This window comes from Gastrolobium bilobum, unplaced genomic scaffold (genome assembly GCF_033153095.1).
Source record: "Gastrolobium bilobum isolate Gb01-03AN ecotype WA unplaced genomic scaffold, APGP_CSIRO_Gbil_v1 utg3981, whole genome shotgun sequence".
In the NCBI taxonomy this organism is placed as follows: domain Eukaryota; kingdom Viridiplantae; phylum Streptophyta; class Magnoliopsida; order Fabales; family Fabaceae; genus Gastrolobium; species Gastrolobium bilobum.
In genome coordinates this window covers 146,842-209,930 of record NW_026898638.1, presented here as the reverse complement: position 1 = coordinate 209,930, position 63,089 = coordinate 146,842, and the positions used below count along the sequence as shown (strand labels likewise).

The 63,089-nt window shown below is 34.8% G+C and overlaps 2 protein-coding genes across 2 annotated transcripts; both read right to left on the bottom strand.

Moving 5' to 3' along the window:
* Nucleotides 1-16,921: 16,921 nt before the first annotated feature.
* Nucleotides 16,922-39,360, bottom strand: LOC133317924 (uncharacterized). Its single transcript, XM_061519824.1, has 7 exons — nt 39,302-39,360; nt 35,767-35,886; nt 35,092-35,258; nt 34,854-34,956; nt 34,580-34,699; nt 31,684-31,853; nt 16,922-18,080 (listed from the first exon to the last, which is right to left on the bottom strand). Exons 1-7 carry the CDS (start codon nt 39,327-39,329, stop codon nt 17,118-17,120), a joined length of 1,671 nt encoding a protein of 556 aa, XP_061375808.1. The 5' UTR covers nt 39,330-39,360; the 3' UTR covers nt 16,922-17,117.
* Nucleotides 39,361-42,132: 2,772 nt separating this feature from the next.
* Nucleotides 42,133-54,709, bottom strand: LOC133317923 (disease resistance protein RPV1-like). Its single transcript, XM_061519823.1, has 10 exons — nt 54,239-54,709; nt 52,728-53,775; nt 52,316-52,621; nt 51,374-52,217; nt 47,515-47,666; nt 47,007-47,094; nt 43,352-43,503; nt 43,101-43,206; nt 42,456-42,600; nt 42,133-42,226 (listed from the first exon to the last, which is right to left on the bottom strand). The coding sequence occupies exons 1-10, from the start codon at nt 54,697-54,699 to the stop codon at nt 42,133-42,135; spliced, it is 3,396 nt and encodes a 1,131-aa protein (XP_061375807.1). The 5' UTR covers nt 54,700-54,709.
* Nucleotides 54,710-63,089: the final 8,380 nt, after the last annotated feature.

Here is a 63,089-nt window from a genome sequence, read left to right as displayed (position 1 = left end):
ATAATATAAAAAATTTAATTTAATTTTAATTTGGTTGTTATTATATATTTTGACTTAATATTCTCTGTTGTTAGCGCAAATTACACAAAATCACCCTCAGCTTGTATGGTTTTTCAAAAAATTACCTTCAACTTTCAATTGAAAAAATTAACCTCCTCTCACTGTAACATTTAAACAATTAAATATATTTAATTATTTAAAGACAAAAAAAAAAATCCTTATATTCAAAGTCACCGCACCGCATATTTCCTCCAATGTCGCGACCGGACAAAGGAAACGAATTTTTCGACTTTTTCGGTTTTTGATTCTAAAGAATATTCCTGAATAAATGTCATATTCTAAAAGTATTAAGGTAGTGTTTGGTTCAGAAGAAATTTGTTTTTACTAGGGAAATGTAATTGATAAGAAAATGATTGGAAAGTGAGTTTGATAGGAAAATGTAAAAAATATTGTTTGATTGACCGAAATATTACCAGGGAAATTTATTTAAATATGCAAAATCTATGTTCGGAAGAAACTTTGCACCTGTTTTTTCACTTTCCCAGTTATCTCAAAATACCACATCTCAAGTGGTATTCTGTAACAGTAAATTTCATCTAAAAATTAACACAAAAGTAATTTTCTTATCTATTCTATTTGTCTAGTATTTTCTGAAAAAACCTGAACCAAACGTGGTATTTTCCAATATCCACTTACACTTTCCTCTCAATCCCAAAATAAACCTTCAACCAAACACTACCTTATTGCCTTTCGTTTTTTTAATGTTATTTCTCTCTGCTTTATAATTTTCTTCCCCTGTGGAAATATCTTCCTCGCGCCTGTACATTTTATAAAGTGTCGGTTTGGTTATGTTCTGTACTCCTACATAATTTATAAATGTGTTTTGTCTTGTAAAAATCCGGAGTCATAGAAAATGATACATAATTTAGGTATGGAATTTTCCCTTCATTTGTTTTATATATTTTAAATTATTTGCTTTTTACGGCAACAGCCATAAAAAATTTAATTTTATATTATTTAATTATTTTTATCTGTCTAATACCGTTATGCAAGGTTATAAGAGACACTACACTAATTATTAATTCGATGAAAAATTTATTTAATTCATGATTCAACTATCTAACAATTGTCCATAATAATTGTTCAACACCAATGGAATGAAAGGCTGCAAACCATTATAGATCAGGTTAAAGAGTGACTTTATTTTATCTATTCTCTGTTTAAGGAAAATATCTTTAGTATTATAGTAGTTGAAGACTCGGTGCATCATTTATTCAATTTAAAAAATAACATATATCTTTTATTATTTTACTCTTTTTTGTATGGTTATTTTCTCTAAAACCATCACATTTTTTTACTTTTAATAAAAAAGTACATATTACATTAACACCAAAGATATGCTCCTATTTAAGGCGTTTGCTGATCGACTGGCTAGGTAAGTTCAGAGAAGAAATCCCGTCATACCATATTATCATGCAAGTTTCATGGAATGGACATTGCATATCACTTTCGTTACCTAGTAATTGCCTATTGTGAATGCACAATAACAGGTCATTCCATTGCAAAGCAGTCATTTCGATTAAATTATTCATTTCCTAAAGTACTCTAATATATACTATTGCATAATTGGTCAATGGTTGGACCAATTAAAATATTTTTTCAGCAACAATTTGATGCTGAGCTGAATTGAATGAATAAAGTATTTTTTTTTTTTGTTGTTGATGATTGTGTTTGAGCAATGTTAAAAGTACTAGACTTGTCTTGATTATATATTCTTCACTTGCACGCCATATTACACCAACCAATATTGACACAGGATATGACATGATACGACATACTGACACATTAATTTTAAAAAATATTAGATTTCGATACATTAGAACATAATTTAATATTAAATAATATTTTTAATATAGAAAAGATTATATTTACTACTATTTTAGCCTTACTACCTGATTAGTTACCGTTGAATTAATTTGAATCAACGACAATTAATTTTTCTCATTTTTTAACTGTTGATTTCAAATTGATTCAAAAGTAACCAATAAAGTAATAAGGGTAATAAGACTAAAATAATAGTAAGTATAATTATCCCTTTTTAATATATATAATATAGTATACATTTAATATATATATATATATATATATATATATATATATATATATATATATATATGGGTCAGGATTATTTTACACCAGTGTAAGTTACACTCTCAATCTTGACCATTGATCCCACTTATATCTAAGGGTTTTAATTTTTTAGTCATGTGAGCCATTGGATACAAGTGGATCAATACTCAAGATTGAGTGTAAGACTTCTAACTCTTACACTGGTGTAAGAATATCTTGCCCCTATATATATATATATATATATATATATTAATAAGGGTGAAACTGGGCCGAGCCAGCCTACAGGGGCCTACGGCTCGACCTATGTCAGACCAGACTTGACCTAGTAAATTTCGTAAAATAGGCCGGGCTTAGGCCTTGAAAAAGCTTATTTAATAAAAAGGCCGTATACCCACTTTCACAAGACCTGACCTAGAAGCCTACAGGTCGGCCTATATTGTAGTATTTATTTTAAGTAAAATAAAATAGAATAAGTATGCCTTGAAGAAAAAATAAAAGATATAAATTTAATCAATTGCAATTATTTATAACTTAATTATATTCGATTATATTTTAATAGAAATCTAACTTTATTTCTTATCATCTCAGCAAGTTAGATTGTGTATATGAATATATTAAAAAGTTTTTGCAGATTGTATGAGTTTTGTTGTGATTCATGATTCTGTTTGGACGTTGAAATTATGATTTTTGGTTTAGCAACAGAATTTGAGTATTTTGTAAAGTTGATTCATTGTTCTGCTTGGAAGTTAAAAATTAAGAGGCTAACGGGCTAGGCCAGACCATTTGTTTTTTTATAAACGGGCCAAGTCAGACTAACAGTTAGACTCGTACTAGGCTTCGGCCAGGCCAAATTAAAATTTATTGATGTAGGCTTGAGCTTTTTGGGGCAAAGCTTGGCCCAGCCCAGCCCACTTTCACCCCTTCTCATATATATATATAACTTATCGTTTCTCAAGTTGCTTGAGATAATTATATCTCTGTCTACTAAATCATAACCATACAAAGATAAATCAATGGTAATAAAGGAAGATAGAGAAAAAAGAAAACATAACCATTCAAAGATGAATCAATTAATATAAAGAAATAAATAAACAAAATGACGTAGTTTTAAGGTGGACGGAGATAAATATATCTTTTATATATATATGGTAAAATCATTTCTGCAGCCGCTTTACGTACAACAATGACAGATGTATGGTTATGATTTCCCACATTTAATGTTTTCATTCTTTGTATGGTTATGATTCCCGGCATTTAATGCTTTCAAGTATATATATGGCAAGTATTTGATTGTTGCACGTACAACAGCTGCAGAAATATAAACCCAGATATATATATATATAGGATCCTTTGACACCTCATCTGAGAGCCCTTAGATCAAAAAAGATTAACGCCTCTGATTTGTAAGCATGTGACACCATTGATCTTTTTTGATCTAATGGCTCTCAGATGAGATGTCAAATTTAAACACTGGTATCAAAGGATCATACCTCATATATATATATATATATATATATATGTAAGCCCAATCATCAATTTTGTGCTTACTCACGTAATGGCTAGTGGCTAAAGTTTTGCTCTTTTTTCATTTTTAAAGAAAAAAAAACTAAAAGATAGTTTAAAAAAAATTAAAACTACAATAAAATAACGGAAATGTTTCTCTCATGTTTCATAAGAAGCCTTATCTCATGTTACACATCCATCGAAATTCGAGCCAACATTTCTTTTTCTTTTTTCTTTTTTCTTTTTTCTTTTTTGTACTTGTGGGACCCACCTAATTATGTTTCTACATAAGATAATGTTATCTTTTGCAACATGAGAAAAGCATTGCCCATAAAATAAAGGAAAGGAAAGTCAAGTTCTACAAAAAGATTAAGACTTATATTGGAAATCGGGAATCAAACCAAACATAAAACATGGGTATAAGATTGGGGAGTGTTTAGCAAGGGATTATTTTGAGATACTAGGAAAAGTTAGAATAGGTTTTCAAGAAGACCATGTTTGGTAGCACATTTCATAAATCACTTTCCCGGTGTACCGTTGGATTTATAAGCCCACTATGTTCCTTTTGGGGATGATGTCACTATATGGATGATACCTCTAGCGAAGGTAAAGACCAAGTTAGAAAGCACTATTCCAAGTATGATGCAAGCAGATAACAATGGAAGGTTGGGTGTGTGTAAGAGTGTGACTTAATACAAATGGGCATAATAACGATACATAATATGCCCTCCTTGTGTGTGAAGGGGGCTATTTATAGAGGGAGATGCCTTGGTCTTGTGTGGGTTGGTGTGGAGAAGGTTAACTCTCCTTGGGGTTAGCTTAAGGTGGCAGACACTGCTATGATAGGAGTGATGCACCCTTTGCGCCTGGCGGTGTCAGCACACGACCAAGATCAATTGCCACTTATAGTAACTGGGGCGGTATCTTTGGGGGCTATGGTCCCAAGATGAGACATTTTGGTGTCTCATCTTGGGAGCGTCGTCGCCTTGGGGGTAGGGGAGTTGAAGGTCATTAGGGCAGACGTGGATCACAGATTTGGGCTTAAGTCTTTGGGCCACTATGACATTGGGCCACCGGAACACCCGTGATTCCATTTTGTATGTAATTTGGGTTGCAAAATACCATCCAAGAATACCACCAATCCCGAGTGGTGGGAAAATATGACACGAATTTTGGGACAAAAATACCCTCTCTTTTCCAATAATGCAGTTCCTCTACCTCATCAAAAACCACTTCCAGGGCTATATTCCAGTGACCTTCACTGACCTCTCCTCCAACAACCTCACGACTACCTCCCTAGCCAGTTCGACGCGTGTTCCTCGCTCCAATCATTGGACATGTCGAGCAACCGGTTCACCAGGTCATTGCTAATGGAGGTATTGACGAAGATCAATAACTTGTGAAAGCTTACACTGTCATTCAACGAGTTCGTTGGGTTTGTACCTGACTCACTCTGGAAGCTGGCAAGTTTGAAGTTGTTGGATCTGAGTTCTAACAACTTGAGCGGTTCAATCCCCACGGTGCCGTGTGAAAATGGTGGGTTGAGGGTAGTTTTGTAAAATAACCCGATAATCCTAGCAATATTTTACAATCAACCAAATATACCATCTAGAAGTTGACCTAACATTCCCAGAAATATTTTGGCTTACCAAATAGCTTTTTGGTAACATTCCCGGGAAAATCAATTTTCCACCATTTTTCTGGGAATCATGATTTTCGGATAAAATTTTTTTTCCCTCTACCAAACGCCCCCTATAGTTGATGTTGATGGAAGCATAGGAAAATGAAGTTAAAGTTTACCACTTGGGCGACACAAACAAGGTCTCCAAATGGATCGGTGGAAAAAGATGTGATGTCTTAGATAAATCTAGCACGATTATTCCATGGTGGTTCTAGTTAGACCGACGGTGGCCAATGAAGGGCAGCTGGTAATGGAATGGTGGTTAGTTGTTGGTGTTGGCGAAGGTGTTGTGGTTAACACTATAGGTGGTGGCACAATGAGAATGTAGTCTTAGACATGTGGTCAACAACCTTGAACGTCCTCCACAATGGCTATTGACAAGCGCAGAGGCTAAGCTCGATGTCTTTGTGGAAGGGTTCAAGGTGAATGTAAGAACCAATATGGGCCAATTAAGGAATACTAATGAATTATGCAAAATGTCATGAGGTTATTAGAATAATTATGTTAAATAATGGTTGAGAAAAAGTGGGGGGAATATATGTGAAAATTTGATGTCAGCTGCTGATCGCTGAGGCAAGTAGAAGGCTAGCTCGCTGTGGAGCTCACTAAAGCGAAGAGCCCAACGAGCAGACGCAAAAAATGCTTTAAGTGAATTAAATGATTTTCTCTCTCCTCATCACACTCCTTCTCTCTTTGAAACCGAGGAACACCATTAAAAGAGGATTTTGGGAGCTTGAAAATACTACTCTCTCCACACTCTATAAAATAAATTGAAGTTTGAATGAAAATTATTTAGAAAACTAAAGAGAGTAAAACCCACCAACTAAATACTTATGAGAGCCATTTTTTTGGGAGATTTTTCTCCAAGAAAGTGGCAAAAATTTATGGTTCATGATGCTAAGAGGCTTCCATTGCTTGCTTTGATGGTTGAAAGTCACACCTAGTGTCTTTGTGAGTTGATTCATGGTAAGAAGCACTAATTTCCTTCAAGTTTTGATGAATTGAATTTTAGGTTTTCATTTGGAAATTGTGAGTGAGTTGATGATGTTGGAGTTGAAATTGAGCTTAGTGTATGTTATAAAGTATGCTTGGGAAGTAAAAAGTAATTAAGCAATCATTTTGGACACCTTTATGTTTAGGCCAAAATGTGCATGAAAAAGTGTTGAAGTTATGAGTGTTAATGAAGTTGTAGTATGATTGAGGCTTAAGTTATGTTGGCAAATATGTTTAGAATGGAAAAATGAATGGTGAAAAATAAATTGAAATGGACATTGGAGTCACTTGTCAAAATGGTGAAAAATATGGATGAGAAAGTGTTGAAATGTCACGTGTTGAAGTTCATGACTTGAAATGAGAGTTGTTTCTTTGGTAAAATATAATGGGGACTAAGATTAATGATGAAAATAAATTGCAATAACCAATTGGGTTATTTTGGTAAAATAACCAATGCTTTGTAATGTCAAGTTGAGTATTAATTGTTGATTGTATGGTAATGTAGCTTCAAGTCAAGTGATGAATTGATGTTGGATTAAGCATCAAAGGAAGCTAGTGGTTGAAGCCTCGTTGCTTGACTTGGTGAGACTAGATAAGTTTGGGACTTGTATATGTTGTTGATGATTGGTGGCCATTATGATTAGGGGTGTTCGCGGTCTGGATTGGATCGATTTTGGAAGCAAAATTCATCCGAGCCAATCTCTTCGGTTTGATCATGTAATCATCCATTCGGTTTAGATTTTTTTTCAAATCCTATCCGATCCAATCCAATTTTTTTCGGTTTGGATTGGATCGGTTTTCGGTTTTTTGAATATCCTAAAATTAGTTTCATGATTATTGTGAAAATAACATCTTTTGTATATATTGGTTTTGTAAAAAAAAAAAATTAAATACAAAAATATCAGTAAACAATACTATAGTTGATGAGACGTGACTAAGTTTTTTTTTGGGTTTAGGTGATGAGTTAATGGGTCTTGAGTTTAGAAATTTTTGGGTTATAATTGAAGAAAAGACAAGTAAGTAGAGGATAATTAATATATTGGATCGGTTTGGATTGGATCGGTTTTCATCAACCCATCCGAAAACCGATCCAATCCAATTAAAATTTGCGGTTTTCTTTCGGTTTTCGATTTATTCGGTTATCGATTTTTCGGTTCGATTTTCGCGGTTTGAATCGGTTTTGATCGGTTGATGAACACCCCTAATTATGATAATGGCTATTGTGGAATGTATGTGTTGACAATGTGCATGAACCTTGTATAAGTGAATTTTGTTGTATAAGTGTTGATTGGTTGGATTGCTTGCAGTACAAAAATGCTTGGCAAGAGGAAGTTTGCTTTAAGGTAAACTTCTAGTCTTGGGGTTAATCCCCTTGTGTGTTCCATATACTCTAATGGGAGGAATGATTGGATGATGTGATGTATGATAATGATTGAAATAATATGCTCATGCATTGTTTGGATATATATATATATATATATATATATATATATATATATATATATATATATATATAGTTCTCTGGCCAGTAGAATCAAGGCTTTCTCTAGAGTGGCACTATGATGGAGTCATCAGATGGTATGATTCCTAAGAGATTTAATCCTTGATGGATGTTTCTTGGAAGTTGATAACGCATATTTTGTTAGACTTAATTATTACTCTTGGCTAATATTTTTAGGATTTATTTAAGTTAAATAAAGGTCTTTGGGGTCAAATTAGAATTCTAGATTTTAATTGAGTTTAATTGATTTTTGTTAGAATTTTCCAAATTCACACTACTTTCTTATTTTTGCCATATCTTACTCTTCAGATTTCTGATTGACACCGTTTTTGTTGCGTTTTACAGATAATAGAAAGGGCCATAATCACTATTTCAACTACTGAAGCCCAATTCGAACAGGAAGATGGTCGAAACCTGAGCCCAAGATGGACGTGTTTTGTTGGAAATTTATTCTGACGTTTGGACTAAAGTTATAATTTTGAACCCAATGTACATGAGGCCCATAGTCATTATTTCTGTTTTGTTTCCTTTTATTTTGGGTTGGATTTGTAGAGTCCGAAGTCCATCTTGATTAGGGGTTAAAAGGACGAGAGTAGGGACCTTGTAGATCATCTTTCGTTTGAATTTGAATTTTACAGTTTTGAAATTAATAGAATTTTCGTATTTTCTCTCTTCTATTTTCTTTAATCAACCCAAGGGTTGAGGATTCCATGGTTGAATTCTGAGGACTTGCGTCTCATTTTGAATGAAATCACTTTCTCTTTCCAACTCAGTTTGGCATCGCGCGATTGTGGGTGTTCAATCTGAGATACGCGATTGCGTTCTTAGAAAAGAGATTAACCATTAGATTTAATGATTAGGTTGATTAACCCAATGAACTCAAGTCGAACGGGTTGATACTCCGCGATTGCGCGAGTAGACTCGTCGTATTCGACCAAATGCAAGGTGATCGTCTAGATAGGGGTTCCTAAGCGAACACAGGGATTCTAATTCGATTAGGGTCAACCACGATTTGGTAATTATTTGTCTAATGATCGATATCCTTGGAATCCTAATTCTTCTATTGGTTGCTTTTAATTTGATTATTCTCTCTTTTTTATTCTATGTTTACTTTTTGTTTAAATTGACAATCATATTAAAAAAAAAAACCCATTTTAGTTTCCATTTTTCTTTAATTTTTCATTTCTCCGTAGTTTCTCTTTTTATTTAGTTCCCATTTTTATTTGGTTTCCGTTTTTATTTGATTTCGTTTTCATTTAGTTCTTGTTTCATTTAGTTTCCATTTTCATTTGGTTTCCATTTTATTTATTTTTATAACTGAGCGATTAAGTTTCTTGCGAACTTCTTGAGAGACGACTCAGATTGACGCTTTACTACAAAATTTTAATAAACCTGATTTAATTTATTTGCTCGAGTTCGACAGCTCGTGTCAAATTTGGCGTCGTTGCAGGAGAGTTTGCATCGTTCTCTATCGTTCTTTACCTCTTCCTCCTTTTGTTTCAATTTTGCAAAAAATTAATCATAGAGAGTGATCTAATAAGCAGACTGAGAGGATGTTCACATGTGGATAGACATTACCTCAAGCCTTTTTATGAGGGACTCCAGCAGTAGCCTATGGAAGCACAAATCAGGCTCACTGATGCCACTTACCCTCCCTAAGGAGGATAGGGAGTCTTCTTTTCCTTTTTCTTTGCATTTTTAATTTCAACTTTAATTGTCAATAAGTGGATTTTCCTTTTCTTTCTGATAATTGTTGAGTTATACATGGAGTGAACTTGGACATATTTCTTTTGATAGATTATTCTGATCAGGCTTAATTCTTGACTCTTGGATTATATTACTTATTGCTGATTTTGTGATGCTGATTGCGTAACTTGGTTTTACCTTTGTGAGATTTTGGGCCTGTATAAATGGATATCATCTTCTGCCATTCTCTCTCTTTCTTGTGTGCTTCTACTCATGATTAGTGTTCTCTAGAATTTACTCTTATTCTTTTTGAAACTGCATTTTTCACTTACATGCACGAATATGATTGAGACATTCAATTTTTATTTTATTTTTACTCATTTTAGCTAGATAGTCATTCCTTACATTATTATCTTTTGGTGAGCCCCTTTGAGCCTTTATATCCTTTGTTTCTTAAGTCACATTACAAGCCTAAGTGAAAAACCAATTAATTCCACACCCTGGAGATTTACTGAGCATTGCTTTCATTGTGATGTTGTGTTTAAGTATGGGGGTTTGCCCGAGACGTGCAAAAGTTTAAGTGGGGGGTGACCATCTGATTCCTTTCTGTTATGCGTTTTGACTGTATTGATTCTCTGGGAAAAAAAGCAAAGCAAAAACAAAAAAAAGCAAAAAAATAAGTATATATTTATATGTGTTTATTTCTATCTTTTTATTATCTTTATTTTATTTTCTTAGTGTAGTTCTTAACTTTTGTTTTTGTAGATTTCTGGGGTGTTTAACTTTCTTTTGCATATTTCATCCATACCTTCACCTCAGCCCCATTACAACCCTACATAAAGCCCTCTTCATTTGTGCATGCATGTGTTAGTAGTAGTGAAGAAGTAGAACTTGAGCAAGCCTATGGTAGAATGATTTTCTTGAGTAGATTTGAGTGATACACTGATTACCTGATCCACTTTTAAAAAAATTGAGAGCATCTTGTAAGGAACCATTTTCTGTAATTGACATGTGCAGTTGAAATTAGCAGATCTTGTGATTTGAGATTAGAGATATTTTGTCCTGATTGGTTTATCTGTTGAAGACTTGTGATCTTTGTGTATTTTCTGTATGCTTGGTAATTGTTAGAAATGATTGGTTGATCTTTGTCTTTGCTTTCTGTTTTAGCTTTTTCCCAGGAGTGCAAAAAGATAAGTGTGGAGAAATTTGATAACCCATATTTTGTTACACTTATTTATCTCTTGGTTAATATTTTTAGGATTTATTTGAGTTAAATAAACATTTTTTGGGTCAAATTAAAATTCTAGATTTTAATCGGGTTTAATTGATTTTCGTCAGAATTTTTTAAATTTACATTATTTTTCGTATTTTGGTCATATATCACTCTACAGATGTCCGATTGACTCCGTTCTTATTGCATTTTGTAGCTAACAGAAAGTGCTACAATCTCTATTTCAGTCACTCAAGCCCATTTCGAACAGAGAGATGGTCGAAACCTGAGCCCAAGATGGACATGTTTTGTTGGAAATTTATTTTGACGTTTGGACTTAAGTTATAATTTGAATAAATACCTTTTTTGGTCCCTAACAAAAAATACGGTCCCTACTTTAGTCCCTTACAAAATAAATTAGTCAGTTAGTCCCTAACAAATTCAAAGTGAACCCATTTTAGTCCTTTTGAGGGACCAATATGGGTCTTTTTTGAATTTGTGAGGGACCACGATTTCAACTAAATAGGTCCACTTTGAATTTGTTAAGGACTAACTGACTAATTTATTTTTGTAAGGGACTAAAGTGGGGACCGTATTTTTTGTTAGGAACCAAAAAGGGTATTTACTCTTATAATTTTGAACCCAATGGACATGAGACCCATAACCATTATTTCTGTTTTGTTTCCTTTTATTTTGGGTTGGATTTTTAGAGCCCGAAACTCAGCTTGATTAGGGGTTAAAAGGGAGAGAGTAGGGACCTTGTGGATCATCTTTCATTTGAATTTGAATTTTACAGTTTTAAAATTAATAAAATTTTCGTCTTTTCTCTCTCCTCTTTTCTTTAATCAACCCACGGGTTGAGGATTCCATCTTTTCTTCTCTTAAGTTATAATCTGATCTCAAGCATTTGATACGTTTACCAAACTGGGTTTCAATTATATAATAAAACTGGATAAACAACTGTGTCACTTTTTCCTTGCCTTTCATCAAGAAGATTCATGTAGTCCGAGTATAATCATCAATAAAAAAGACAAACCACTTAGCACCAGAAACATTAGGTACCTTGGAAGGCCCCCAAACATCAGTATGAATAATAGTAAAAGTGTAATACCCCATATTTTTATTAATGAAATAATAATAATAATATAATAAAAAAATTTTGGATAATAATGATATTTAGTATTTTGTAATTAATAATATTGGTATTTAATATTTTTAATTAATGAGTTAACAATAGTTAAAATAATAAGAGATAAGATAATAATAATAGTAATATTATTTGATTAATAAATTAATAATAATAATAATAAAACTATAAATCAGTAGTAATAATATATATATATATATATATATAATGGTTATAGATAACAAATTATAATATAAATTTTGATAAAATAATTTTTTGCGATATATGTGAGATATAAGTGCTATTGGAAAATAATTTTGATGATAAATTAAGTGCTATTGTAATACTCTAGATTATTTATAATAAAATAATATTAATATGTATATATATATATATATATATATATATATATATATAAATATAGATGATAAATTATGATTAATTGATTTATTAATTGATTGATGATTTATGTATTAATGTTTGATTAGTAATGTTTGATTGATAATTTGATTAGATATGATGAGTCAATCATGAGTCAGCCTTGAGTTAGCAAATAAGTTAGCTGTATTATGAGCCATAAGAAATTAAAAATAAATAATGTATGAAGAAAAAGGAAATAAATGCACGAAACACATATCCGAGTACAAAACTTCAACTATAAATAGAGGCCTAGTCTAACCAAACCAATTCACTCTTCAACATTTCTCATCTACTACTGTATCTCTTCACACTCCAAAATGTTTATTTTAATTATTTTCAATTTTTATATTTTTCTGATTATCAACCGGTTCTCTGCGCCAAATTTTTTCCTATAGAAGTTAGCGAAAACGGAGACAAGTAATCCTAAACCCTAAGTTTTTTTTAGATTATATTTTATGTGAAATTTGGTATGTGTGTCCTAATCCTTTAGGTTTAATAAATTAATTTTATAAGATATTTTGTTAACCTTTAGGAAATAATATATTAGTTGTATATGAAATTTCTTATATACAATCCTAACCTTTAGTTAATCGTAGGGTAATTACATATGAATTTTATTAGAAATTTTATTGGGTTTTAACCCCGAGAATTATGATTCAAATTTTCGAAAAATTATGATTATGGTATTTTTTTTGGAAGATTAATTATGTGCCACATATGTGTGATACAGATGCTATTGAATAATTGTGAAAATTATGATACCTTGGAAAATTATGATAATTGATATGATGAGTGGATTTGGGCTTTCTGTGATAGATGTTGGATTTTGAGTTATGATATTCTTAAATAAATTAGAAAAACTATGATGATGGATAATCGATATGATAGATGTTTAATTGATATAATTTGGACCTTAATTTTTATACATGTTGGAAAATTACAGAGATTTGAAAAATTATTATGCTCTTGAGCAACAATGATAATACTTAAAGAATAAATATTCCAAATATGGTAATTTAGATAAGATTGAATTTTTCCTGATTGTGTGTGATTGTAATAAATTTAATAGTGGGAGGATAACTTTGGGGTGGTACCTCCCAAAGTGATGAACACAACTTTTGGGCTTTATGCCTCCGATGTGAAACTGATGTGAAAAAGATTGTATCTGTTCTTTTCAAAGTGGTGTCTAGTAGGGTTTTCCAGGATACTAGTAGTAACTTTGAGAAGAGGTGTGCACACTAGGAAGATGTGAATTGATTATGGCCAATGTGATTTGTTTGTGACTGACAGGGTTTCCCGGGTCACAGGGTAGACTGACAGGGTTCTCCGGGTCTACCATGGTTCTCTTCCCACTTAAATAATTTAATAATGATAACTGATAAGTCAAAATAGTTTGATTTAAATATTTTTATTTGTTGAAATATTATATTATTATTTGAATTAAATTGCCATTTGATTTTATTCTATTTTATCTTATTTCATTATATTTTATTTTATAATTGTATTTGAATTTATTTATTTTGATTATGATTACCAGCTTTGCTGACTGTTTATGTTTGTTTGACTGCAATGATCCTTTCAGGGGGAGCAAACACTCAGTGAAACAGGTTCTAAAGAATCGGGTTAGCAGTGAGCAGTGAGGATGACTAAGCATGCTTTTCTGGCTAGCTCTAGGATTTAAAGATGTGTTTTTATAAGCTTTTAAATTTTAATTATTTCTTGACTTTAGTTTTAGTTTTGTTTTAATGTAATAAAGTCTAGCCTTGCGCTTGACAATAGTACAAGTGCGATGGTAACACTACCCAAATTTGATTATTTTGAACTTCCGCTGTTATTTATAAAATTATTGAATTTATTTATGCTATTATAAATTGTTAGAATTTGGGGTGTTACAAAAAGGTTCAACAATTTTTATTTCACTAGAAGGAAATGATACAAGATGATGTTTTGCAAATTGACAGACATCACAATTAAAAGACTCAACAGACTGCGACACCAACAAAGACGAAAACATAGACTTAAGTAAACTAAAAGAAGGATGACCCAAGCACTTGTGATGAAGCCAAATAAGAGAATCTGAAGTAGAATGACGAGTCATCAAAGTTTGATCCCTGGTACTTTCTGCAGCAAAGTCTGGAACCAGATAATACAACCCACCCTGTTCCTTAGCAACTCCAATCGTTTTCCTCGTGGTGAGATCATGAAAAATACAATGAGTAGGGAAAAAAGTTACAGTGCAATTTAAATCTGTAGTAAGCTTATGAGTAGAAAGGAGATTGGTAGAAAGTTGAGAAACATGGAGAGCATTCTTGAGACATAAGGAGGGTTGGATTTTAATGTTACCAGAACCTGCAACTATGTGATCCATCAGCTACGACTATAGTACGGATACCAAAAGTAGGATTATAAGAAAGAAAAAGGTCATTGTAGCAAGTCATATGATCAGTAGCACCAGAGTCCATAATCCATGAAGTTTTGAAATCAATACAAGAAGCGATAAAAGAATAAGTGCATGAGTTCTTACCAGTCATAGCCAAAGTACCAGTACAAGAAGGCTTATTGAGAGATTCAAATATAGACCTAAGTCGTTTCAATTCCTCACGATGAATAGTAATAAACTCACCAGGCCAGGCATCTGTGAGGTCTCATTCACAGGAGGAATATCTGAAGGGGCCAAGAAAGATTGACCATGTGAGGGTGGCTTACCAAGATTCTCCAAAACCTGTTGCCTCCCATAAAGATGGTAGCAAACCTCTTTTGTGTGACCCGATCTTTTACAATAATTGTACCAATGCCCCTCTTTGTTGGGCTTAAAGGAAGATGACCCCTAAGGTTACTTAAAGAAAGGAGACCCCTGAGGTGGCTTGACAGAGATTATATCAGAGACAGAAGTTGTTGAAGTAGTGACTTTAGATGAGATCATGACAGATCCTTCAAACAACTTGGTATCCATCATGACACTCCTACGACTTTCTTCACCCTTGACAGTATGGAAAAATTCAGAAAGAGAAGGCAATTTTTCCTTACCAAGGATTTGAACCCTCTGAATTGAGGCCACAAAGAAAGTCAAAGATCCGATTTCGTTCAACAGAAGAAGCCAAAGTGGCTGCATCTTTGCTGCACTCTATCTTCAAACTCTGATACTGATGTAGCTCAGTCCATAATCCATTCAGATTGCCATAATACTCTGTTACAGAGAAAGAGCCTTGTTTGGTAGATAAAATCTTATTCCTCAAATTATAACAGGTGGCGGAATCTTGTTTCATTGATAGGTCTGATGAAGAACATTCCAGATCTCAAGAGTAGTAGGTAAGAACATGCAGTGTTGACTAACCTCAGGAGTCATAGAGTTCCATAGCCACATCATAATAAGAGAGTCTTCGTCATCCCAATCAGCAAATTTTGGATTTGCTTTGGCAGTAACATGTCCTTCAAGATGAGCAATTTTACGACGCCCTTTGAGAATCGTACGAACCAGCTGAGACCTCTGCAAATAATTTTTTCCATCAAGACGATAATTCTGATGGAGAGCCATAGAGGGTGTAATAGATGGTTGATTGATCAGTTCATCTTTAACGTTAGACATAAAGTTCGCTGAAAAACTGTCTGAGCAGAATAGTAAAGGTCCAACGTCGCCGAAATAGTAACAAGGAGACCGGAACAGTAACAAAGAGTAGGAAAACGATGTGGGAAAGTTGCAACGGAGTCAAAACCACAAGATAATCACAGATCCAAACTCAGAAGAAGAAGGCGAGTTGGTCTGTACTAGTCACGCGTGAAGGGGGTGTCTCACGTGCCTTTGCAGATCCGCGTATGTTCCACACGCGTGAGGGAGCGTCAGAGGGAATCTTGAGGTGGGTCTTGGACAGAAGAGGTCGCCTCATCGTGGCGATCATAATTGTGGGTGGATCGCCGGAAACTCGCTGAGGACGATGGACAATAGTGGTGTTTCAATGATAACGGTGATCAGAGCATCAAATGGTGATCCTCTCGATCCAAAAGGTCCTCGGAAATATTTTCTGGTGGCGGCTAATGGCAACGAGAGACAAAATATAAGGATTCCACTTTAAAGGCGGTACATGTGGAAGCAGAGCCCTTAGAATCGAGAGCTCTTATACCAAATTGAAAGAAATATTTGTATATTATTGAATTGTATAATATATGTACAAGAGTTCTCTATTTAAAGAGACTAAAAGACCTAATGGACTAAGCCCAAATACATTTCTAGAGTATTCTAACTATTACAAAATAATAATAAAATAATTCTAATATTTACATTATGTTACAATGTCAATATAGCATGAAATAAAACTCTAGGCAATATGTAACAACTTTTCACCAAAGGGGCGTTTAGTTGAGGAGAAATTTTTTGAATACTAGAGAAATGTAATTATTAGGAAAATGGTTGGAAAGTGAGTTTGGTAGGAAAATGTAAAAAAAGTTGTTTGGTTACGCGAAATTAGATGGTAAATTGATTAAAGTTTTGTAAGTGGGTATGTTAGAAGTGGGTATTGTCAAATACCATGTTAGAAGTGGGTATGTTGAACAGTGTTTTTCATCTATTTTTTCACACAATTATGAAATGTTGGGGAACCAAGTTAGCTAGGAAAATTTTGTAAATTTTTTTACCAAACATGGACAACACAAAAACCCAATCTCATATGTCTAGGTATCCTCACAAAAAGCTCCAACCAAACACCACCAGATATTGAGTTATCTTGATACGTTAAGTGTTCCAAAATACTAATGGCAAGGGAAACTCATTACCCGTAGTGAAGATTAACTTCAGAAGCCTTGTATGATACAAGTGTTCCAAAAAAAGTAGTAAAAATAAAAAGGTTAAAATCAAAAGTCCGGCTTCATGCCATCAAGTGTTGCGAGATACGGGTGGTTTATAGTTCTCCGCAAAAGCTGTTTTGAAACCTTCCCATTTGTCATTCAACTTCTCCCTCTCAGACAGGGCAGCATCGTATGAGGATTTAGATTTCTCAATCGCAGACATTAGTTCTTTCCTTTCTGATATCCGATTCTTGGCCTCATTGAGCAGTTTCTTCCTTTCAAAGTCACATCTTTCCAGGGTCTCCATCCACTTGGCTTTTTTCAACTCGACAGTCTTCTCTTGTTCAACAAGAATTCTAATATTTTCATTCAGCATTTTAGCCTGTCTGTCGAGTCTTTCTGTTTCAAACTCACATTGACTCATTTCTTTGTACACTAATTCGTGCCGTTTCTTGACATCTCTCAAATGCTGCTCAAGTTCATCTTTCTGTTGCAAACGAATAGTGTGATCCACGACTACTTTTTGAGTCAAGGTAAAGTCCTTGAACAGATCCTTAATAGAGGATGGCATGCTTTCAACAAGCTTAGTAACATTTGGAGAAACTTTTTCGCCTGATGCCTGCTCTATGCATTCCAAAGACATACGTAATTGTCGCTGTAATTCCACGTCATCTTGAATGGACTCAAGCGAATTTTTCAATAGGCAATCAATATTATGCAAAGCAACATCGCTTGTAGAAGGGGTTGCTACTGCCGAGGACTTTCCACTAATTTCCAACAGGATGCTGTCTAGCTCAGCAAAGAGGGCCTTATCTAATCCTTCTTGACCTTCATGTTTGTCAACATCCATTGGTACATTCTCTTTTTCCTCAACAATTATCAGATCATGGGAGTCAACTCCTTGTAGATTTTGATTTTCTTCTGATTGCTTGGCCTCTTCAATATTATTTGGCCAATCAGAGTTATTTTCACTTGATTTGTCAGTAGAAGCATTTTCACTTTCTTTGTCAATTGTCACCACAGGTAGATGCATTCCTTCTTTTATTTTGACCTACACAATGTAATAATCATATTGACTAAATGACTTGGTTGAAATAGTGCTGAGATGCGTTGAGGACATGTAAAATTGTTCATATTTTTTAGTTTTACTTAAATTTTAAAGTGTTATCTTGAAGATTAGGCATCAATTTAGGTGAGTCTTAACTACGAAGCCTTGAAAAGGAAATCTTAATTAAATCAAATTTCAATATTAATAGCTTAGAGTCTTAGTCAAGAGTAAAGGAGTAAGAGACATGTAAATAGCTCCTAGTAATTGGGACCTGTTATTGGAGATCGATAATAATCTTATCTAATGGCACATCTCTCGGAGTACTAACAGAGAACTAGAGTTGAGCCTAACCACGTATCTGGCAAAGCCCGGAACCATATACATATGGGCCCATGATGCATTAGCCTGAATCTACACACCTAGCTAGGGAAGATGAGTCATTATCGAAGGAGCTGAACATAGTATAAGAAGACAACTAGAGTGCTTTAAGGGAGAGCATTAATCAAGACAAGAAGAGCACGGGTCTCAGAGAATTTTGGCAATCATACTCTATTCTTTTATTTACAAGGATTGATTCATGATATTTTGTATCTTTTTACATAAGATAACTTCTCTCCTGCTCTCTCACTTCGATTTTCGCACCTCATCTTTTTTTTTTCTTTTTTGTAATGGTGGAACCCATCTATTTTCTCTCTACAACATAAGATAATTATCTTATGTAAAAGAAGAATAATAAAACCCTATTTTGTATATCTTTTATATTCTACAAAGTCCTAGGAATTAGGTGAAGGATCAAAAGTTGAAATTGAAGAAATAAGCTAAATCTTTTGACCAGTAATGGGAATTGTGAGTGTTATGGACCCTATAAGAGACCCATTGATTGACAGGCCCAACAAGGGACAATCTAAGATTTAAGGAATTTATAATTACGGAAGGATATCCATCAAGGATACCAACCCTAATACAACAACATAACAGATGGGCTTGAGCCATCATCAGAGGCACTAAAGGTCCAGAATCTACTACCCACAGGTAAACCCTATAAGTAAGAAGTAAACCCTACAGGTACGTTACGCTCTCACTATTACTGTTATGTTGTCACTGTGCGCACGCACACCCCCCCTTTGGCAAAGCCGTTATTGTTTTATTGTGTACAGTGATCTGCTTGACTCAAGGGTATCTCTTCCATAAATACCTTAGAGAGAGCACTAGATCCAAGATTAACATACTAATCCATTGGGCTAGACATCTCTGTCTCCAAGACAGAACACTGGCGCCGCCTGTGGGAAACGACCAAGTTCGATAACCCCACTAATATGACTAGAGATGACAGTTCGTACAAGGAGCAATAGCAAGCAGCCACAGCCTCCAAATCAGCTGCTAGATCCAGTTCTGGAGGAGATGAACCAACCGAAAAACGAGGTGGACTATGATGCGGTCCATGTCAGCGAGGATGTATCAGACATAACCTCTACGCCAACCCCCCGCAACCGAGTTGCAGATCCAGCTCTGAATAACCCTCCTCCTCAAAACCCTGCGGACATTGCTGCCTGCGTTGCACAGGCTGCAGATCCTTATTCCCGCCTTGCTCAAAACGTGTTCGCCGCAATCTTGCGACGGATGGAAGATATGGAAAATCGTCCCTCCTCCTCCGGTAGACTGGCTGCTTTAACCCGGTTCTTACCCAAGTCGGTAAAAAATGCCCTCCCATTCTTCAAGTTGCTAAAAAAAGAAGCTGTGCAGGGATGGAACTCAGAATGCGAATCCGCGTTCAATAAAATAAAGAAATGTTTGGCAACCCCACCAGTATTGTCCAAGCCAGAACCAGGAGACACCCTGATTTTATACTTGGTTATTGGAGAAGAAGCAATAAGTGTTGTGCTAGTCAAAGAAACAAGTAAAGGCCATGAGCCGATTTACTTTGTTAGTAGGGTCTTGCAGGGACCCGAGTTGAGGTACCAGAAGCTGGAAAAAGTTTCGTTCGCCTTGCTCATCACAGCAAGAAGACTACGACCATATTTTCAGGGACATTAGATAGTGGTTAGAACTAATCAACCCATATGACAAGTCCTGCACAAGCCAGATCTAGCTGGAAGGATGACCAATTGGGCAATAGAACTCTCTGAGTACGACATAACATATGTGTTAAATAACAAGAAAAGAGAGGAACATTGAAATAATCTGTGTGTATTAATCTGGTGAGAGATGTAGAATATATAGACAAACTAATAGGCTAAGCCCAAACCTAATATAATTAGACCTAATACAAAAAGTCTAATGAAATAAGGAAACCCTAATTACAATATAATTCTAACACTCCCCCTCAAGCTGGAGCGTATAGGACATATGCACCAAGCTTGTGACATATAAACTCTATTCGAGGCCCCTTAAAAGATTTTGTAAACACATCTGCTAATTGCTCATTAGAGGGTACAAAACTAGTTTTAATTTCACCAGCAAGAACCTTTTCTCGAACAAAGTGACAATCTATTTCTATATGCTTGGTTCTTTCATGAAACACTGGATTTGATGAAATGTGTAGAGCTGCTTGATTATCACAAATGAGTGTCGCCTGTCCAGTGTCTCCAAACTTAAGCTCTTTGAGAAGCTGTTTAAGTCAGATGAGCTCGCAAGTAGTAGTCGCCATAGAACGTTATTCTGCTTCAGCACTTGATCTGGCAACCACACTTTGTTTCTTACTTTTTCAGGAAATCAAGTTGCTTCCAACAAAGACACAATACCCAGAAGTAGATCTCCTATCAGCTGGACAACCAGCCCAATCAGCATCACAGTACCCAACAACTTTATCATAACCTTTATCTTCATATTCAAGGCCTTTTCCTGGAGATGCCTTGATATACTTAAGAATACGAATGACTACATTCCAATGTTCTTGACATGGAGAATTGAGAAATTGACTGACAACACTCACTGCAAAGGAAATATCAGGCCGAGTGACTGTGAGGTAGTTCAATTTTCCAACCAATCTTCTATACTGCTCAGGATCTGAAAAGGGCTCCCCCTGATTTGGTAGAAGCTTGATACTTGGATCCATAGGAGTATCAACAGACTTTGAATTCAACAAAGCAGTTTCTTCAAGAATATCCAGAGCATATTTCTTCTGAGATATCACAACACCAGCTTTAGACTGGGCCACCTCGATTCCCAAGAAGTATCGAAGTTTCCTAAGATCCTTAGTCTGAAAATGATGACATAAATGTTGTTTCAATCGAGTGATCCCATGTCGATCACTGCCTGTGATGACAATATCATCCACATATACCACCAGATAAATAGATCCAGAAGCAGAATGACGATAAAAGAGAGAATGATCAGATGCACTTCGAGTCATGCCAAGTTGTTGAACAACACTGCTAAATTTACCAAACCAAGCTCTTGGAGATTGTTTGAGGCCATAAAGAGACTTACGAAGACGACAAACAAGACCTGACTCCCCCTGAGCAACAAATCTAAGAGGTTGCTCCATATAAATTTCTTCCTCAAGATCACCATGAAGAAAAGCATTCTTGATATCCAGTTGATAGAAAGGCCAATGGCTAATAGCAGTCATGGCAATAAAAAGGCGAACAGTAGACATTTTCGCCACAGGAGAAAAAATATCAATAAAATCCAAGCCTAAAGACCTGAGTGAAACCTTTCGCCACCAAGCGAGCTTTAAGACGATCCACTTGACCATCAGGTCCAACCTTCACAGTATAAATCCATCTGCAACCAACCACAGATTTTCCAGAAGGAAGAGGCACCAGGTCCCATGTTCCATTATGATCAAGAGCACTTATTTCATCAATCATAGCTTGTCTCCATCCCGAATGTGAAAGTGCATCACCTGTGGTCTTAGGAACAGATACAGAGGACAAAGAGGAAAGGCAAGCAAAATATGATGGAGAAAGACGATGATAACTAATATTGACTGTATACTTGGCCGGAGGGCGAGTATCACGAGTACCCTTACGAAAAGCAATGGGAAGGTCACTATCCGAAGGTGGGACCGAAGCCGTGGGAGGAGATGCAGTTGAATGTGAGTCCACAGATACATCTGACGAACTATACTCGATCTCATCAGCAGAAGAGGTGATAGAAGGAGAGTCAGAAACATGGACGGATAAAGACAGAAGGTAAAGAAGGTCACCTGGGAAGGACGACTGTACAGAATCAGTATCCACAGGAGTAGTAGAGGTTCCAAAAAAAGGAACTGATTCAAAAAAGGAGACATCCGCCGAGATAAAGTATCGACGTAAAGTGGGAGAGTAGCAACGGTAACCCTTCTGAGACCGAGGATAACCCAGAAAAACACATTTATGAGACTTGGGAGCTAATTTATCCAAACCTGGACCAAGATAATGAACAAAACACGTATAACCAAACACATGTGGAGTAAAAGGATATAAAACTTGATGGAGAAATAAAATAGAGTGAGGTACCTTATGATTGAGAACAGATGATGGCATGCGATTAATGAGATAGCATGCAGTAAGTATAGCATCACCCCAGAATGTGTATGGAACATTACCATCAATCAAAAAGGCACGAGTGATTTCAACCAGATGGCGATTCTTGCGCTCGGCTACACCATTTTGTTGAGGTGTATAAGGGCAAGATGTTTGATGAAAAATGCCATGAGATGAAAAGAATTGTTGAAATTGATGAGATAAGTACTCACATGCATTATCACTACGAAAAGTACGAATAGGAATACCAAATTGAGTTTTTATTTCATTATAAAATAACTGAAAAATAGAAAACAACTCAGATCGTTTTTTCATTAAAAATAACCAAGTACATCTGGAATAATCATCAATAAAAGTAACAAAGTACTTAAAACCCAAAGTAGAAGAATGACTACTTGTTCCCCAAACATCAGAGTGGACCACAGAAAAAGGAGAAACAGCTTGACGGCTAAGACGACTCGGAAACGTACTACGAGTATGTATCCCAAACTGATAAGACTCACAATTTAAAGTAGAAAGAGACGATAAATGGGGAACCATCTTCTGAAGCTTTGCAAGACTAGGATGGCCCAGATGAGCATGGATAGTAAGAGGAGAATCCACAGTGGAGCAGGCTGAAGAAGAGGGAACTAGTTGATAGAGGCCCTGAGACTCACATCCTTTGGTAATCTCCTTCCCCGAACTCCGATCCTTAAAGATGACAGAGGTTTTAGTAAAAGAAACAACACAGTCAATGGATTTGGTCAACCGACTAACAGAAAGTAAGTTTAAAAGAGAATCGAGAACATATAGAACATGATCCAGAGATAAATTAGGTTAAAGAAGAATCGTGCCAATCCCCCTTGATTGGACCAGAGACCCATTGGCTATAGTAATAGTGGGAAAAGAACCAGTAGTACAAAGGGAAGTGAATAAGGGCTTATTACCAGAAATGTGATCAGAAGCCCCATAATCTAGAGTCCAAGGGCCAATAGAGTGCAACTGAGATATGCCAGCAAAAGAATTACCAGAATTACCAGTGGGAGCAATGGATGCAGTAGGACCTGATGTTTGCTTCTCAGACCACCAAGTCACAAAAGCTTTTGTATGACTCCAAATAGCTTCACAAGTAACAGCAGGTCGAAAAATCTGCTTGATAGACAGATGGAGAATAGCTTTAATGAGACTACACAACTGAGCATCAATCATCTTCCACCGTGTGCGCTCCTTTTCCGCCACAGATTCAGCCTTAGTGATGAGATGGGATGTATAATTCTGCTCATCCAACCAAAGTCGCAGATCGGAAGACCAAGTGTCATAGTTGGACCCATCCAATTTATCCACACTCAACGGAGCAAGGATATAACTTGAAAAAATAGCAGAGTCCGACTTTTTCTCAGCCGGAGTACCAGAGTCATTGGAGATAGGAGGGTCCATAATTAAAAGAAAAAAATAATATAAAAAAAGGACAGATCACACAACTAACCGGTAGAAAAGGGATCTGACGTCAACACAAAACGAAGTCCAAACACAGAACCAGGACCAGATCCAGAACCGTCACAGGGAGACGAGGAGAACACCACCAGCCGCGGCCGGAGAGGAGGTCCAACGCGCCGCCTTGGGGAGAGGATGACCGGAGGTTGCATGCGCGCGTGTGGGCGCGTGAGGGCTCCGATGGAGGTGCGTCCTGTGCGGTTGGGATCGCGCTTCCAAGACGAGCATGCAGGTATGTGGTTTGCCGGAAAACTCCACCGAACGGTGGTGATTGACGAAGACAGCAGCTTGAACGTGAAAGCGGAAGAAAAAGCGTACCGGAAACTGACAGCGAGACAGTTCCGGAAAAATTTAAAAGACGATGAGCACTAGGTTCACCGGAAGAAAAAAAAAATTTCAAAGTTCCTTAGGCTCTTGATACCATGTTAAATAACAAGAAAAGAGATGAACATTGAAATAATTTGTGTGTATTAATCTGGTGAGAGATGTACAATATATAAACAAACTAATGGGCTAAGCCCAAACCTAATATAATTAGACCTAATACAAAAAGTCTAATGAAATAAGGAAACCCTAATTACAATATAATTCTAACAATATGAAAGTCGGCAGGCCATCAAGTCACAAGCTTTGGCCGATTTCATAATGGAACTCACCCCGCTGATACAAGAACTGAAGAAGGCAAAGACACTTGGAAGGTCTACATCGATGGATCATCCAACGACAGAGGAAGTGGAGCCGGAATCATACTTGAAAGTCAAGAAGGGGTGTCAATAGAGCACTCATTATATCTGAGCTTCCCGACTTCAAACAATCAAGTAGAATATGAAGCTCTAATAGCTTGATTGATGCAGGCTAAAGAACATGGGGCTAAGAAGGTTAAAATCTTCAGTGACTCACAGCTGGTAACTTCTCAAATTGAAGGGAAGTATCAGGCCAAAGGCCCTTTGATGATGAAATATCTCAACAAGGTGAAAGAAATCATGACCGAGTTTGAAGAAGTAAAAATCACCCGTATCCCTCGAGGGGAGAACAGTCAAGCTGACATCTTGTCCAAATTGGCAAGTACTAAGAATTTGGGAAACCACAGGACCGTGGTCCAACAAAATATAGCCAAACTGAGTTGTGTGATGATAATCACTTCAGCAAATGATTGGAGGCAGCCAATAGTGGCATATCTCGAAAGAGGGACACTGCTAGAAGACCCACTGGAGTCAAAGAAACTGATCCGAGATGCAACGCAATATGCAATAGTGGAGGATCAATTATACAGAAAAGGGTTGCACATCCCTATGCTGAAATGCTTAAACTCGGAAGAAGTAGAATATGTTCTAGCCGAGATACATGAAGGAATCAACGGCCAACACATAGGGGCTAAAGCTTTGGCTAGAAAGGCCCTTCAAGCAGGATACTATTGGCCAACCATGGAAGCTGACTCCAAGGAGCATGTTAGAAAATGCGATAGCTGCCAGAAACATGCTAATTCTTTCACCCGCAGAGGAGTTAAAGTATATCTCGGCTTCATGGCCCCTTTTCAAATGGGGAATGGACCTGTTGGAACCCTTCAAGGCGGCGGAGGGACAGCTGAAATGGCTAATTGTAGCCATTGATTATTTCATCAAGTGGATAGAAGCAGAACCCGTTACCACGATAACCTCGACTCGTGTGCAAAGATTCTTTGAAAGGAACATTGTTTCCATGTTTGGAATACCAGCAAAGGTGGTAACGGATAATGGAACCCAATTTACTGATAAAAGGTTCCAAGAGTTTATGAACGACTTGAAAGTTAAACACTGTTTCGCATCCGTGAAACATCCTCAATCAAATGGGCAAGCCGAAGCTACGAACATGGTAATTATTGATGGGCTCAGAAAACGAATGGAAGATGCCAAAGAAAGCTGGGTTCATCAATTATACTTTGTTTTTTGGGAATACAGAACAAATACCCAAACAGCAACAGGGGAAACCCCATTTAGGCTAACTTATGGATGTGAAGCTATGATCCCGGTGGAGATAGAGGAGCCTTCTTGGAGAAGGATGAAAGCCATCAAACAAAAGGAAGAGGAGAATAGCAAGCTACTGGCAGCCGAGTTAGACCTTGTTGATGAGGCCAGAGTTACTGCGCATTGCCGGGATATGACAACTAAGCGACTGATAGCAGCTAGATACAACAGAAAGGTGAGACCAAGGGCATTTGAGAAAAATGACCTGGTACTCAGAAGGGCAGATATTGGCAACAAGATTGTCAGAGATGGAAAGCTAGTTGCAAACTGGGAAGGCCCTTACTGAGTGAAAGAAAAGCTCGGAAAAGGAGCCTTCCTTCCTGGAAACAACAGAAGAATAAGCGATTAAGAGAACGTGGAACGCGGATAAACTGAAAATGTATTACAATTAAATCTGGGATTCACAGGCTGAATATTTGAAGTATCTTCAATTTCTAGGCGAATTATTTTCCCTTTTTAGGGATTGATTAAAGCCGAATATATCGGCAAGTTCATGTAATCAACAAATTTGATATCAATAAATGAGGAGTTTTTCTTTTTGAAACTTATCCTTATTAAATTATGATGCATCAACATAAATTCTGAGATACAAGTGCAATTTGTCATGCTGACTTTGATCAAGTCGAAATGCTCCTTACTAAGGTTGAAAGACCCAATGGGACATGGGACAATACTGCCTTTACCTTGGACAGATTCGGGTCACAAAACCCGGGTCATGATGAAAGGCAGCAACGATCACCTTTATCAATGCTGACTTAACGAAACGTTAAGTTAAATTAAACATGCGTCATGGAAAATGACAAAGAGGAATCTGTATGATATGCTTTGATCCCGGCCAGGTTAATAAATGAGAACTCGAAAAACGTATATCCGAGTTATGCACATAACCCATCTTGGATGGAGGATATTTGGGTTACAGATATAATCCATCTCAGATAGAGAAAAACTTAAATAAAGTTTGAAATGTTTGGGAAGTTGTCTAAGTTACAAACCTAGATAGCAAATATGCAACATTTGCTTATCAAGAGCAAGAAAATGCTAAAGTACTTAGAGGTATTGATAAATACTAATACTTCAGGCAACTCCGCAACCTGAAAAACCTCAAAAACTTAGAAAAATGCGTCTAAGTTATCAAGGGGGCATGAAATGCAAAAGGACAGTATAATAGCTAAGTCATCCAAAAGCGTGAAGTAAATGAAAAATTGTTAAACATTGAAATAGAAACCGGATAATATACCGGCAATGTTTATGACAAAACCAAAAAGAAACAAGATTACAAAATATAACGGCATCCCGACCCTTCATTCAGCAGGGGTCTCCACCTGTCCCATTTGAACGTCACCCACCTCGGCAGCAGCCTGATTGGTGACCTCCTCGCCTTCCTCAACTCGGTCATTCTCGACTTGGGTCACCGAATCACCAGCAGGGGACTCCGGAGGAGGAGGGAAGATTTGACCGTTGCTGACATAGGCCTTCAGGTGCAAACCATTAGTGTTGAATTGTGAGCCCGGGTTGAGAACCTTAATTTGATTCAGGGCATCATTTTCGGCTTCTTTCAACTTTGCCTCAATGCCTTTATGAATTATTTTGAAGTCCTTCAAATGCTGGCAATTGCAACGTGAAAATACTGAAGGTCATTATGCTCTTTCTGAAGGGTTGCCAAGTCCTCTTTCACCTTGGCCATGTCCAGAACAGTTTGGTCGTTATCCTTTGGTGAAATCCTCTTTCACTTTCACCAACTCGGCAACAGTTTTGGCTTTCTCCTCCCGGGATGCAGTCACCTCATTGAGGGTACAAATATATTTGTTTTTTAAAGAAACTAAAGGCCTCGCCAACGAAGCCATCTTCATGCAGTTGATCTCCATACTTTCTAACTCCCTCACCTCAGAGTTAGTGAAGGGAGTAGAATTAAAGAATTGCTCTGGTAGGCAAACAATATCCTGAAGATCACCACTGATCCCGGATTGCCATAAGGCATGCTTGGCGAGACCAGCAGTTGAGGGACGAGCAGGAGTTTTGGTCAAAATTTGAGAAGAGGTGGGGGCACCCTTATCAACAAGGGTTCCCTTGGCCTAGTCGCCGATGGAAAGGAGATTGCCCTTATCGGCTGGGGTCCCCTTGGCCTTATCGGCAGCAGCAGGCGGCTTCTTGATCTTGGGGTCAAGAGCCTTCCTTTTCTTGGTTGTCAAGTCGACAATCGTGTCCTTCTTACCCGGCTAAGAGCAGCCAGGAAGCTAGGCTGTTCATTCTGCTGACCATCCATACCTGGAACTGCAAAACAAAGAGAATGGAACCGGGTTATAAAAGTGAATAGAGTAAATATGTGTATAAATGCTCAAACAAAGTCATACTTATTTCAGAATCAAGCTCTTCCTGAGACTTGAAAATAAAGGATGCAACACTGGCATGGCCACGTGCCTTGATATATTCGCCCATGGCAAGTACGACATCAACATCAGCAAAACTTAACTCGGTTTTCTTGAAACAGTAACTCAAGGAAGCAAAGTTATAGTGATCAGATGACCAATACAAGGGAAATTTCCCTTCCACATCTTTAGAGTCAGAAGCATTGAGAAACCAAGCTTCCTTATCGGGATGTGCAAAAACCTTTAAAAACTTTTCTTTGAAGTTCTTAAACGACTCAGAGTAAACATGAAAAAGTTTACGACCAGCGATACCCCGGAGGGTGACCCAACCCTTCCGTTCCGGTAGTTCGCGACCAGTTCGAGGCGTGATAACTTGGAAGAAGAAAAAGAAGACAGAAACGGAACAAGGTAAAGCAAAGTAGGCACAAAATCGCTCGAAGGCCTTAACAAAACCCCAACCGTTGGGGTGAAGTTGGATGGGAGCTATGTGAAGATGATTCAAAATGTAGATCTGGAACTCGGTCAATGGAAACCTAATGCCGAGTTGAGTGACCAGATCTCGGTAGAAAAAGAAAAAACAGGGCTCATCCGAGTTCCTCCCAGAGCAAACTGGCTCATCCTCGTGCGGAGGAACTATATCATAATTCTCCAGTTTCCCAACAAGGAGCCCAGACACATCATCCACACCCATCTCGGACGTAGTGTTTAAAACTTCATAAGTTACCCAAGGAAACTGGGCTATTAAGGCGGCAGGAGGAGACTCAGAATCCGACTCAACAGAGTGAGACTCCTCTACAATCTCGGTGGAGATTATGCCATAAATACCTAAAATAAGAGAAAAACTTAATCAGAAGGACAGAATGGGCATACCTGAATCAAAAAGGCTACAAGATGAAGAGTCGCTAGAAGATGAAGAAGTAGGTTTGTCTGAGATCGTGATCAGATCATCTGCCTCACCAGAAGCTGAGGAAGACCCGGAACATCTCTATGCCGACAACTAGCCAAAGTAGACTTGGCTAAAGAGTCATATCCTTTCTCAATGAGTTTAGAATTCAGAAAGACGCAAGAATAGCATGGACCGACTTTCTGGGGCTGGGAGGACTTTGGAAGAACCTGAGTGACTGATGAGATTTCGGTAGAAGAGACACTGGAAGGATTCAGAACGATTTGGGGAAAAAACTGGTAAACTTGTCTACTTGCATAAAGATGACCCCTACCTCACAAGGAAGAACCACGACCCCGGCTCTCACCTAGACCAGGACTTGACAACCCGAACCTCTTTTTGAATCTACCACCTCGGTAATCGCGAAGCATGGCTTCACGTTCTTCTTCTTCAGTTCTCAGGATCCCCCAAAACCAAAACCGAACCCCAGGAGGGACTTTCTTTAGCAACTCAGATTCTTTCTCTTTCTTCCCCTCATTATGGTAAAAATTGAAACGACACCAAATTCAAAATAACAAGGAGGGAAACGACAATGGAGGGCGATGCAGGTGAGGATGCTAAAAGTTTAGAGAACATACATCCCTCCAGAAACACAAAATACTGACGCAAGAAGAAGAAAAATCAATAAGCAAACGATATACCAGAATGACATATGAAGAACAAAAAATTCAAAATAGAAACGATGAATGTCCAGAAAGCAAACAGCCAAATGCAAACTACTGAAGAAGAGAACAAAAGAAATTCAAAGGCAAACAAGAATACCAAAATAAAGGAAATGAACTTGCAAGATTATATGAAAATGCTCTTGCAGATGTTAGCGCTTAAGAAATTTTTGCAAAGAGGAATTTCTGCAGAACAACTAAAGTAAAAAAAACAAAGAAGGAAGAGGACGCACATTTATATACTAATAGTGGTACCGCAACGGTTACGAATTGCAAGAGTCAGGGGCATTGCAGTCATTACACCCCAAAAAATAATGATTAGACGCCTGAAATGACTCATTTAATAAATACGCACGAAATGCGAGAACGACACAAAACAGTTGCAACACGTTAATGGATGCAATGAGCGCCACATGTCAAAACAAATGATTACCGACAGGAAAGTCGGCATGGGAGAATAAAAACCCACAACCAGGATCCATGTAATGGACATCCAGGCACAATGATGCCAAGCCGCTTTGCAAAATGACGGGCTTGGGGGAAACTCGCCAGTTGGAACCCAACAACTCAAGCCCATCTGCAACCTGGTTAAAAGAAATATAAATAGTATCTCACCAGGTGTATGCTGAACCCGACAAGATAAGGGGCAATGAAGTACTATGTACTATTTCCCCCTAATTCAAAAACTCGAAGCTCAAAACATATGCGTAAGGAGTTCACAAGAACTCGGACATTATCGACAAAAACTCAAGGTAATGCAAAAGGAAATTCACCCCGACAACTCGGACGTCCAAGTAGCCTAGCTGAGGGGCACCTGTTATGGACTCATATAAGAGGCCCATTGATTGACAGGCCCAACAAAAGGCAATCTAAGATTTAAGGAATTTATAATTACGAAAAGATATCTATCAAGGATACCAATCCTAATATGACAACATAACAGATGGGCTTGGGCCATCATCAGAAGCACTAAAGGTTCAGAATCTACTACCCACAGGTAAACCTTATAAATAAGAGGTAAACCCTACAGGTACGTTATGCTCTCTCTATTACTGTTATGTTGTCACTTTGCGCAGACACACACCCCCTTTGGCAAAGCCGTTATTGTTTTATTGTGCACAGTGATCTGCTTGACTCAAGGGTATCTCTTCCATAGATACCTTAGAGAGAGCACTAGATCCAAGATTAACATACTAGTTCATTGGGCTAGACATCTCTGTCTTCAAGACAGAACAGTGAGCTTGATAGGTTTCAATTAACGGAGTACCCAAAATTATATTTGTTTTGATTCTAACACATTCTTTTGAAATCGAAAGAGGGGACCTAAATTAAAATGGGATAATTCATCTTTAAGAACATAATGGAGGATTAGAAGAGAATAGTTGACTTCTATCAAAATTGAATTGTAGTCAGGTTAAATCCTCATCCTCATCCTCATCCTCATCCTTTTATTTTTAATTTTTGCTTGTTGCATTAATTTTTTCATTAGCTTAAATAATTACATTTAATTTGATAATCACACAATGCTCGTTCAAATAATACTCCAAATATCACTTTATCACTTATTAATTAATAACCAGTGCACTTGAGATTTTCATCACACATGCATACGTTAATAAATTGTATTTTTGACACACTTCAAGTAAGATGGAAAACGAAGTTTCTCAAAATGGAAGAACCCTTGACTTACAGCTTTTGTAGACTTCGTGGTATTCACCTTGCGACCTCTTCCAGTAGAAGTCTTGGTTTGGTTGTGCGAATATCTGATACCCTCTTCCACATCAGAAAAATGATCCTTCATCCTATTATCTTCTTCAGCAGCCGATTCTAGTTTAACAATAACTGATTTTGGTTTTGTGACTAAATACAAGAAAAATATAAGTAGGACAAAGGAATGAATTCAACGAAAAAGTAAATTCAAAAGATAGGTTCACATATTTAATAAGAAACCTTTCAAAAGACAGAAATAGGTGACTCGAATTTTTTTAAATTATTACTTGTGGAATGAAACATCAACATCAACAACACCTTTATCCCAAATTAATTGGAGTCGATGGTAGATGAACCCACATGAAAGATACAAAACGGTTGTAAAAAAAAAGTAATAATATATATATATATATATATAAATAAAAGTAAAAAAGAAAGGGAAAAGAAGAAGTGGGGGAAATAAAGGGGAAAAGGACAAAAAAGGGACCATCTGGAACATAGGAATAACAACGGGTCTAACCCTCCACCATACTTATAGCTTTTCTCCATTCCGTTCTAAGACATACCGTCCGCCAATCTATATCTCACTCCATTAAATCTTGTTTTACTACCTTCCCCCAAGTCAGTTTCGGCCTACCTCTGCCTCTTTTTGTGTTGAGCTCTTGGTAACAAACTTCTGCTCTTACAAGAGCATCCAGGGGTCTTCTCATCACGTGCCCAAACCACCTCAATCTATGTTCTCTCATCTTCTCGGCTACCGGTACTACTCCTACCTTTCGTCGAATATCTTCATTTCTTATCTTATTCATCCTTGTATAACCACACATCCACCTTAACATCCTCATCTCTGCTACTCCCATCTTATGCTCATGTTGCCTATGTGCTGGCCAGCATTCCGCTTTATATAGCATTGCCGGTCTTACTGCTGTTTTATAGAATTTTCCTTTTAACTTAAGAGGGATTTTGCGGTCACACAAAAACCCAGATGCACTGCGCCATTTCATCTACCCTGCTCTGATTCTATGATTTACATCCTCATCAATCGCTCTACCTTTTTGCAAAATGGAGCCCAGGTATTTAAAAACATCTTTTTTGGGTACCTCTTGACCACTTAGATGCACGGGATCTTGGTCCCCATATCGTACCAGAGAAAACTCACACTTCAGGTACTCCGTCTTGCTTCGACTTAATGTGAATCCTTTGGATTCCAATGTGCTTCTCCACAATTCAAGTTTTCTATTAGCACCATCCTCGCTCTCATCAATAAGCACAATATCGTCTGCAAAAAGCATACACCATGGCACTTCCTCTTGAATATCTTTTGTTAGGTCATCCATAACTAAGGCAAAGAGATAAGGACTTAGAGCCGACCCTTGGTGTACACCTACCGTGATAGGAAAATAGCTTGATGTTCCGTTACAAGCTTTTACACATGTAGTAGCCCCATCATACATATCCTCGATTGCCTTTACATACTTTGATGAGACTTTTTTCTTCTCCAGAACCCACCATAGAACTTTCCTTGGAACCCTATCATATGCTTTTTCAAGGTCTATGAACACCATATGTAAGTCCTTCTTCTTTTCTCAGTATCTTTCCATTAGTTGTCGCATCAAGAAAATGGCTTCCATGGTACATCTTCCTGGCATAAATCTAAATTGATTTACATAAACCTTGGTATCTCTCCTCAAGCGATGTTCAATAACCCTCTCCCACAACTTCATAGTATAGCTCATTAGCTTAATGCCTCTATAGTTTGAACAATTCTGTATATCTCCCTTGTGTTTGTAGATAGACACAATCATACTTTTCCTCCATGCATCAGGCATCTTATTTGTCTGGAGAATTTTATTGAAAAGATTGGTCAACCATTTTATTGCCACATCCCCCAGGCCTCTCCACACTTCAATAGGGACACCATCAGGCCCCAAGGCTCTTCATCCTCTTTAAAGCCTCCTTAACTTCATGTGTATTAATTCTGCGCACAAATCTTCTATTCATATCATCATACGCGTCCTCCAAGTCCACCTCGCTTGTATCTCCATCCCCATTAAACAACTTGTTGAAGTAGTTCAACCATCTTTCATTTATATCTTCATCTCTCACCAAAAGTTTTTGATTTTCATCATTTATGCATCTAACTAGGGTGAGGTCTTTACTTTTCTTATCCCTTATTTTTGCAAGTTTATAAATACCTCTTTCACCATCCTTGCTCCCAGGATTTTTATACAACTCGTCGAAAACCTTGCCTCTAGCTTCTCGCACTGTTTTCTTTGCATTTTTCTCGCCAATCTAAACTTTTGCAAGTTCTCTTCACTGGGATTTTTATGCAAAGATCTAAAGCACTCCTTCTTATGTTTAATTGTCTTTTGCACCTCTCTATTCCACCACCATGTTTCCTTTGTATGAAATCCATTTCCCTTGCTTTCTCACAACACCCTCCTTCCCATATTTCGAATACACTTAACCATCTCATTCCATATTGCATTTACTCCTCCATCAAACTCCCAAGGTCCGTCGTGCAACATTCTTTCATTGAACTCTCTCTTTTCCTTCCTTAAGCTTCCACCACCTTATCCTTGGGTTCTGAGCCCTTTTCCTCATTGTAAGTACTTTGTTGAACCAAACATCCAAGACTACCAGCTTATGATGCGTAGCGACACACTCTCCAGGGTAGACCTTACAGTCGATACAAGAAGCTCTATCTTCTCTTTTAGCCAAAAAGAAATCAATCTGACTACAATTTTGGCCACTATGATAAGTGATTAGATGTAACTCCCTTTTTCGAAAAAAGGTGTTCACTAGCATCAAATCGTAAGCCAGTGCAACATTCAAGATATCTTCTCCAGTCTCATTTCTCGTCCCATAGCCAAAACCTCCATGAATTCTATCAAAACCTCCATTGCTTTTACCAACATGACCATTTAGATCTCCTCCTAAGAAAATCTTCTTCTCTCGAGGTATTTCCCTCAAAACCTCCTCCAAGTCTCCTCCAACTTGTGGAATGATAGATTAAAAAAAAAAAAAAAGATAGTGATACTTTTGTAGAATTATTTTTTGTGCAATTAAAGTAAAAAAAGTATAGAGGAGAACCTAAAATGGTTGTATAATTTATTAAGCAATGGTGTTTACACGTATAAAGTTCCTTACTTGACTTGTCTTTGGACTTTTTTTTGTCTGGCTGTGACTCAACAAGTTCATATAATATGGCGTCATGTTTAGTTGACGTTCCTTTATTTTCTTTGCTTTTGACCTGCACAATCTAGTCATCATATTGACAAAGTGAATAGATGAAAATTGAAATAATGCTAAAACGTAACTGTTAAATTCTATATTTTTGACACTTCAAAGTATGACAATATTTGTCGAAATAAAAGAAGTGACTTACATCTTGTGTAGACTTTGTTGTATTCTCCTCTTGACTGCTTCCAACACTGGTCTTGGTTTCCTTGTGAATAGATCCAATGCGCTCTTCCACGTTAGGAAAACGGTCCTTCCTCCCATTATCTTCTTCAGCCGATTCTAGTTCACCCACCATTGACTTTGGTTCTACAACTAAACACAGAAGAAAAATTATAAGAGAAAAGAGAAAACTCAACAAAAAGAAAGGTAAACGCAAACTATAGATGCACATGCTTATTGTGAAGAGCCATTTAGGGTGATTGATCTTTTTGTCCCTCATTAAAATAAATATTACAACTTTGCCTCCACACCAAAACATTTCACTTATCTGTCATTGTTTGACCCGTTGAGTAAAGTACTAAAGTACATGAATCTTGTGCTCGAATACTTTTCAGAATACTAAGATACATGAGTATGTAATCTAGTATATTAGATATCTGTTTCACAATTATACATGAAGTTCTTAAGTATACTAGCAGAAGTGGTGCAGTGTTTAAAAAAAAGCACTTATCTTGATGTAAAATAAACTGCTGATACATCATTAAGTGTTTAATTTCATCAAATTAAAAAGAAGACAACTTGCCCTGTGTTTTGCAATCCTTATCAGAAAGGTGTTCAGCATCGGAACAAGTTTGGCACTCTGAAACTAAAAGTTTGTTACCTTCAATGGTTCCACATATCTTCTTGTGAGGGCGCCTATGTTTGGCACTCGGGTGTGGATTTGAGAAAGGCCATCCACGTTTGCGACATTTACAAACATGAACTTCATGACTCTCCTGTCCTGTAAAATCAAAAAATCACCAAAAAAACCTTGTCCTCTAAAAACTTAAAATAATAATAATAATAATGACAAACCCAGAAAACTTTTCCATAAGAAAACCAAGAAAGTCATTAAAGGAACAAAATCCAAAAAGAGAAACAATGGCAAATATCAATAAAATAAAATATAGAGAAAAGGAAGATAAACCCAACGACCGTTTTGAAAGAAAAACCACCATGAGTTTGAGTTCTTCTTTGATCTTGGTTATCCATCCCCAAGACTAAGGGGGTGCATTGGATTGAGATTTCAAAGAATTTTAATAAATTGTTTTTGGACAAAAAAATCCGTTGGTATTCGATTAGGATTTGGATTTTAATGGATTGTAAAAAAGTCATGTGGTATTCGATTAGGATTTTAAAGGATTATTTTAGAATCCGTCCAAATCCGTTGGTATTCAATCAGGATTTTAAACAATGGAATCACAATCTCGTGGTAATCAAAAATCCGACGATTTTAATGGGTTTTCTATTGGTGTGGATTTCGTGAGACTTTTTAGTGAAAAATATAAATAGGATGCCTCTCTCACAATCTCACCCTAACCCCTAGGATTTCTTGAGATTCTTATATTGCAGTGTTTTCTTCTTCCTTTGGCAGGTTAACTGCTCGAAATTGGATTCTGTCATGGAAGCTTCATCAAAACTAAAAAAAAAAACATATTTTTGAGGCATTTTCATCACAAAACAACCCAGAAACAACAAACCAACGAGATTTTAATATAATCTATCTCAAAAATAACATTTTTTAGCCATTTTTGAGAAATTTTAGAAGTTTAAAAAGTGTTTTTTCAAGCTATGGGTCGCGGTTTTTTCTTGGCACAAAAAGTATGATTTTTGTATTAAAAATAAAACAGTGAAAAAATAACAGGGGAACTAATATCGATTTTCGTTTTACATCAATGAAACAATATCAATTTAAAGAAAGATTGAAACTTTCATATAAACCCTATATTTCGTAACAATACATTCATGAACGAAATTCCTTCACTATAGGAAACGATTTCAAACAATTTTTGTGTCAATAGATAACTAAAAACTTGTTTCTCAAAAGCCCCAAAGCAATTTAAGGTTTCAATGTATCGACTGAAAAAAATTTGAGAAATTTTCTAAACTTTCATGTAATTAAACCCAAAATTTCAGATTCAAAATTTTCTTAGAATATTCAATGAAAATATGCATATGATATATGGTTAGAAAATTCTCATCACGTAAAATAAAAACTCCAAGATTTTCAAGATCAATTGCAAAAAGTTACAAACGAAATTTTATCATGAACTTTAGGTTCTATATGCAAATTTAGAATTATTTTTATAATTAAAAAAATTGGGAATTATAATCATATATGCATAACTTTGATACCAAATGTAGAAAATAATTTTCAACCTGTTAGATATGTGAAAAACTATTGTTTAGTAATTTTGAATGTTTGTTAAAAATTATATCATGTTTTACTGATTGAGAAAATTATATTAGGTTTTACATTTTTTTATTAATTTCATTGCATTTCTTTGTTATTTTTTTATGGAGAATATTATACTTACAACCTATTTTTGTTTATAACTATATCTTAACCGTTGATTTTCGTCAATCAATGGTTATTATTTTCGCAAATCAAACTCAAACTCATTGAGAAAATTATATTAGATTATATTAGTAATTTTTGAGATAATTTTTAACCCGTTGTTAAGTTTACTTTTTTCTTAAATCATTGCATTTCTTTGTTATTTTTTTTATTGACTCTTGTAATTTTGAATATTTGTTAAAAATTCATATAGTTTTTTAAAATCTTATAAATCTATATTGTCCTTTCAAATCTTATGAATTCTATTAAAATCCTTTAAAATCCAATCCTATGAAATTTTGATTGTAAAAAAAGTCTTTTAAAAAAGTCTATAAAGTCTCTCCAATTCTAAAATGTCTTTTAAAATCTGTAGGATTTTTTATCTCAAAAAAGTCTTTTAAAATTCTAATCCAATACACCCCCCTAAAACAGTGAATCGCATAATGAAAGCCCAACAACTAAACTAAAAACATGAGGCTAGAAAAACCAAAAATCTGATGGAAATGGAAAAGGAAAAAGAACAAAGACTTGCTGGGAGAGGTGATAGCTCCCAAAAGTGGAGAGCTATCTGGTATATTTTCTAACTAAAACCCCTATTTTTTTGTTCTTTTTATCATTTGCGCCCACTTTTGTATCCATGAGCACTTTTTGCACAATCTGGGCAGGATTGCGGTAAAGGAAATTAGGGCACAATTGGGAGCAGAACATCATAATTTATTTGATTTTGGATCTAATTCACGTTTTTGTATTTACGGTGACCGTAGCCCACTTTACATAGACCCAGTAGAAAGTTGATAAAAAAATAGAGGAAGAAAGGGAATAAAAGGACAAAAAGGGAACAAAAGTTGAAAAAGGTGATAGGAGAGAGAAAAAACAGCCTACATCAACTCTCCTTGTCAGAAAAAGAATGCACAACTGGAAAAGTGGAGACAAGCAGGAAGGAGGAGAATGAGAAATACAAATTGCAGTACTACAACACTAATGATCAATTAAAGCAATCTTCCTAAGTACTTTTGGGCCGATGCGGTGAATATCGCTTTCTATGTGATAAACCGAACTCTAATTAGACGTATCCTTGAGAAAAACCTTATGAACTTTTTTTAAAGGAAGAAAGTCTAACATTGCATATTTCATGTCTTTGGTTGTAAATGTTATGTTCTGAATAATGGAAAGGATAACGTTAGTGAATTTGATGTTAAGGCCGATAAAGACATATTTCTTAGTTATTCTCTTACTAGTAAAGCATATAGAATCTATAACAAGAGAACAATGACTATTGATGAATCTATAAATGTTGCATTTGATGAAACTAACTCTTTCATGCAAATGAAGTCTTGTGATGATGATGTTGTAGATGCTATAGAAGACTTGTCTTTTAATGAAAAGGATGCTAGAACCAGGAAAAGGAAAGCAATATTGATGATCAAAGTAATCAATCAAATGTGCAACCAAGTGAGCAAACAAGAGCTTCCTAAGGATTGAAAATATGCTAAGTCTCATCTTATTGATGCTATTATTGGAGACATCTCAAAGGGAGTTTTTACTAGAAGTTCTTTGAGAAATGCATGCAACCACCTAGCCTTTGTATCTCAAGTTGAGCCCAAGACTATTGATGAAGCTATTTAAGATGAAAATTGTACTCGAGTAAAGTACTCCAGTACATGAATCTTGTACTCGAGTACCTTTCAGGACATTAAGATACTTGAGTACAAGCTCATATACTCTAGTATATTAGATATCTACTTCACAATTATATATGAAGTTCTTAAGTATACTAGTAGATGTGGTTCAATATTTAATAAAAAAGTACTTATTTTACCCAAGTGTGGTGGCTCAGTTGGTAGCATAGGGACTGAGTGGTGGGAGAGGACCTCATTTCGAATCCCACCAACACCATCTGGGGAGGGGCATAAGTACCGTAATCCTTGGACTCGTACCCGAACTCTGGATTAGTTCCATAGGCGAACCCGTGGAGATACCGGGGGGTTCTGATTCGCCTCAAAGAGGTAATTCGAATCAGTAAGAAAAAAAAAAGTACTTATTCGTTGATGTAAAATAAATTGTTAATACATCATTAAGTGTTTAATTTCATCAAATTAAAAAGAAAGACAACTTGCCTTGTGTTTTGTGATCCTCATCGAAAAGGTGTTCAGAATCAAAACACGTCTGGCTCTCTGAAACTAAACGTTTGGCACTCGGGTGTGGATTCGAGAAAAGCCATCCTTTGCGACATATACATACATGAACTCCATGACTCTCGTGTCCTGTAAAATCAAGAAAGCACCATAAAAACCTTGTCCTCTAAAAACTTAAAAGAAAAATAATAATAATAACAACCCAAAAATACAAGGACTTTTCCATAAAAAAACCAAGAAAGTCATTAAAGGACCAAAACTCAGAAATATAAACAATAGCAAACATCAATAAAAATCAAATATAGAGAAAAAGAAGATAAACCTAATGACTGTTTTGAAAGAAACAACACCTTGAGTTCGAGTTCTTCTTTAATCTTGGTTATCCATCCGCAAGACTAAGGCAGGGAATCAGAGAAAGAAAACCCAACAACTAAACTAAAAACATAAGACTAGAAAAACCAAAAATCTTATGGAAATGGAAAAGAAAATGGAGAGAAGAAAAAGAACAAAGATTTGTTGGGAGAGGTGATAGCTCCCAAAAGTGGAGAGTTATCTGGTGTATTTTCTAACTAAAAGCCCCCATTTTTATTAATGTAGCTTCATCCAACAAATAAAAGCTTAAGCTGCTGGGTGAGGCTACATTAATGATTTTATATATCTCAACACGTCCCCTCACAGGAGAACTCACTGGGCTTAAAGGGTGGACAATGCACAGGCCCACCTACCTGCGCGAAGAAAGAAATTCCACTTGAAAGAAAGTGAGGGGAAGCAAGGATCGAACCCGGGACACGAGGCTCTGATATCATGTAAAGAACCAATTCAACCCAAAAGCTTAAGCTGTTGGGTGAGGCTACATTAATGATTTTATATATCTCAACACGCCTCCTCACACGAGAACTCACTGGGCTTGAAGGGTGGACAATGCACAGGCCCATCTACTTGTGCGAAGAAAGAAATTCCACTTGAAAGAAAGTGGGGAGCGGGGAGGATCGAATCCGATACACCGAAGCTCTAATACCATGTAAAGAACCAATTCAACCCAAAAGCTTAAGCTGTTGGGTGAGGCTACATTAATGATTTTATATATCTCAACAAAAGGGACTATAAAATTGCCAAAGTCAACTACAAAGTCAAAGTTTCCAAGCTATACAAGGCTCAAAGATTGAAGATCAATGAAGAAACATGAAGTCTCAAGCTTACACTGTTTGTAATAGTATTTACAGTCTTAGAAACTTAAAGAATAAGTTTATTGAGCTGTATAACTCATGCATAAGTGACACACATACTTGATCCATACATACAATAACTCACACGTGGAACACTGTTAGATTGATGCAAGAAGCATACATTCATGTGTAAAAAGTGAGAAAAATACATTTAGAATTAAATTGGATCGAAATTGGACAATTCAAGGTTGTTGCACTTAAATATCCGAATATGGATATTTGAATATCCGGATACTGATATCCGGATGAGCCTGAAGAATATCTGGATATGAATATCCGGATATATCCGGATATTGATCTGGAAGCAAATGATTATTAAAATTTAGGGGTTCAACGGCTATAAACAGTCATGTAACTCTTGAGACTTCTATATAAACATATAACAAGGGTTCCTAATCCTGAATTAAGAGAGAAACACTTCAGATTACACAAATTCAAAGTATAAACTCTCATTTGTCTTGTTTTTGCATATCTTAAGATATAAGCTCAATAATTCTCTTCTCTTCATTTTTTTCTAAGATTTCTTTTACAATTGTGAACGTAGTGGAGTGATCCTACATCTGTTTCACATTTGTTTGCTGTTGTAACTTGAATTGGAGATTTGGAGTGATCCTATAGGCTATAGGTTGAGAGTGATCAAAGCCTTAATCAAGCTTTTTGTAAAATTCCTTTGTAAATCAATTTCTCAGGCACTGTTTGGAAGTTCTGAGATTAGTGGACGATTGACCTCAGTCTGGATGTAGCTCTTATGTGGTTTGAGAGTGAACCAGGATAAATCTTGGAGTTTTTCTCTTCTTTCCCTTAATTTTTTTATTTCCACTGCAATATCTCTTTTTGTGATGTTATTTGGACTGTGTTAAATCTATTTTTGGATTGGAAAAATTCAATTTCTATTCTATTTTGTTTTGGCTTGTTTTCTTGAAAAAGGGGTTTAGTTTTCTTTACTTCTTGCAAAAGAAGTTAAACATTATTCACCCTCTCTTGTGTTATTGTTTTAACCATTCTTTCTTAACAAGGCAAGGAAGAGCACCCAAAGTTAAACCCATTTTTAGGAGCGGTGCTAAGTCTAGGGAATGACCTAGTGAGGCGAAAATACTAACCTTAGCCTACACCTTTGTTATCACCTTATTTCTGTTTCATTGTTACTTTCATACTTTTTTGTAGCAATTAAGAAATTCTCAAAGAAACGTTTCTCTCTTTGCTCTTTGTCTTTTGTTCTGGTCTCAATTTAGTATCTCTTAAAGAATTGCTCACAAATTGCACGTTTTTCTGAGTTTCTAAGGCAATACTCAAGCTAAGTTTAAGGGATAAACCCAATCCTTGATCATTCGAGAATCATCAACTTTGTTTGATTGAGCTAGTGACAAGTACTTAAAGGCTAACCTAAATTTATGACAGTTTGGCTCATTGGCATAAAAATTGCTCTTTGTTTCCTATTTACTTTTTACTTAATTACTTTATGTAATTACATTTCTTTAAGCACAACTTTACAATCTTTCCCTAAGGACGATAATCCAGGGCTCATAAAACCCTATATTACTGGATGTGTAAGCTTGCACACTGTTGATAGATTTGCTCTCCAGAATAATCAGTTGGCCCTCAAATATTATACCTGCCCCTTATATTTTGCTTTCCTCTAGCCTCGCAGATCTCGATCAACCAAGCAAGAGGCAAGAATGAAGAGACACCAAAAGTTGTGAAGTAGTGAAGTGGTACAAAAAAACGTGAAAGAAAGCAAAGGGTCACATCCATGAAGACTTGGAAACACACCATTGTTGTCATTGCTCAATGCCTCATTGCACTGCACATTCTCATACGGCTGAGTTACTCGAGTACAAGAGCCTTGTACTCAAGTAACTCATCCCTTCGAAATTTACTCAAGCATATAAATCATGTATTCAAGTACTTTGGCCAGTCAACAGTCAAATAAGAGCAAATTGGTATTGTGTTTTAATAAAAGGTTAATAACTTTAAATAATTTCAAAATAAGGGCAAAGTGGTAATATTTATTTTAATCGGAGGCAAAAGGGTCAATCACCTGGCCATTCACAACATGAGAAATAGGTGACTCAAATATTGTTTATCTGTTATGATGGATAAAGAATACTACTAGTTAATATAAAGTTTGTATGATTTTTTAAAAAGTTTGTGTATGCAGCTACGGAAGACATAAAAGAAGTATATACCCTTTGAAGAAATCCTAAAATGGTAGTATGATTTATTAGAAAGTGGTATATACACAAATAAAGTTTCTCACTTGACTTGTTCATAGATGCATTTTCTTTGTCTGGCTGTGACTTAATAAGTTCATGCAATCTGGCACCAGGTTCAGCTGTCGTTGCTTTATTTCCTTCGCTTTTGACCTGCACAATTTATCTATTCATCATATTGACAAAATGACATAGTTGAAAATTGATACAACGCTAAAATGCAAGTACTATATTTTATGTTTTTTACACTTTCAAGTAAGATGACAAAGTTTGTCAAAATAAAATATTAGCAACTTACAACTTTTGTAGACTTTGTGGTATTCTCCTTGATACCTCTTCCTGGTCCGGTTTTCATTTCGTTGTGAGTGGATCCGATGCTCTCTTTCACACGAGAAAAATGATCTCTTCTCTCTTTGTCTTTTTGAACTGATTCTAGTTCAATCGCCACTGCTAAAGAAAGAAAAATATTAATTAGGAGAAAAGATAAATTCAACCAAAAATAAATAAATATATGCACATATGCTACAAATATAAATATAAAAATCATTCATGAATATTCATCTAACAATTTAGGTTTTTTGACCATTGTAGTTCTTATGTAATAATTAATTACCAAATTGACCTTGATTATAAACTATTTCAAAATTTTAACCTTGTTTAAAAACATATCACTAATCTGTTCCTGTTTGACCGTTGACCATCAAGCCTACCGAATATCCCATCTTTACCCGGGTGTTTTTTGAAAATTTTACCCTACCCAGATAGGTAGGGAGATCCCCGGGTATATTTCATAAATTTGAGAAAATGGTTGAATTATTTACCCGGTTAGAGAGGGACTACCCGGGTAAATTTATACCTAGACCGTTTGGAAGATTGAAGAAGATCTGGGAATGGGAGGTGAACCCTCAAGGAGGATTTAGTGACTGTATCTTGCTATCTTGCCCAACTTCGTGTTATCGTGTATACCGAAAGGAGTTTCAATGTCAGAACCCAATGTGGCGGACCCTCGTTCAATCGTTTGGTGCTTTTGTATGTATAATTTTTTTCCTTCAAATTTTGTGCGCCTCTGCTTTAAATACTACAGGAAAATTCTGAATGCATTTGACGTTTCAAATGATGTCTGCACCTGTCGAGTTCATTTATAATGATCTGATAATTTGGTAGAAATTGGGAAACGGTAATTATCATTCATCAGGATTCATCTGGGGGAAAAAATCTTTAAAGACTGGAAAAGCAAAGCCATAAGCATGACTTTTCCAATACAAAGCTAAGAGAAAAGAAGGAATGTGAACGAAGACATACTACTTACATTGTAGACAAATATCTCAGTTAATAGAGAGAGATTATTTGCTACCTTTAAATGAAGACATGTTCAAGGAGATGCTGATAGAACCACCGCATCATATCACAGCCTTGATAAGAAATCCACTTTTACAAAAATAGCATTTAAAATGTAGGAATTAATTAGCAGGACTCTGCACACAAGTAGTTAAAAGCTTAAAAAATGGGCGTTGCTAGGACATAGTCAAATCATTACTGGATAACATCTTTGTGATTTACCCGGGTAGTCCCCTCTCTCTCCGGGTAAATAATTCAAACATTTTCTTAGATTTATGAAATATACCCGAGTATCCCCCTACCTAACCGGGTAGGGTAAAATTTTAAAAAATACTCGGGTAAGGAGGGCATACTCGGGTAGGCTTGATGGTCAACGGTCAAACAGGGGCAGATTGGTGTTATATTTTTAAACAAGGTTAAATTTTTGAAATAGTTTATAATCAAAGTCAATTTGGTAATTAATTATTACATAAGGGCTACAGTGGTCAAAAAGCCCAACAATTTACGGGGTGTATTAGATTGGGATTTTAAAAGATTTTAATGGATTATTTTTGAAAAAAAATCCATTGATATTTAATTAGAATTTTAAAGGATTGAAAAAAAGTCACGTGGTATTCGATTAGGATTTTAAAAGATTATTTTAGGATCCGTTCAAATCTGTTGGTATTCAATTAGGATTTTAAATAAAGGAAAAACAATCTTGTGGTATTCAAAAATCTGACGATCTTAATGGATTTTCTATTGGTCTGGATTTCGTGAAACTTTTTAGTGAGAAATATAAATAGGATGTCACTCTCACAATCTCACCCTAACCCATCGAATTTCTTGATATTTCTATATTGCAGTGTCTTCTTCTTCCTTTGGCGGGTTGAACCGCTCAAAATCGGATTCCGCTATAGGAGCTTCGTCAAAGCTCAAAAGCAACAAATTTTTGAATGATTTTCATCACAAAATAACCCGAAAACAACAAACTAACAAGATTCTAATATAATCCATATCAAAAACAGCAGATTTTTAAGAGATTTTTGAGAGCTTTTGGAAGTTTAAAAAATAATTTTTCAAGCTATAAGTCGCGATATTTTTTGGTGCAAAAAGCTGTGATTTTTGTATTAAAAACAACATAAAATAGTGGAAAAACAACAGGGGAACTAAAACCCTCAAACCAATTTTTGTTTTATATCAATGAAACAATATCAATTTACAGAAAAATAGAAACTTTTATAATATGAACCCTATATTTCGTGACAATACATTCATGAACGAAATTTCTTCGCTATAGGAAACGATTTCAAACAATTTTTGTGTCAATAGATAACTAAAAACTTATTTTTCAAAAGCCTCAGAGCAATTTAAGGTTTCAATGTATTGATTGAAAATAATTTGAGAAACATTCTCAACTTTCATGTAATATATGGTTAGAAATCTCTTATTACGTAGAACAAAAATTTCAAGGTTTTCAAGATCAATTGCAAAAAATTTCAAATGAAATTTTATCATGAACTTTAGATTCTATATGCAAATGTAGAATTATTTTAATAAATAAAAAAATTGGATCTTATAATCATATATGCATAGCTCTGATACCTAATGAAGAAAATAATTTTCAACCCATTGGTCAAACCCAAGAACAAAAACTAGAAAATGCTAATGCGTGGAGGACTAGTATAACTTTAAATATGTGAAGAATTGTTGCTTAGTAATTTTGAATGTTTGTTAAAAATTATATTATGTTTTACTGATTGAGAAAATTATATTAAGTTTTACTTTTTTTTACTAATATCATTCCATTTCTTTGTTTTTTTTATTGAATGTTAGTTAAAAAATCATATGATTTTTTAAAATCTTATAAATTCTTATTGTCCTTTCAAATCTTATAAATTCTATTAAAATTCAATATTATGAAATCTTGATTGTAAAAAAAGTCTTTTAAAAAAGTCTTTAAAGTCCCTCCAATTTTAAATAATCTTTTAAAATCTATAAGATTTTTTATCTCAAAAAAAGTCTTTTAAAATCTATTTTTTTTTTGGTATACTAAGTCTTTTAAAATCTTAATCCAATATACCCCTTAAATTTTTGGGAGAGTTGGTTAATAACATTATATTAAAACTTCCATGACAAAGTGATGTAAATTCAATCCTTATTGCCTTTCTTTTTAATAAATATTATGAAATTTTGTATCACATGATAGTTGAATCTGTTGTGTTGATTGTGAAAAATCTTTCACAATATGGATATAAGTGACTCAAAGGTTTTTGAATTATTTGTGTGAAATAATGAATAAGAATGCCTCTTTGCAATTATGCAAGGGTAAAGTTGGGTATAATAATTATCTTCTCTCCACACTCGCTAGACGGGTTTAATAGAAAGTGATTTTTTTTTTTTTTTAAATGATGAGTAAGAACATTACCAATTAATACAAAGTTTGTAAGTAAATTTTGTATGTGCAGCTATAAAGTAAAAGAAGTATACCCTTTGGAGGAAAACCTAAAATTGTTGTATAATTAATTAAGGAGATTAATATTTCTCATATTGTAGAAGATACTTATAACATAAAATATGAAAAAATATTAATTCCCTCATTAAGTAATGGTTTATACGCAAATAAAGTTTCTTACTTGACTTTTCTTTAGATTCATTTTCTTTGTCCAACGGCAACTCAGCAGGTTCATGCAAACCATAAGGTTTATTTCGTTCGCTTTTGACCTGCAAAACGTAATATTTGTAGGGAAAAGTAAATCTTATACTGTAAAAGAATTCAAATCTCATGTCACAGATACATTAACTGTGTAAAAAATAAAAAAGGCACACTTTTTTATAGTGTGGGTAGAAAGAATTTATTTTCTCATGCAACATGAGAAAAACAAACCTCATATTTGTATTGACAAAAAGACATAATAAAAATAATAAACGATAAAATAGGTAATTGATTTTCTGCAACAGGAGACATCAGACACAAAAATATTGTGGTCCCATCATTTTAAGATAAAAAATAATAACTGCAGGAGGTATGTTTTTAATAAAATGCAAGTATTATATTTGTATTTTTAAGATGGAAAACGAAGTTTGTCAAAATAAAAGAGCCCTTGACGGAAAAAAGAAAAAAGAAAAGCGCCCTTGACTTACAGCAGACACCGCGGTATTTTCCTTGCTAACCAATCTATTGCGAGTAGATTTGGTGCTTTCTTCCTCATTAGAATAATGTTCTTTCCTCCCATCATTACCTTCTTCAGCCGAATCTGGTTCAACCATTTCTATTTCTGAGTCTGAGTCTGTTTCTGTGACCAAAGACAAGAAAAATGATAAGTTAGGGGGTTGAAAATAATAGATTTGGAGGGAAACCGAAATGGTAGGAAATGGATACTCTAGAGTCTTATTTAATATAATTATATTATCAATAAATAAATCAACTGTGATAGTTTTATAACTTCCTATTTTAATTTTTTTTTTTCTCATTTCCCTTATGATTGTTGATTCAATCTTGTATAGGTGAGATACTCCCGCATAATACGGACATGTTAAATAACTTTAAAAAATTAATTCAAACAAAATCTTAATATGTTTGGTGAGGTTACATTATTAAGTTTATATTTTTCTAACCTATTCCCTTACACGAAAATTCATTGGGCTTGAAAGGTGGATGATGCATTAGGTCTAACTTACCTATGCTAAGAAACTCTACAATATTTAATTATTATCAAATAGAATGGGAGTAGTGAGGATCAAACTCATGACCACTCAGTTATATTGGCTGGCTCTAATACCATGTAAAAAACCAATTCAAGTCAAAAATTTAAACATAATGTCCAACGTTCTACTAAAAATTGTCCACAAAACATTGTTAAAAAGACAACTCAGGAATGCCAAAAAAGTATGAGAGATAGACGTTGCTGGGAAATTAACTCAGCAAATGACTGGAATGATCGTCAGCCTGAATAACTGCTGAAATATTACTTGACCAAGTAAGAAGGTTTTGCTGGAATAAAATTAGCAAAAATGTCCTTAGTTGGAATCAGCGAGAATATCCTTCGCTAGAACAACCATCAGTGGGAAGGTCATGTCAAGCAAATATACTCAACAAGAACTAAAATTTCTCTTCCAAATTCATCAAAAACAACATTTGAAAGCTCATAAATTAGGCAGGCAACTACCAAAACAAATGGGCTTTATTGAAAGAAAAAAAAATTAAAGGAGTTGCTGGAAAACAAATGGTACATTAAGACTTGGAAAATGGTGGGCTCCTAACTTTAGAAAACTCTGCAGTGGAAAAGAAAACGAAAAGGTCATGGAAGGTGAGATCGATCTGATACGATGTAAAGAACGAATCAAACTCAATAGCTAAGCTTTTGGTTGAAGATACATTAATGATTTTATATTCATGTAACAATAACACATAAGAGGATATCCTTCAAATTGGTTTAAAGGATGCCATTCGCTGCATATATTGGTTCTAAACTCGACCTTTTCTTTATTTAATCCCACGTCAATCTCAAATCTTGAAGATATTTTGATGAATTTGGAAATAGGTGAGCCATAACAAAAGTGACATCAGTGAAGGAATGAGATTTTTTACAGTTTTTTTTATGCCACGTCAATCTCAAATCTTGGAGATCTTTGGATGAATTTGGAAATAGGTGAGCAATAACGAAAGTGACATCAGTGAAGGAATGGGATTTTTGACAGTACGATTTGATAGTTAAATTGTGTGGCATTTGGCTTGACAAGAATGACTTATTGGTAATTATTGGAGTATGTGGCCTTTTGTGCAACAGAACAAGACCTTTCTTTTTTTCTTTTCTCTTTGTTGTTGTTTTTCTTTTCTTTTTTTGGTTTTGCTAGGTAGCCACAACCGGAACAGTGACCAAAGTGTCACTGTTCACCAATTTTTTTACCTAAATGCCACACGAACAATCTTATTTCTCAATCTACCACGGGGCAAGTTCGCTACCCGGTGTAGCAAACTCGGTTTGCTAACGTGTCACATTTCTGGTGGATAACAAGTACCAAATTAAAAAAAGGTTTGAAGGTCGCTACATAGGGTAGCGAACTTGGTTACGTGTAGCGAATTTGGTGTCCACTAAAAAAGTGACACGTCAGCAAACCGAGTTCGCTACACCAGGTAACGAACTCGCCTCCGTGGCAGATTGAAAAATAAGACTGTTCGTGTGGCATTAAAGTAAAAAAGTTGATGAGCAGTGACATTTTGATCACTGTTCCGCCACAACCCTTTTGACAAAGATTAAAGGAGACGCCAATTGACCCACGATAAAACAGACCTCTTTTTTTTTTTTTCCTACTGTCGATTCAGCTTTCCGCACAACTAATCAATTAGTGATTGACAATAATATTGGGATTTGCATTTATCATTTAACATAATACAACAAACTTTCTTACACACACAATATTTTGTGGGACTCACACTTTTTAAAGAAAAAAGAAAAATAAAAAATTATACGTAAAACAAATCTCTATAACATTACACAATCAGTTTTCCCACAACATAACTCTTATAAAACCCATAATAATATCACTTAATACCATAATATATGGAAACACATGAATCTAGAGTATATCCGTTTCAGAGCCCCTCCACATCGTGCATCTCATACAACTAAAATTTGTAGCCCAGACATATTGCACCAACTTAATAAAATGATTGCTGAACAGTAGTGTGGTGATGCTAGCATCGAAAAAATATATTACCACAGTTTTCCGGTGATAATACACTTCGACAATTTCAAGAAATGTTGCTGGCTTTTAAAAGATAAAGTAAGTTTTATGACATAATAATTGAAAGTAAAAGCTTATGAGTAGTTATTAGTAGATACTATAATCGAAAACTTAAAAAATAAAAGAAATTACCAAGAACATAAAAGTTAATTTACCTAGTTGTCTTTTATTAAATAAGAAGTGTTAATTTACCTAGTCAACATGTAAAAACTAGTAATTGAAACTTTGCCTATAAATGTCAATTTGTACATCACATTCTCAGCTTGAATTTGTATATGTTTGGCGATCAAGGTAGCCCAAAGCAAGGAAACTATTATCCATGGGCTAGGTAATAATCAATCACAATAAATTGGCTTAATACCGCATCTTACTCAAAACCTTAAGATACTAAATCAAAGAATTTTTCTATACCCTCACTTAGTTTATTCCTAACTAATGTGAAATTTTATCCTATTCCTTACTCTTGATTTCCCATCAGTAAATCTCACACATTAAAAGATTCTTTGGATTAGTGGAGTTTATAACTACCTTAATTCAATCAAATTTGCTTTATATTATTTTAATTCTAGTACTGTAGTGTTTTCATTCATTGTGCATTCTTTGCATGGTTTCAATTTCTTTTGTTTCTGTTTCTTTTCTGCTCTTCAATCTTTATATTTATGATCTGAGTTTTCTAATTACTAGAAAATCCATAGAGGAAGTGATTTCTTTCTCCAGATTGAAATCCAAAATCAAACCCAGTGATGAAGTGTTACACTAAAGAGTAGAGTGAAAATAAAAATGAAAAGTTAAGTTGGAGCAATGGTTTACAGAAATGGTTTTGCTCAAAGAGGATGTGAAAAATTAAACAAATAAAAAAAAAATGAAGAACAAAAATTACAAGAAACCATTTATATTTTTTTTACAGGGTGTCCGAGTACCTTACATAAAAGGAATAATATCTTAATGATCCAGATTTTGTCTCCTTTTAATCATGCTATTATATCTTTCTTGTACTGAAGAAGAAACAGAACATTACCAAAAATGTCTTGTAGAAGAAATATTCATTATTAAATAATACGAACCGGTGATTCCGTGTAAAATAATGTGGATTTTTGTTCTTTTATGTAAATCTTATTTTTTCTTTTTGTAGTCATCGTAAGATGACTAAAAAAAATGCAATTAATTAGTTTAGTAAAGGAATAAGGAAAAAGCAAATAAGCATAATTAATATATACGAGAGTATAATAGAGAAAGAGAATAATAAGTTGCATACCATCACTGAAAGACTGTTCACTCGAGCCATTGCTTTCCTTCTCATAAGATCCTTCAATTGATGTCAAGGTTACGCTACGTCCTGATTCTGACTCCAAACCCTTTAAATTTGACACAAACATCAATGACTCGCAGTTATCCGCATTTAACTGTTTGATGGATGGTGGAAGCTCTGGCAGACACTTAAGCTTGCGACAATTCTCTAAGGACAGAATTTCTAGCCTTTCGAGATACTTGATGCTTGTAGGCAAGCTTATCACATTGCTTCCATCTAGCTTTAATTCCTGTAATTGTGATAGGACGCGGATGTTGTCAGGGACTTCAAACAAGTAACTACACTGCTTCAAATGTAGTATTTGTAGAGATCGTAACCCATCAAACAGGTCACTTAGCTGCTTTTTGTCAATAACTAATCCGCTGCAAGAGAGCTTCAGCTCCTTAAGAGATTTCAGATGCGTGAGTCTTAAACCCTCTAGATTAGGCCAATTATGCAGAAGCCCAATCGATGTGCCCAATCTCTGGATTCCTGTACCTGTATTTCTTAAATCCAAGTTTTCAATTAAATCCCAAGATACTGCAAATTCCTGCAGACTTAAGCAGCCATTGACACTGATTGTCTGCAGAGACTTTAAATGCTTCTTGCCTTTAACACTCTTAAGATTTATACACCTATCAAGTATCAAAGTAACGAGTGTATCGGTGGATAAAAGTGAATGGTGGAGATCACGTAAACTCTCACAACCGGAGAGATTCACCCATTTTAGTCTTGACGCCTTAGACAAATCCGGAAGGTTTTCAAACTTTTTGCATTCACTTAAGTCGATTCCCTCCAAATTATCAAGTTCCTGTTACAATTCAAAAGGTGACATGACATCGAAATGGAAAATCCTGTTGGAAAAAATAAAATAAAATAAGGTAAGCATATGTATGTTTACATCTTTACCTGTGTCCCCTGCCAAAGTTGTTTAGCATTACTGTGCGGCATGCGAATCTCAACAAGCAACTTGGCAGAGAAAAGATGTGGAAGAGACTCAAAAGGGTATCCAATCCACTCAACATACCGCAGTTTGTCACAAAATGGCTCAAGAACTGTAGGAAGCTTGACATATGTATTACTTGAACTCTGATCCAAGGGGTTACAGAATTTAAGAAATCTTAAGGCTTCCATCTTTGTGAATGTGTCAGCACGCAAAGGTAAAGCTGTGATCTGAGACAAATCTAGTGTTATGCCTTGAATTGCTTTAGTCCCCTGACAAAACATAAAAGTAAAAGGAATCAAATTAGCTACAATTTCTATACAAAAAAAAAAAAAAAATGTCTGGAAAAAATAAAAAGTGTGCGTTTCTTTTCATTACCTTGTTTTTTTCAATTACATCATGAGCTTCACTATGCCTCAATCGGCTACGTCCTTCAGGGTTTTCTTCATCTTCCATGCGTACTATTTCCAAAGCCATTTTTTGTAGCAAGTCATGCATTTGTATTATATTGCTATGTGAAATAGTTATCAAAGCTCTGTCTTCAAGGACTTCTATTCCACTACTTGCTTCGAAATCACAGGCATCTAGTATCTTTGTGACATGATCTTTCATTTTTCCTATGAAAAAAAATGCAATGTCTAGAAATATCTTCTTCTCTAGACCATCTAATTCGTCATAACTCACTTCTAGCAAGTTTTGAATTTTCACAATGTTATAATTGTTGATTTTTCTCAAAGTACTTTCCCAAAATTCAATACTTTTTGATCGAAGATATGAACCCAAAAATTTAAGAGCGAATGGAACGCCCCCAGCATAATCAACTGCCCTTTTTGAGAGATGGAGGTAACCATTTTGGGGACGGCTTTGGTTGAAGGCTTCTAAGCTGAAAAGCTTCAGAGATTCCGTAGTTTTCCAGTTCTTGACCTTGTATATATAATCAACTCTTCGAGCAAGTAATTGCTTATCTCTTGTTGTTATAATGAGTCTGCTATCTTGACTCAAGTGACTGTATGCCCTCCGTAAATCTTCTAATAGATCATAACTATCCACATCATCAAGTACAATAAAAACTTTTTTACCACTGAGCCTCCTCGTAATGAATGTGGTTCCAAGAACATTAGATGCGGAAATTTCCTCCTTTAATAACTCAGATAGAATCTTATCAAGTGAAACTTCTTTTGCATTGGCCACGAAACAGATATTGTCATATTGGAGAAAGAATTTGGCAAACAAGACTTTAGCAATGGTCGTCTTACCTACTCCAGGCATACCCCAAATTCCAATTACTTGATGTTTTTTCATTAATGATTCAACTTTTTTACATTTTTTTCCAGATCGAACTATGCCTTCCAGTTTAATAGGATAACTCGGGTGCAGCATTTGGGTTACATCTTTGACAACGTTGTCGATGAGTTGAGAATCGTCCCTAGCATAAAATAAACGAACCCATGTGTCAAAAGGAAATATAGTAGAGATCGGTATTCTTATACTATTCAATAATATATTAATGGAACGGAGCAAAAGGCCAATTATTTTGTTATGCTCACAGCACGAGTCTTGACTTAATTTCTTATATGTTCTTTTACCAGGAGCTATTTTGACTTTTCAAAAATGACAAACTTCTTCGTTCTCCTCTCTACCTATCTTCTCTATTACAATTTTCCACTCGTGTTTTTTTTTTTTTTCTCAATCCACTTTTATATGTACTACTACCATATTTTTTTTCTCAAAATTTCAAGGGACAATATTGACCTTTTCAATAATTTCTATCCGGATAAAAATTTTAAATCAAATTATACGAAAAACTATTAAATGGATAAATTAAAACAGAATGAATCTGGTGAACAACTATATCTGCTAAGAGAGAGAGAGAGAGAGGAAAGACTTACTTATGGTTTCGAGAGTCCCAACCAGATATATTGGCTGCTTCAGACAGAGCAGCTCTCCACTTAAGTACTTTTTGTTTGTTCGATTCGCTGTCTTCGACCCTAAGATCTCGCTCATGTTTCGCGAACGCTGTCTCGTAAGTGCCAGCCTGCTTCCTTATGTCTGACGGATCTGTTTCGTAGAAAACAGGCATAACAACCTGACCATGATCTTTTCTGCACTCAAGTATCTTGACGAGTTCTTCCAAGCACCACTTCGAGTATGCATAATTTTCTGAAAAAACAACCACCGATATGTGCGACTCCTCGATTGCTTTGGAAAGTGCAGGCCAAACATCTTCTCCCCTTTTAAGATTATCATCAATGAATGCGTTGACTGGTTTCTTATACAGAGCCTTGTAAAGATGACTAATGAAGTTGGTGCGAGTATCCTCCCCTCTGAAGCTAAGAAATACATCATTCATTTTGGTAGAGCGAGGAAGACATGCCCCAATCACTGATGCCGAGTGCTAAGAATCAACACTATCCTCTTTTATTGCCTTGGAGTTGGAGTCGTTGACTTCAATAATTTGTACACCTACTCCAGATATTTATTTTCAAATGGCAAACAAACTTTCCAGGGAGACAAGTTATTTTCAATTATTTCCGAAATGACTTCATTTTAAATTAATAAAAGATATTTTTATAATCTTATATATCTTTTTGTCTTATGAATTTTATCGAAATATTTTTCATTAATTTAAAAATTTGGGATAACTTATCTCCCGTGAAAAAATACTTTACCCTAAGGTTGAAATATATTTTAAATTTATGTAAGTGATATTCTTTTTCAATTTGTTTTTTTATATATATAAATAAATTTAATCCACATACTTATCATACTTCTAATTTGATTCATATTGTATATTACAGTTTTAATATTTTCTATTAAAGTTATAATAATGTAAAGTATATAGACTAAATTAAAAATAAGTATCACTTGTAAAAAATATTACATTGTTTATAGTTATAAGGATAATATTTTTCATATGTATTATTTTTCAATTTAGTCTGTATAATTGTAGTTACACCATATCAGTCTAAGACTTCATTATTTTATAATTAACTTGTTATATAAATAAACATGTAATATGAAATAATTTCGGGAAAAATTAAAAAATTAGAATGATAAAAACTATTATAATCCTGAAATAAATTAAAATTACAAAAACATCATGATTTCTGTCCCAAAACAACGTCGTTTTGATGAACATTAAATAAAGTTATCTAAAGTAACTTTAGAAAGAACAAACTCAATAATTTAATGAAGGTTTATGTAAGACTAAATATTACAACGCTTATAATTAAATTTAGAATGTAAGTTAATATATTATTTTAATTTTGTATAATATGTTATGTTACTTCTTTTAAACAAATATGTCATACCATCAAATAATAGTAGTTTAATTGAGAACTAAAGAAATGGAGTGAAAATATATGTTCGATTCTTTCTAATATCATCTTAGAAAAAATTTAAAATTTTAATCTTAAAATTCAACCTAAATCAAACTAATTTTAAAACCATGAAACTACTAGAATATCCCAAATATATATCATAACAGTGGAATGGGTGTAACATTAGTTTTACGAATTTAGCCACGATTTAAAATAAATTATTAGCCATATCAATTTGAAACACGTGGCAGACATTCGTGGGATGTACGAGACTAATTCATCTTAAATAAAATACAAATTGATATTATGTTTGAAAATAATATTATTTTAGATTTTTTTTTAAAATTGCATAAGGTTGTGTTTGGTAGCAGCTTTCTTGAAATTTACCTAGGCATATGAGATTGGCATTTGGGATTGTCCATGTTTGGTATATGGTATTAAAAAATTTTCCTAGCTAAATGATTTGCCTAGTCATTGATAATTGTTTGCAAAATCTGATAAAATGCATGGTATTCAAATCTCACTTCCAAGGTGGTATTTCACAAAAGCTAGGTAAATGAAAAAAAATTGGCACCATAACTACCAAAACTACCCTCTTATAAAGTTACCTTCATCCTTCACCATAACTGGAAGCAGAGTGCGATGAGCACAGAGGCAATTTCTAAAGGTTTGAATAGTCTAAAATGATGTGGCAATTTCTGATAGATTTATGACACTGAATGAGAGTACTCTTCACACAATCAAACATAGACACCGCAGGATGAGATTCAAAAAAATCTAAAAATAAGGGGTATTTTGATAATTGTAACTTATTTTTCCATCAATATTTTAACTCAAACCAAACATAGACTTTATAATATTTACCAAATTTTCCCGATAAATTTTTTTCCAATCAAACAACTTTTTTACATTTTCTTACCAAACTCACTTTCGAACCATTTTCCTATCAATTACATTTCCTTAGTATTCAAAAAAAATTTCCTCGACCAAACGTAAAAGCATCGTTGCCTTTCCCAAATTCTAAAGAATATTCTTGAATACATGGCATATTCTAAAAGGCTAATCCAAAGTCCTTTTCTGATTTTTTTTTTTTTTTAAAAAAAAACAACAAGTCATTGTTTATCCTTGACTTTTCATTTTTTTCAAGGTGATATTTAACAGGGGAATTACTTTGAGAAACCCAAAAAAGTAAAAGTAGGTTTCTAAGAAGATCATATTCGGTAACTCATTTTAGAAAAAAGTTTTGGGAAAATAATTTTTTCGAGATTTTATTTTGTGTGTATTTTTTAAGTCAAAATATCACCAAAATACCATCTAGTGGATAATATTCTTGGACTCCCGATAGGCAAAAAAATGAAACACAATTTTTATGACTAAAATAACCTTGTCTTATCAGATTATCTCTGACTTTCCTCTCTTCATTTTTTGCCCTTTCTTCTCCACAATTGCCACGCCCTACCGGAGCTCTTAGCCCCACTGTCTCATGCAGCCCCACCGCTCTGTCTTCCTCTACAAAACAAAAACCACCATCATCAAAATTTATGAGATGGTTTTAGATCTGAGACTTAAAGAGAGTGAAAGGATTTCGAACCTGGTGAATCTTTGTAGCTGTTGTTGTTAGTCTTATGTCTTCTTCTAGTCAAACCATTTGTAGCCATAGTGCTTCTCCTACCTTCTCTATTCTTGTCCATTCCACGCCACCAAAGCAGCTGCTGCACCCACAAGATCTATCTCATCTCTTATATGAGTGATAACGAAAACCCAACCATGATAATTACCACAAATACACAGATTCATTCATAACCAAATTCTCATAGCTATTTGATGCTTAATTGATTAAAGTTTGTTGTTTAGTTGATTAATTTTTCTGATTAGTTGATTTTTATTTTGATTTGTTGTTGGTTGTACATGGATTATGGAGCTTGCTCAACATAGTCATTCCAGGATTTTCTGATTTCCATGTGAAAGAAATAAAAAAAAAATCAACTTTTTATAATTAAAAAGGTTAATTTTGTAAATTCGGTGCACACTCTTAACATTATTTTATAATAAACCAAACATAGCATCAGAAAAAATAACTCAATATTTCTGAAAATACTTTGGCATGCCAAATAACTTTTGATAACATTCCTGAGAAATTCACTTTCTCACCATATTCTTGAGAATCGTGATTCTCGGGTAACAAATTTTTTTTCTACCAAACGCCCCTTAATGTTACTTCTCTATACTTTATAACTTTCTTCCCATGTGAAAATATCTACCTCACCCCTATGTATTTTATAAGATCCTCTCATGAGGAGTTTTCACTTGACCGTGTCATGTTAATCAATCCCAGTCATTTATTATTTTTAATAATAAATACACATATATTTCTATATTTTCTCTTATTCTTTAATCTCTCCTATCTATTTATCTATTATTTCTCTCTCTCTGCGTTACCTTCCCACGTTTTCAACTATTCGATAAACCCATTCAAAACGAAAACAAATCAATTTCTCCTCATATTTGCCTCTGCTTTTTGCTTCTAAAGTTCAATCCAGACCATTTTTTTTAGTGAAGTATCAAAAGATTGATGAATAAAGTAGTATTTCTTCTATCTTTTATGGTCAAGCTTTTGATGCCAAAAGATTCAAACTTTTGGGCCTTGCGATGCAAAGGCCAGTGGTACTAACTTTGACTTTTATAACGTTATTGTGGCTCGATCTGAAGAAAATATTAGTGCTCTGTGGTCAACAAGAAGATATTACCACCAAAGCTAAAAAGAAAAAAGAAAAAAGATTTGCCATCAAAGTTCAATCTTACATACTTTATTCTCTGCCTAATCTCCTAGCACAATCATTGCTACATACTTAATGTAACAACCTGTTGTACACCAGTATGTTATCATCACCTATGATATTAAGCGAAGTTACAATCACAGTGATTGAATTAAAAATACGGTAATTTTTTTCTTTTTTATAGCGTTCTCATTTTAAAATAATACGTATTTGACAAAACACAAAACCGTAATCATAACTCATTTACAATTGCGGACTAATAAAAAGTACATCAAACATGTCATACAACACTTATTTAAAGTAGTTAAGTGGTTCCCATAAATCAACAAAGCCAATTTTATAATTTTACAAATTTTCACATAGAACATATCCGGACTTTCCTAAATTGGGAACAAACCCTTGTCCATAAATTCTCATCTTTTAGTATGTTATTATAGACTTCTCAAGCTTTCCTACAAGGTATCATAAGCCTAATTTGGAGTTATATAACTCAAGATATGTGTCGTAAGTTAATTCCTCAAATGTGTCGACAATGTAAAAATAGGGCATCCAAGTACCAAAATGATTTTTAAAACTGTGGGAGTTATACAATATAGTTTATTCTCAAATTTAAATAGGTTATGTTAGACACCTAGACCTTTATTTTGAGATATCATAAGCCTTGTTTAGACAAGAAACGAAAGAAATATGGAATTTCAAAGACAATGGGCAGTAGCCAACTCATAATCCGCGATTTCAGGCAGTCCACACTCAAACAAAATATGGGGTTGATATAGTACCAGAATTTCTCCATATTTTAGGCCAATGTAGGCGACATCCTAAGCTTCAATTTGATAACTCACATGTCCCATTTGTCCAAGGATTGAGGGAGATATGAATTTTCAAAATTAGAGGTAAAATTACTAGATTTTCTAGATAATTGGCAAAACCTCCTTGTTTTCCCAATTAATTGCATTTCTTCATCTTGTACCTAATTAACATAGAATTGCATCTAAAGACCCAACAAACCTTGGTAACTTACATCCAACTTTAATCATCATTTTATGATCCATTCTTAGTCCTCAAGTTAATATTTATTGAGTGCTTACATTATAAGTTACCAACACTTAACACTTTTACCAATTCCATTTCTTACCTAATCCAATTACATTATTTCTTCAATCATGCTCACAATATCATATCAAGGCCATCCAACTTTACAATAGGCTTCATACCTTTTGTTGCGATTACGGCAAGTATACCATTCGTTTCAAGTAATAAAGTAGTGAAATAAGAATATTGTCGCACGAGGATTAATGCGCCAAGTACTATTATAACTATTTCCTTTAATTTGAAAAACTCGAATTGATTGTTGAGAATAATTTTTGAATTTAAATTAAAACTAAAATTAATCACAGTAAATAACAAGAATATCAAGAATGCAAGAATTGAGAATTAAATCTAGAATATCAGAAACTAAAGCTACAGTTAGGAATTATTTCACCTCAGATCCTCCTAGAGTAATTTAAATTAATTTCAATATTAAATTATGTCAGATATTTCAGACAATTCATCTTCTAAAAATTAATTGGTTAAATCCTAATGTCTTGGTGACTTTAACCATTTACTCTAATTAAAATCCTAATGTCTTAGTTAATCCCTCTTAAAATAAGCATTAAATGCGATGAATTATGAAGTCTACAACTCAAGCAAGCCTATGTCTAGATCATGCAAGAATTGGTATTTTACCCCTGTTAGGACTAAAATTCCAATATGTCTATTGCGAGCCCTAACCCTCAAATCCCTATAGGAGTGATCAGTTCATACAAGTATATAGAAATTCATGCAAGGTAAAACACAAATACTGAAATAATTTATTAAAGAAACTAAATCAAACCATAACTAGGATTCGCATTGGATCCATAACCCTAACTACATAAATAAACTAGCCAGACATGTTCATAAATTCAAAATTACTAAGTAATGAAAAATAAACAGAGTTCATGATAAAACTTGATTAAAGACGATCAATGGTGAAACTTTGATCTCCTTCTCCTCCTCTGGAATCTCGCTCCAGACTTTCTCCTCCGCTACTGCCCTTTGTCTTCGAGTTCGTCTCCGCGTTCGCCTTTCTTTCATCCGTCTTCTGAATCTGTATTTCTGAAGGCTTCGTCGCGTTTATTTATAGGTTGAGAACTGGGCTTTGATTTTTGGACCTGCTCGCTGAGGAGCTCGCTGAAGCGAGCTGCTCAGCGAGCTCTTTTCTCTCCTCGCTATTGTACTCGCTGTTACGAGCTGAAGAGCGGTCTTCTCGCTCACTTCCTTGTTGTTGCGAGCTGAAGAGCGAGGAAGTGCTAATTTTTATTAATTCTTGATTTTCGATTTATCTTCAACTGATGCCAACTCCTTCTTATCTTCTCATCGTTATTAGGTTAGTAGTAGTTTGTTCTTCTAGTATAAAACAACTTGAAAGAACAATGAAAATTAGAATCTTATCTATTTGTTGGCATTTTAATTTTCTTTAAGATTTTATTAATTAACACCATAATTTTAATCATATTAATTATTATTTGAACTATTTTTAACATTAAAAACATAGTGTCTTTGACACTTATCAAACATTCCCAGATTTACTCATTGTTGTCCTCAGCAATGGATTAAATTAAGAACATGGGATATATGCAAAAGTTCAAACATCATGCTTAATGTGATACTCAGACAGTACATCAATCCAACAATGATCAGACTTAGTAGAAAATAAAAGAGTTCAAGAATAAACATATAACTAAGCAGTATCGGAAGCAAGCAAGTTGTAAAATTAAAGCATGAGATCTATCAATCGAGCACACAACTGAATTTTAACACACCCCTCACTAGAAATATTAAATCACTGATCCCTCATCTTTCTAAAGGGTAAGTGTTTCACTCAATCTTTCATTGTATCAATACTTCCATAAGCTTGGTCATATTCTCACTCTCTACAGTTAATTAACATGCATAAAAGATCAAGAGGTCTTTATCCGGGTTGTAATGGGGCTTGGATAAAGGAAGAATAATTAAGAGAAAACTAGTTAAAACATTGGAACACAAAAAGATCATGGTAAAGTGTAAACAGTTAACAGATAATCCTTTTCTCATTCTTTTCTCCTTTTTCTTTTTCAGCACTTGTAATTTTTTTATTTTATTTTTCTGTGCTTTTTCTTTTTCAACACCCAATACTTTTCTTTTTTTCATTTTCCTTTTTCAACATTTTTATTTGCAATAAATATTTTTCACCATTTTTCAAATCTTTTGCTTTTGCTCAATTCACCCAACCTCTTTTTCCACCACTTAAAATTACGTGATAAAGTACTCATGTTTACATCCTACCATGAAATTTCTACAATCCAATCCTATTTAAGGTAGATGTGTATGTGGAGTGGCTAACTAAAACAACAGGTATTAAGAAAAGAAAAGGCCTAGCTCAAAGGGCTAAACAAGGGATATCATAATGGTTGGCTTTTTTAGGCTAAGTAGCTAAAACAATAAAAATGCCTCAATCATTTCAAACATGCATGTAAACAACTACTTCAAGGAGAAACAAAGCAAGTTCTAGAAGTATTTTCAACCGTGAAGTGCACACCAAAAAGAATTTTCTGTTTAGGCTCAAAACCTCACGGCTATTCGTGTGCAGTTCAGTAAATTATGTTCTTTCTCAATCACTCATACTGAAATTTTATTATTCTTGCTGACTCTTATACTAACTCAATCAATGATTATTCATTAAAATAAAATATATCCTAAGTCATCACATCATAGATAAATTTTACTGACTAATTCTCCATTGGCATAATCTAATAATTATCAATAAATAAAATAAGGAGGAGAAAATAAAAAAATTTAAAATTAAGAGAAGTTAAAAGAAGGTTCCCTGTTTATCTGAAAAAATTTGAAGCTTTACTCATCCTCACAGCTGCTACTGTATATGCAGTGCTCCCTCATTTTCAGATTTAGAATTTCGTTGTCCTCAGCAATGGACTATACATCAGAAACAAGGAGCACATAATAATAATAATAACAAGCAGTAGCATAAGAAATTCATCAAATATACATCACCATGGATAAAAACTTAAAATTAAGATAGCATTGCGACTTGTTGCACAACCTTATTCTTCATCCTGTGATGAACGCAATTGGAGTATTTATTCTTTTGTGCATTCTGTAAAAAGGACTAAGATGACTCCAAAACGTGCTGAAGACTTGATTTATATACATAGCAACCTTAGGCTCTTATCAAGAAAGACTTCACAATATACACAAGGGGATAATAGAATGTGGGACATTGCTGGAGATACATTTGATACATTTGAAGATGTTGGAATTCTTGAAGTTGCTACTCTTTCACTTGATGAGCCAAAGATGGAGTCAAATGTTATTCTAGATGAAAATGTTCCATGAAGGTAATCTATAATCTCCATGTTTTATGTTTTTGTATGGATATGCTACTATTTTTGCTTTAGATCAATATAATGGTATTGTGGAAATGATTTTTTTTTTGTTAAATTGATGGATATTATTAGTTTAGTTTTATTTTTTTGTTAAATTATTGAATATTAAATGAAATATACACTATATAAATTAAAAATATTATTTAATATTAAAACGTGTCGGAATGTGTCGAAATT

Coding starts and splice junctions, on each gene's coding strand:
- LOC133317924 (XM_061519824.1), bottom strand. CDS start 39,329: ATGCTACCAACTGAGCCACCACACTTGG. Junction 35,887..39,301: donor AACTGAGCCACCACACTTGG/GTAAAATAAGTA, acceptor TTGATTTTACAG/GACAGGAGAGTCATGAAGTT. Junction 31,854..34,579: donor TTTTGATAGAATTCATGGAG/GTTTTGGCTATG, acceptor TCTTGTATTTAG/TCACAAAACCAAAATCAGTT.
- LOC133317923 (XM_061519823.1), bottom strand. CDS start 54,699: ATGAATGATGTATTTCTTAGCTTCAGAGGGGAGGATACTCGCACCAAC. Junction 52,622..52,727: donor ATGTAATTGAAAAAAACAAG/GTAATGAAAAGA, acceptor ATGTTTTGTCAG/GGGACTAAAGCAATTCAAGG. Junction 42,601..43,100: donor TGCATCTATGAACAAGTCAA/GTGAGAAACTTT, acceptor TGTGTTTCCAAG/TCTTCATGGATGTGACCCTT.